At 40.9% G+C, this 72,089-nt stretch overlaps 2 protein-coding genes and 1 non-coding gene across 3 annotated transcripts in view; 1 reads left to right on the plus strand and 2 right to left on the minus strand.

Moving 5' to 3' along the window:
• Positions 1 to 2,514: 2,514 nt before the first annotated feature.
• LOC124614054 (glycine-rich cell wall structural protein 2-like) lies at positions 2,515 to 15,672 on the minus strand. Its single transcript, XM_047142889.1, has 2 exons — positions 15,644 to 15,672; positions 2,515 to 2,873 (listed from the first exon to the last, which is right to left on the minus strand). Exons 1-2 carry the CDS (start codon positions 15,656 to 15,658, stop codon positions 2,637 to 2,639), a joined length of 252 nt encoding a protein of 83 aa, XP_046998845.1. The 5' UTR covers positions 15,659 to 15,672; the 3' UTR covers positions 2,515 to 2,636.
• On the plus strand, positions 12,717 to 12,791 carry Trnas-uga. Its single transcript has one exon. It is a non-coding gene; the product is annotated as a tRNA-Ser (tRNA).
• Positions 15,673 to 65,456: 49,784 nt separating the features above from the next.
• The window catches only part of LOC124613019 (putative surface protein bspA-like), a 7,244-nt gene continuing 611 nt past the window's right edge, over positions 65,457 to 72,089 (minus strand). Inside the window, exon 2 of the mRNA XM_047141573.1 lies at positions 65,457 to 65,918. Within this exon, the coding sequence (XP_046997529.1) occupies positions 65,571 to 65,918 (348 nt within the window). The 3' untranslated portion in view covers positions 65,457 to 65,570. The remainder of the gene's footprint in view (positions 65,919 to 72,089) is intronic.

Raw genomic sequence — 72,089 nt, forward strand, 5'->3', positions numbered from 1 at the left:
AAATTTGAGCAAGTAGGCAGCTTAGACAAGATCGCTGGGGTTTGGCTGTTTCGTTGTTACCTCGCTCAGTATACCATCTGGTACCTCGGAGCTGTTGTCGTCTGCACGCCTGATGTTTCTTTCGTGGTTCGACCAACTTTACGCTGCCTGTGTCGTGATGGTCCACATATTGCAGTTAGACTTTGGGAGTGCTCCAGAAGCGATAGCTGGAGATATGGCCTCATACATTGTCCATAATTCGCTTCGGCCTGATACAAAAACGCCGATGAACAGCTTTGGTTTCCCTTTTAGGTGTTGACTGGAATTTGCGAGACAACACCCTCTCCGTATGGAGTCACCTGTGAGTGTCCTGTGTTATTCTGACGTTAAACTGTTTCGCTGTTTCGACATTTTCTACAGACCGTGTTTGGCCGATGCTTTTGTGTGGATCATTATTCTGGCGATAGGAATCTGTCTAAGCCAAATACTCGTTTAATTGTAAGAGGGTATCAGTTTCAGGAGGCGTATCTGTTTCTTAAAATTGAAGTTTTTTTGTATCTTTTTCCCCATTATCTAAATGCCTCTTAATATTTATCTTCTTTTGAAAGATCTGACCAAATGGACTTAGTTGTAGACTCCCATGTTTCCATAGTGTTCAGTTGCTTTGGCAGTTTAGTTTGTTTATTGTGTGTTTGTTTTATAATTTGTCGAGTAACTGTCTGGGAAGTCAACCGAAATGGATCTCTTACTGTATTTGCCTATTTCGTATGCTTCAGGCCTTTTAATTGCCTGACATTTCGTTGCTCATGAAAGGACTTGGTTAACCCCTTAGTCTGCTTCACAGATGAGTACATGCTAAATTTTTCACTTTCTGTGATTACCCATATTAGTGAAATAGTGTGCTACACAGCTGTGTGTGTAAAGTCAAAAAGTGAAAATCTGCTTCACAGATGCATAAAATCTCTGCTTACTATGAGTATGTGTATTAGTGAAACAGAAGTTTTCTTTTGGTTGTTTCGCAGCTGTAAATACAACGTTATAAGTTTTGAGTGAATTTATAAACATTATGGTTGATGGTGTTAAAATCTGCTTTAAGGACGTGTACATTATTTTACATGCATATCAAGGAATTGTAATTCCTTTTGCTGCTTCCCCGCCAAGTAAGTAAAGTTTCAAAAATCTTAATGCTAATTTTCCGATCTGAGGACTGATTTTACTTGTTGTAAGAGACTGCTTAACGAACATGTACATTAATTAAAATTTTTGCTTTCCCTGATTGTCCAAACAAGTTAGGTAACATTTTCTTTTTGTTTTTCTTTCAGCTGTGTGTGGAAGTTTTTAAATTTTTGGTATTTTTCATGCAAGTCTATTCTGTATCCTGCCTGCTTCACAGACATATGTATAAGTGTTATTTCCTGTGTCACTTAACTTTGGTTTCTCAGAACCTAAAAATTTGTTTTCAAACTTAGTCTCTATGGCGAGCTGGTACCACTTGTTTTGTAATTAAAAAATCACCCTCTGGGATAATAATAAAGAATTTTGCTTCTAATATTATGTTATTTTTGTTCAGCGAATTTCTATTTCTAGATCCCATTTCATTACCAGTTTAGTTTGTTTGAGGACTTTGGGCAATGTGGTATGAGTAGCTAATTTAAGTTAACCATATAAAAATCCAGAAGCAGTACACTTAAGTGTAACAAACTGTAGTCAGCGAGACCAATTAAAGTAACACACTAAAGTGATTCGTTGAATAAACAAGATTAAAAGACTGTGGCTACCAGCTGCAGGAATGTTATTAAAATGTTTCGTCTTTGCTGTCGTTACTACGTGAATTAATCAGTTTTGACATCGGCTGTAGTGATGACAGTTAGCCTTTCCAAAATTACCTGATAGTTGCTGCATGTCATCCTGAGGGATTTCATGCCAAATTCCGAGCAGCTGGAGCGTTAGATCGTCAAGATCTGAACATTCTCTGTTGTGGAGAGACCCTGCTGGCCAAACTAGGGTTTGGAAAACACGAAGACTGGCAGTAGAAACTCTCGACCCGTGCAGATGAGCGTTATCGTGCTGAAATGTAAGCCCAGGATGACTTGTCATGAATTGCAACAAAACTCAGAGTAGAACATCGTCGTCATGTCTCTGTGCTATAAGGATGCTTGAACCACAACAAACAAAAATTTTTCACCTATAGCTAGGATTTAAGCCTTAACAGTTTTGTACTGCAACTCTGCAGGGAGGATGCTTCAAGTGCAGAATGAAGTCTTGACCCACTATGGGAGAAGAAAGCACTTTTGCTGTTGTCTCTCGTGTTTCCATAGCAGTTCTGTGGTGAAGGGACCACTGCAACGTTCTTGAAAAGCCCTCAGGCTTTGGCTTGGCGGATACATGTAAGCTTTGGTCACGGACTCGACTACAACACGTCACCAGCAATGGTTTACCATTCTCACCTTGCAGAACACGGAGACTGGCAGTAGAAACTCTGTTAGGTTATTTCAGTCCTCAGTTAAATATTCTTTATAACGACAAAGTGATTAATACAGTGACAATTGTTATGTTTTATTAACGGTTAAAGTGTGCACAAATTAACAAAAACCAAGAAGTGACGTAGTTTGTGGGCAGTTTTTGGTGGTGCAGGAGCTTCGTGAATGAAACTTCGTTCACCCGCCAAAGCCGCGACCACCTCCGGGTCCGAAGCCGCCACCGCCGAATCCAGGACGGCCTCCTCCAGGGCCGAAGCCGCCACCTCCTCCAGGGCCGAAGCCGCCGCCTCCTCCAGGGCCAAATCCACCACCACCACCGGGCCTCCCGAAACCTCCGCCAGGACGGCCGAAACCTCCCTGGCCAAACTGCGCATGCGCCAAGGCGGCAACGCACAGCAGCAGCGTGAACAGTGCCTGCCGACAGAGGAATAGTGAATGCGTCATCGAATCAAGTACATTCAATCCAGTTGTGTTTCAACATGATTGAAAAAAAAAGTATTTACATACTTGCTGCGGAGGATGGCCACACAAACAAACTTGTCTTGATTACTGTTTTATAAATGATTACTGATTTCGACGTGAGAGGTCGGTTATCTTCAGAGCGGTTTCTCAGGTGTGGTAAAAACAACATAACACTAGCGTGTAATACTAACGTCCACTTACGTGCGATTTGACACTCTAAGAAAAAAGAAAACAACGTACCATGAAGGAATCATCTGAGTCGGGCGGAAATCGGCAGAGAAACAAATGATTAACTTTCAGAAAAACTGGATGATTTATTCCAGAGAAAGAGCTTCACAAATTGGGCAAATCAATAACATAGTGGTCCACATTTATTCGGCTCTGTATTGATTGAGTTTTTGCATGTCGTCCTGAGGGATATCGTGCCAGTTTCTGAGCAGTTGGAGCGTTAGATCGTCAAAATCCGAACATTCTCAGTTGTGGAGAGACCCTGCTGGCCAAACTAGGGTTTGGCAAACACGAAGACTGGCAGTAGAAACACTCGACCTGTGCCGACGAGCGTTATCTTGCTGAAATGTAAGCCCAGGATGGCTTGCCATGAAGCGCTACAAAACTCAGCGTAGAACATCGTTGTCATATCGCTGTGCTATAAGGATGCCATGCATGACAACCAAAAGTGTCCTGCCATGAAAAGAAATGACATGCTATCACTCCTGGCTGTTGGGCCATATGCCAGCCAGCAGAAAGGTTGGTATCTCAGCGCTGTCTGCAGTGTCTCCCGACACGTCGCCGGCCTGCAGTCTTATTGATTGAAGTACAGTTGTCTTCAGTGATTAATTCCCTTCCCACTGAGCCTGATGACCATCCGAGAAGTGTATGAAGACGCCTCAGACAGGGGTGGGACGCCTTTGGTAATCATCTTCTGCATCCTAAAGCACAGATGTATGTCAACAACATTCTACGTCCTGTTTTGTTGCCCTTACATTTCAGCAAGGTAATGTCCTCCCGCACAGGGCAAAAGACTGATTGTCTTTGTGCTTGGCAAGCGCCACCTTGGTCAGTGATGTCGCCGGAACTCTCCCCAACTGAGAACTTTCAGAGGATTATGGGCAGGGCCATCCAACCAGCTCGGAATTTTGAAGTCCCATTAAGTCAAGTGGACAGAATTTGGTACAACATCTCTCAGAATGGCGTCCGATAACTGTATCAATAAATGCCAAGCCGAATAGCTGGTTGAATAACGGACAGAGGTGGATGAACTCGTAATTGACTTGCTCAATTTGTAAAGCTGTTTCTCTTGAATACATCATCCAGTTTTTTCTGAAACTGTAATCATTTGTTTGTCTATATAGGTATATCACACCTACTGATTTTCGTCCCAATCTTATAATTTCTTCGTGGTGCGTCCTTTCTTTTGTCTTAGTGTGTATTATTTGCTTCTTAACAGGATTTACCACTAATGCTATTCATCGCAAAAGCAATAAAAATATAGTAAATTCTTTCCTGTGTGTACTTTGGGTACAGCACATGAATAATGGTGGAAATATTCGAAAACATCATCAGATGGTTGGTTGAAAATGAATCATCCTTGGATTTCAAAAAGATTCAGTACATAGAGTTACAGTTCAATGCCTCTCATAAAAGTTCTCAAGTAAAAAACGATAGGTTTCTCAAATAATGAACTAAAAGAAGTAGAAAATATATTTTTGTGGTGTATAGCTTTTTAGAGAAGTAAAATGTGGGCTATAAACGGTTCAGACAGTAGGAGAAAGCAAGCTTCTGTGATGCTCTACACAAGAATGCTGAATATTAGATAGGTAGGCCGAACATGTAAAGCAGAGGTACCGAATCAAACTGAGGATAAATTAAGATTATGGCACAATTTTACTAACACGAGAGGTCTTATGGGATCAAACTGCTGAGGTCATCGGTCCCTAAGCTTACACAGTACGTAATCTAACTTAAACTAACTTATGCTATGGACAACACACACACCCATGCCCAAGGGACAACTCGAACATCCGACTGGGGGAGCCGCGCGAACCGTGACAGGACGCTTCAAACCGCACAGCTACCCTGCGCGGCTATATTGGTAATACAAGGAGGTTTTGGAGGCATAGCTTTTGGAGGAAAAAAAGGCTCGACCTAAATGAACAGATTCAAATGTACAAATGGTAGCTACGTATAGATAAATAGGATTGACTAGATACACTCCTGGAAATGGAAAAAAGAACACATTGACACCGGTGTGTCAGACCCACCATACTTGCTCCGGACACTGCGAGAGGGCTGTACAAGCAATGATCACACGCACGGCACAGCGGACACACCAGGAACCGCGGTGTTGGCCGTCGAATGGCGCTAGCTGCGCAGCATTTGTGCACCGCCGCCGTCAGTGTCAGCCAGTTTGCCGTGGCATACGGAGCTCCGTCGCAGTCTTTAACACTGGTAGCATGCCGCGACAGCGTGGACGTGAACCGTATGTGCAGTTGACGGACTTTGAGCGAGGGCGTATAGTGGGCATGCGGGAGGCCGGGTGGACGTACCGCCGAATTGCTCAACACGTGGGGCGTGAGGTCTCCACAGTACATCGATGTTGTCGCCAGTGGTCGGCGGAAGGTGCACGTGCCCGTCGACCTGGGACCGGACCGCAGCGACGCACGGATGCACGCCAAGACCGTAGGATCCTACGCAGTGCCGTAGGGGACCGCACCGCCACTTCCCAGCAAATTAGGGACACTGTTGCTCCTGGGGTATCGGCGAGGACCATTCGCAACCGTCTCCATGAAGCTGGGCTACGGTCCCGCACACCGTTAGGCCGTCTTCCGCTCACGCCCCAACATCGTGCAGCCCGCCTCCAGTGGTGCCGCGACAGGCGTGAATGGAGGGACGAATGGAGACGTGTCGTCTTCAGCGATGAGAGTCGCTTCTGCCTTGGTGCCAATGATGGTCGTATGCGTGTTTGGCGCCGTGCAGGTGAGCGCCACAATCAGGACTGCATACGACCGAGGCACACAGGGCCAACACCCGGCATCATGGTGTGGGGAGCGATCTCCTACACTGGCCGTACACCACTGGTGATCGTCGAGGGGACACTGAATAGTGCACGGTACATCCAAACCGTCATCGAACCCATCGTTCTACCATTCCTAGACCGGCAAGGGAACTTGCTGTTCCAACAGGACAATGCACGTCCGCATGTATCCCGTGCCACCCAACGTGCTCTACAAGGTGTAAATCAACTACCCTGGCCAGCAAGATCTCCGGATCTGTCCCCCATTGAGCATGTTTGGGACTGGATGAAGCGTCGTCTCACGCGGTCTGCACGTCCAGCACGAACGCTGGTCCAACTGAGGCGCCAGGTGGAAATGGCATGGCAAGCCGTTCCACAGGACTACATCCAGCATCTCTACGATCGTCTCCATGGGAGAATAGCAGCCTGCATTGCTGCGAAAGGTGGATATACACTGTACTAGTGTCGACATTGTGCATGCTCTGTTGCCTGTGTCTATGTGCCTGTGGTTCTGTCAGTGTGATCACGTGATGTATCTGACCCCAGGAATGTGTCAATAAAGTTTCCCCTACCTGGGACAATGAATTCACGGTGTTCTTATTTCAATTTCCAGGAGTGTAGATCAGCGTGGAGAGCTGCATCAAATAAGTCTTTGGTCTCAAGACCATAACTACGGTAATCACTACAGCATGGAATTGCTCCCTATCGAATAACGTATCTCAAATATTGCGTTTATTCTCTCAACTTGTTCTAGGTGCAGCTGCCAATTTTCGACGATTCAGCAGAAAAAGTCTTAAGTAGTTTCACATCGCAACACAACTGTGCTCCTGAGATGCACAGTTCACCTTCCTTCGACAAAACGCCAGTGTGGGTTCACACGTTGGTTAATAACTTAGATGTGAGCCTTCTATAATTGGCCAGTTTTATGACATTACACGAACATCACGACTAAGTGCAATAGCTCGTCCACAAATGAGTAAAACCATCAGTGGTTTGGAGATAGACATGGAGAAGTTCTGTTTTGTGGTTACAGTGCCATTGCAAGAAAGTAACCAGACATTTCATTATTTAACATCGCGACCTAAACTGTTACGCTTCGTTGGCTCATCTCTTTCGTGTCGGATGTACTTCGTCCAGAATGGAGCGCTATATTCCCTTGCTATACCACTCACATAAAAGTAGTCATCATCGGAAAACTCTCATGTTGTAACATAGCCTCTTCCTCGTTTGTGCAGTGTGCAAACTGTAATCTCCGTTACATTTCTCTCACCAAAAACTTGTGAGTTGTAGTTCGTATTGAACGAAACAAATGAAAGTCGTTATAAATAATGCGTTCGCGTAAACATCCCAGTTCATCAGTGGCTTTTGCTCTTATCTTTCTGCACGACTTCAACGTTTCCCGCTTGTGCGGACACTGGCAGCAAGCCGGCTGTTCCTCTCCAGAACACACTACATTCAGATAATTGTGTCATACTGACTATATATTGTTAACAGTTAGGGACCCTCGCCTATGAACGAGGCTATGCAAGTAACTGAAACTGGCTTCAGGAATGACGGATTTTCAGTTACATACGCTTCCCAAGACGAGCATAGTTAAACACAATTTATCAACTATGCACACGTCAGTTGTGATGCAGTTTCCTTACTGACACTACATATGGCGACATAAAGTATATCAGTATTGAATTGCTGGGAGTGTTTGCTCCAACACAGGAAACTCAGCCTTGATGACGGTACCCCCTGAATAGGAAGTCTATAACGTCAAAGCAAACAGATACGTGGTATGATACCTACTTCAAACAACAGTTACTCAACATGGTGCAGACAAATATGTCGTTATTAATACGATACGTTTCCTGCAGACTAACTACAAAGAGACGATAAAAGAATGAAGAAGTTTATCAAATTATGGCAGCTACAGATGAGCTATATAAACCAATACATCGGTGTTACGTTTGTAACACGAGTGTTTGCAGTCTCCTTAACTACATATGTTAATGAGATTTCCCAGTATTGCAGTACGTCTTTCACCTGGTATTATAGTTTGCCTGGTGAAAGAATTGGGCTTCTTAGGCGAATCACAGATATTTCAAATACGTTTCTCAATTACGGCAACTATGAGTACCTATTTTCTTCTTACTATGTTTATGTCGGCACTTCCGTATGCCACACATCCAGTTTCGTTCTTTATGGTACAACAGCAATAACACCAGTCTCAACTAATACATCGTCGTCATCCGACCTCTACATATTCCAAGCACAAATAAGCGCTTTTCTACCCGTGTTTGGAATCTATACGGATAACAATGAATCTGTACATATTTGCATAAAGCGCTTGATCACGAATGCTTGCCATGCTTGAAGACGCTTATCACTTAAACATTTTCTTTGTATGAGAACAGTAGCAAAAATTTCGTCTTCTGTACAGTAGACAACCATTATTCGTCGTTCATTATTAAAAATAATCATTTAAGGTTCGTAGCAAAACAGCTGTGATTTGTATGAACTTATGTTTGGCGCGCAATTTGACATATCAGTAGCACTGTTTTAAGAATAAATGAAGTCGGATAGAACTTCGGGAATAGCTACATACTACCAGAAAACAAAATGTGTAATAGTTCACTGGAATGTGTTGTAGGTGTTGTGTTGGCAGAAGAGCCAACACCGTGTTACGAGGGGAGGCCGAAATGCACGCGTTTGAGCTCACGCAGGCTGGCGTGAGGAGGGAAGGACTACACTGACGGAAGGTCTGGAACATGACAAGGAATTAGAATTCAGAAAGCGGACGTAATTAGTTTGATACTTAACTTTAATCCATTAATGATGAACGTCGCTCTTGACGGTACATGATTCACAATATTATCTGTTCAGAATATGGCGCCTTGCTAGGTCGTAGCAAATAACGTAGCTGAAGGCTGTGCTAAACTGTCGTCTCTGCAAATGAGAGCGTATGTAGACAGTGAACCATCGCTAGTATAGTCGGCTGTACAACTGGGGCGAGTGCTAGGGAGTCTCTCTAGACCTGCCGTGTGGCGGCGCTCGGTCTGCAATCACTGATAGTGGCGACACGCGGGTCCGACGTATACTAACGGACCGCGGCCGATTTAAAGGCTACCACCTAGCAAGTGTGGTGTCTGGCGGTGACACCACAGTAGGAATTAGTGTGGGTTGTTGACATGACGAAGTGGGCATCTGAACAGGTGAGTACAGGATTATGTTTACAAAATCAAATAAGGGTAATGCAGGAGTGGATTAATAATGAATAAGAAAATAATCAGCATTGTGAATGGATTACTGTAGCGAAGTTAGGTACAAAGGCAGCACCATTCCTTATAGTACAAGTTTATATCCCTACTAGGTTCGCAGATCATGAAGAAATTGAAATAATATATGAGGTAAAATAAATTGTGTAGATTTTTGAGGGAGACGACAATTTAATACTGATGGAGGACTATCATTCAATAGCAGAAAAAAGAAGGAACATAGTAGGAATACATGGACTGGGAGAAGGGAGTGAAAGGGGAAACAGCTTAGTAGAATTATGCATGGAGAAAAGTTAAATCATCATCGTTTGCCGGGGCCTTTATCCCACTGCAACACGGGGTCGGCCTTGTTACTATGGATTTGGCGATGTTAGTGTCGCAGGGTGACTGGATGCCTTTTCTGTCGCCAACCCATACCCTGCGCCCCCCCCCCCCCCCCCCCCCCCCGGTACGGAATTACTGTGCCCCAGTACCCCAACTGTCTGCGTCTAGTGCAAGCCATGAAATACTGCCAACGTTTTTTTAAATGTCTGCGAGTCGTGGAACTGTGGCGGGACGTGGGGACTAGCCAACTATTCACCTATTCGGATGTGTAAAACCGCCTAAAAACCACATCCACGCTGGCAGGCAGACTGGCCCTCGTCGTTAACCCATTGGGTGGATTCGATCTGGGGCTGGCGCGCCTACCCGAGTCCAGGAAGCTGCGCATTAGCGCTCTCGGCTAACCTGGCGGGTACGGAGAAGAGTTAAATGACAACTGATAGTTTAAGAATCATCAAATGAGGGCAATTAGGGAGAAAACACCTGGGGACACCGGAAGCTTTTAATAGATTGTACAGGATGATTCAGTTTTGATATAACAAAATGTAAGCGATGTCGAAAGTTGCAGGAATAGTTGTTCTAATGACTCTGACAGTGCATCTCTTCTAATACAAGCTCTTTGCTTTCCACATTTTGGGAGGAGGGAGTATGGACCAAAACAAGAAATGTCCTGTAAACATGGCCTCTAAAGTGCATAACTTAAGAGCTCAGAGCACTCATCCAACTTTATTACTGCAAAACCTATCTCTTCTACAGAACAAGTGTTCACAGCTCTTAGGGCATTCATTTTCGAACTCATGTGTGATAGATAATTCTTTCTTGTTTTGACCCGTAATACCTCTTCCCAAAACATGGAAAGCAAAGAACTTCGAGCAGAATAGGTCCACTATCAGATTTATCAGCACGAGTATCGCTTGTAACTTCCTGTTCGGTCGTTTCCGAACCACGATCCCTTACCTCAAATTGATTTACTATCATCCCTGAAGGCAAAAGGGTTAGAAAGAGATTTAGAGACCACATTTTAAACTACAAAACATTGGTTGTGAAGTGAACTTTGAAACTGAATAAATTGCTGAATAGGAAATTAAAGATATGGGCTGTGTAAGTCAAACCAACAGAGTGTAGCTGAGATTTCCGAAGAGAGCATTAGAAAACAACTCACTGCAACTTTGAAAAGGCATACAGAAGACGACGAACGAGTAGCTTTGAGATATGGATAGTGAAGAGAGTAGTGAAACACCTTTATAAAGAGACAAAACTCGATAGAAATCCTATGAAAACGCACAAGACAGTTAATTTAATTTACGAAAGGAGAAAACGTAAAATCCCGTCAAGTAAAGCAGGCAAAAGGGAATACAGACGTTTCAAAATTAGGCTGGCAATGCAAAGCCGCACAGCAGAAATAGGTAGAAGAAAATGCTTGTCTTTGGGAAACACAGATGAAGCCTACAGGGAAATAAAACAAATCTTCAGAAAAAGGAGAAGCAGCTGTACCAATATCGGTATTAAAGAATTCAGATGGCAACCCTGTATCAAGCAGATAATGTAAGATTGAGAGGTGGAAAGAATAAATAGAATGGTTATACAAATGAAGCGAACATTTATTATGGAAAGGGAAGAGAAAGTAGTGAAGTTGGCGCGGGAGATATGGTACTGCAGAAGGATTTGAAACAGCACTGAGAGGCCAAAGTCCTAAAAAAAAGGCTAGTGGAGTGGACGACATCCTGAGAATTATTGAGAAAAATTTTAGTGAACAAAAAATAGGAAGTAATAATCCCACGACTGTTCGCTAAGAGCGCCACTGTTCTCCGGCTGCAATTCTTGTTGTGTGTGATACGTGTCTCCAAGATGTTTCAGATAAGGTGTTTTCCTCTGTAACTTACAATACAAAATAATAAGCTCGATGAGCTGCTTGAAATCAGTTAGATTGCAGAACGTATCCTTACACTACTGTACATAACGCACGTCGGAATGCATGGACAAACAAGGTTCTGTCTGCGACGTGGAATAATCAACCCCAGATTACTTCGAAAAGCTCATCGAGGGAGCTAGTCGCTCCTGGCACCAGCATTGTCGCATCTCGTCCGTAGGTCGTTTAGAAGGATTAGTGAGTTCTGCATTAAGGAAAATGGGCACTCGTGTTTACATCTCACTTTAATGAACATTTCAACACCGGAGCATCCTTCTGGAAACAGCAGTTATGTACAGCATGTTGCAACCACCCTTAAAACTTCGAATGTTTCTATCTCCATACATTGACAGTAATTTGGATTAAATTGATGTGTATGCGTTTCCAATACGCCAAATGCATTTTGGGAAAAAGTAATGTTCTATTTTTAAAAAATCTAAGCTCGTTGGTGTAGTGCCCTGGAAAATAATATTTTAAGCTATGAAACTTCCTGGCAGATTAAAACTGTGTGCCCGACCGACACTCGAACTCGGGACCTTTGCTTTTCGCGGGCAAGTGCTCTACCAACTGAGCTACCGAAGCACGACTCACGCCCGGTACCCACAGCTTTACTTCTGCCAGTATCTCGTCTCCTACCTTCCAAACTTTACAGAAGCTCTCCTGCGAACCTTGCAGAACTAGCACTCCTGAAAGAAAGGATATAGCGGAGACATGGCTTAGCCACAGCCTGGGGGATGTTTCCAGAATGAGATTTTCACTCTGCAGCGGAGTGTGCGCTGATATGAAACTTCCTGGCAGATCAAAACTGTGTGCCCAACCAAGACTCGAACTCGGGACCTTTGCCTTTCGCGGGCAAGTGCTCTACCAACTGAGCTACCGAAGCACGACTCACGCCCGCTACCCACAGCTTTACTTCTGCCAGAGAGCTTCTGTAAAGTTTGGAAGGTAGGAGACGAGATACTGGCAGAAGTAAAGCTGTGGGTACCGGGCGTGAGTCGTGCTTCGGTAGCTCAGTTGGTAGAGCACTTGCCCGCGAAAAGCAAAGGTCCCGAGTTCGAGGCTCGGTCGGGCACACAGTTTTAATCTGCCAGGAAGTTTCATATCAGCGCACACTCCGCTGCAGAGTGAAAATCTCATTCTGGAAACATCCCCCAGGCTGTGGCTAAGCCATGTCTCCGCTATATCCTTTCTTTCAGGAGTGCTAGTTCGCAGGAGAGCTTCTGTAAAGTTTGGAAGGTAGGAGACGAGATACTGGCAGAAGTAAAGCTGTGGGTACCGGGCGTGAGTCGTGCTTCGGTAGCTCAGTTGGTAGAGCACTTGCCCGTGAAAGGCAAAGGTCCCGAGTTCGAGTCTCGGTCGGGCACACAGTTTTAATCTGCCAGGAAGTTTCATATCAGCGCACACTCCGCTGCAGAGTGAAAATCTCATTCTATTTTAAGCTATGTTCGCAACTCTGGAGATTAACTTTGCTTACTTTTACCTATCTAAATAAATATTCCTTTTACTTATTATTTTGTAAGTTAGTGATAAAAATGCCGCATCCGAAACATTTTGTTAATGATTAATGAAAACAACATTTGCTGTATTTTTACACATTTATTGTGTTACGACCGAAGAGAACATGGAAGTAACATTGAATTTATCGTCCCGTCGACATCGAGGTCATCAGAGACAGAGCACATGCTCGGATTGTGTCAAAGAGAAGAAGGAAATCAACTGTTCCCTTGAAAAGTAACAATCTTGGCATTTTCCTGGACCGATTTAGGGAAATCACGGAAAACTTAAATCAGGATGGCCGGACGCAGCTTTGAACCTTATTCCTTCCGAATGCGAGGCCAGTGTGCTAACCATTGCACCACCTCGCTCCGTCGTTTTGTGAATGGTTTCGTTTCTTTGAACATCTTCAGGTTGGCGAGTGGCGCTGAAGTCAATATACATTATAGATCGTCTGTGATATTGAAGACAACATTCAAGAACACTGACCGTAAACATAATCAAGAATATCCGAAACGCTCTGCATTTGTGGTTTCACGCGTGTTACATTCACAAAATGAGACTGTCTCTTTGTACCTACTACATTCACAAACACACACACACACACACACACACACACACACACACACACAACTGCACTGTATAGTGCGATGTGACTACTGAGACACTCGTTCGAAAAGTGCTTCCCATTGATGGGCCAACGTGTAAAAATGTAGTCTCAAAATGTATTCACTATCTGTTCCAAATAAACATCAAGAAAAATCTAAGAAAATTCTAGGCTGTTAACTCTTGGTCTTATTCACCTATGCAACAGTATTTTCTCTTTCCGTACTGCCACAAAAGATTTCCTTCCCAAGCACTGACAAAATGTCCCTCATATTCTCTGCAAATGATGGTTTGTGCCCTTACTAATAATTGCACTGACGCGGAGGTACATTGTAGTACAGTTACATTTTGCAGTATCAGCTGATGCTTAATCCCTTAATGACATGCGTCGCGAATCCGCATCATACCGAAGCGACGCTAATGAATGGAAGGTAAATTGTTTTTGAGTGCCAATGAGTGTATCTGCAGTTTCTACGCGATGTTACCAACGCATCTGTGTTATGGTCTCCTGAGTGTTTAGGGAACTCCTTGAGCGACTTGCCGTTCGCGCCATTGTTCGCTACACGCACACATACACACACACACACACACACACACACACACACACACACAAAGTGAATCAAATTTTGATGTAACAAACTAGTTGCACGTGTAAATAAACACGAGAAAAACTTTATGTTTAAAATACGCACCAGTGGGTGCTTATGTGCCTTCGTCAGCGCGTGAAAGAGATGAAATCATGTGAAGTGAAATCAAATATCTTGGTTTATTTGTACCACCAAATACTTCAATTTATTAAAAGTTTCTAATAATTCGTTTGAATATTCGATCTCAACACTCTTTTGACTGATTACTTTCAGGTCGAAACTGACTGCAATATTTCGCTTCTTATTCTACTTAAGGTTAATTGATTATATCAATACATTTTTAATGCAACCCAAAAGTTAAAGTTGACTACAACCCTCTATTCTGCTCATTGTAAAGCTCCTTGGTTTCATTCATGGTATAGTCACCTTTATTGTGATGTGTAAATTCTAATCAACTAATGATACTCTGAAGCATTTATTTTAATAGCGATGGATCCCCAGATTTTATACTCCACGAAATTGAGATGGAAATTTCAAAGGTAGGTACCACATGCGGAGAGGGATGTGGCAGATCCAAAATTCACCTTAATAAAAACAATAGTCTGTTATAATTAAGATTCTGAATAGCATTACCAGTTAGTAAATAGGGAAAAGAAATCAAAAATGAAGAGAGATAGGCCTTCAGCCAGCAAAGAGCCAAAACTACTACGCAAGAAGCATCAGGGCCCAGCAAGATCCGTTCCGCACAAATTGGTGCAGTACGTCATTTGCCTCACATTACAGCCAAATTGTAAAGGACGCACAATATTCGTACGCAGTAAGTGTAACTGACGTTCGTCTATGTCAAAACATGAGAATAAACCGATTCCAAGAATTTCACGAATACGGCATATTTTTGTTATACATACTGATTTAACATGTATGCCACCATGTGTTATTATTTTTAATAATGTGAGTCCTATCTATGTATCATCAAAATTTTAAATACGTTTCTTTTTAACAAGTGAAGTGTTGTCAGTGTTTAATTTCTGAAATGCCTATGGTTTCAAAGATGCGAAATACATAATTACACCTGACAGGTGTAACATATCTTAGATCTGACTTTATGTACCCTATAACTATCTGTTACTAGTTACGGAAAATGATTTTTCTATTTCTTCTTGCAATCCGAAATTTGTTCAGGTATTAAGAGGATAAAGTTTTATTGTTGTTCGATATGATGTGATTTAGGACAGTAACTATTGTAAGCAGATGATCAGCAACTAAGCAGCAACAGCAGACACTCAACAGTAGCGTCAGACAGCTACAAAGCAAATATAAAAATAAGTTCATCATAATGAAACGATAATTTTAACGCTCTTGAAACGGTCAGATGGTGACATGTCATCTGCCGACGCGAAAAGCCACACTAGATTCGTCTCCACTAAAGCCTGTGGCAACGGTCAGTAAGTATCTCCAAGTGAAGTGTTGACAATCACGGCAACGAAAATTTATTCGTATATGCGTGGCGAAGACGCAGAGGCACTCACCAGTAGTTTAGCCATGGCGTGGTTCGCAGCTAGCAACACCGTGTGGCGTTTAGCGGCCGAACGTGGCTTATATACAGTATCGTAACCTTGTAGGCTGTTTAGTAAATATTAACTGTCCAAACAGTGTACCGGGTGGATTGTTTTCGCGACTTCAGCGGGGATTTCCTAGCCGTGGTGCTTTCGGGAAGCTACAGGTGTCAAAGAAGAGTCTCATTGTCTTGTGGAAAAGCAGACATTTCCATTGGCGTGTTTGATATGCGCTCTTGTGAGCTAATTCCTTGAGGCTAGCGGACCCCTAAATTTCTGATCTTCGAGATAAAACATCTTCTGCAACAAATTAAATATGTAGATATTATAATGAAATATTTAATTGGCCTTTCGAGTGTTGCGCGAAGTTTGTGACAGGGTTCACTCAGTTTAGGAAAGTGAATGGTGCTCCACATTCTAAAGCTCATCTCCAGTTTGGAGAACGCAAAAATTGTAGTATGCGGCCGCGTATGCAGGCTGATTTTCGTTCTTCTTCTGCAGTCTGTTAAGTAAGAGCGTGATTGGAATTACACACCGATGGTAAAAGATATCGCCTTAGTTCTTCCCAGCCCAGTAGGGGGAACTTTTGTCCTTCATGAATTGTCCATAAAAGCATTAGCTTACTTAGAATTTTTTGCTGAGATACACAAGAAGAGACTTGAGTACAGATTACGCTTAGCGTTTTGGGGCTGCAATGCTCTGCAGCCACCCCAAAGGTCCGAAAATGAGTCACGCCGGAGAGTCAGAATATATGGAGAACTCGAAGTCATTTGTACAAAAGAGGGTAGTACGCCATAGCTTGATTTAAAACGTGTACGTCTTTGAAGAACGTGTCTCAATCGGTAAAGTGACTTCAAAAGCGGAAAAATGATTGTTAACCTTTTTTGGAGAAAAGGCAAGCGCAAGAAAAATTCAGTTTGAAAGAGTTGTCAATGCAAATTCGAGGCAATTGAAGGTCTCTTTCGTGTAAATACGCGGAAAACTTGTTTTAGGGCATGCCTGGGATTGCGGATCACTGGACGTATTATTAATTGTAATTGCATCATTCTTTCGTTCTTATATTACGTATGGATATGATTTAGTTTGCTGTCAAATACATTTCCCTTCTGATTGACCCGACCACGATCATACTTGACAGACTGTATATTAGCATCCTTTTCTATATTTGCATAAGTGTTGTGTTTTATGTGTAATCGCTAATTCTGTCTATGAGAGTACAAGGCGGAGTTGTTTTGATAGACAGGGAGAAATTTGGTACTGAAGCAACTAGCATTTAGTGACGCGGAGGCAACCGAACTACCATCTCCATCCTAGACTCCGATCATTATCAACAGTGACGCATGGCTCCAAACGACACGGTCATGCAGAGATATTTAGATTTTAATTCTGGCGAACAGGAACGGCACATTGACACCTGCCGTATTTCGGAAAATGACGACAGTCTATTCCACCATGAGTATTTCCAAATTATTTTTCATTTTATTGTCATCTACACCTTACTTCGAGAGTATGCTGTACATATGACTGATAATTTTTGTGTATGCCGTGTATGATAAGAGTTTATTGGGGTACCGGATAGTGTTCCATACTTGGTCCTCACTTATAACATTAGCTCACTTATAACATTAGCTGTGGGCAGCCGGATATAATAATAAAACTTTCTCTTAGCACTGCTGCAGGTACGTTGACTGTGGCAATATTTAAAACACTTTACGTGGAATGATTTCTATTAAATTTGTGTTGGATACCCCAGGGATGGTTTTTGAACATTTATTATTATTTTCGTTTTCTTACCATAACGACTTTTTGTTTATTGTGTATAGATCATATTCTGCACATAACAACTGAGATTTCCATATTCACAATTATTTCCTAGTCTTTTACGCTAATCAAAGGCTTCAGATCAGCTTGTTATTTTTGTTCCTTGGAGGTCGTCTATCCCAAATACGGTGTTTACGTATGTTGCTATGAATTTTTATTTTGCTTGCGGGTGAGCTACACCATGTAGGTTCCTTGCTGTCTTTTTATATATCTTACACCGTTTCTGTAACTTTTTACATATCGTGTTTCTTGTACATCACTGCATACTCGTATTTTCAGTTGGATCACATCTGATATTTTCCCATTTTAAAAATTTACAGTTGTTTGAGACTGTGTTCTTTTTTCTATTGTTGAATTATAGTCCTCCATCAGTATTAAAATTTCGTCTCCCTTAAAAATCTAAACAATTTATTTTACCTCATGTATTATTTCAGATTCTTCATGATTTGCGGACCTAGTAGTGATATAAAAACTTGTACTATAAGTAATGGTGTTGCCTTTGTACCTATCTTGGCTACAGTAATCCATTCACATTGCTGATTATTTATTTTCTTATTCATTATTAATCCGCTCCTCCATTACCCTTATTTGATATTGTGTACATAGTCCTGCACTCGGTTGCTCAGATGCCCAGTTCGTCGTGTCAATAACACACACTAATTCCTGCAACACATTCCGGTGAGCTAATACACATGTTTCTATTCTGGTAGTATGGAGCTATTCCTGAAGTTCTATCAGATTTCATTTTTTCTTAAAACAGTGCTACTGATCTTTCATATTGCGTCCCAAATATAAGTTCATACAAATCACAACTGTTTTTGCAACGAACATTAAGTGTTTATTTTTGATCATAAATGATACTGTGTGGAAGCCGAAATTTTTGCTGCTGTTCTCTTCAATAAGAAAATGTTTCAGCGACAGTTCAGTAGTTACTTTAGAAGATTCCATCTCTCTCAAATATGGTAATAACCACACTTATGATTACTGTGAAACATTTTCCCACTGTGTGATTTTATGTTCTTTTACTTTTATCTATTTTATGATTTGCGGACCTAGTAGTGATATAAAAACTTGTACTATAAGTAATGGTGTTGCCTTTGTACCTATCTTGGCTACAGTAATCCATTCACATTGCTGATTATTTATTTTCTTATTCATTATTAATCCTTCCAATTTTTTGGTGTATACATTCGTAGGGTGCTTTATATGTGTTTTGTTCCTTTTATGATGTTGAAGTGGTGTGGTATCGTACATTTTATATCAGTTAAGTTATTATGCAGCGGCATTATAACTGTGTAAGCAGTATTTTGAAACTGGGCCTGAAGATAACGCAGGTGCAGCGTTGAAAATACGGCTGTGGTGTTCAACTTACATTATTTGCATTATCAGCCGCTTTCCCACGTCCACCATAAGGAAGGACTAATACAAGTAGTTGAGTCTACCACTACAGTACTAGAGTCTCTTAGAGACATTCTGTTTCGGAAGTAGACAATGAAAGAGCAAATTTACCACTGACTATAATGTTCAAAGAAAAAGTGTTTCCCTATTTTGGAACTAAAGTTTCCAAAACAAATGTTTCCCTCGACAGGGTAGTGTACGCATTCTAGAGCTTCCAGATAGATTAAAAATTCATCTGATCTTGGTATCTATGAGAACTTCCAACTTAGGTATCCAAGAAGTCTTCGCCTAAAGCGTTTAGGTAGGAGACAAGTAAAGCCATATTAAAGCTTAATTCCAGCTGTGAGAGGTGCTCAAATGCCTTAGCTCTAATCGATGTTGCCGGACAAAAAGCATGGTCCAAATCTGTATCTCAGTCCAGAAGTTACTTTGTCTTCGAGTTGAATTTTAGTTTATTCCTGTATAAATAACGTTTAAGGAAACGGGACACGACACTTCACTTTCCAGTAAAACACACATACTTTCATACCTCACATATACATATCATTTTAATTTTCAGCTGGAGCAGCATCCTCAACAAAGAATGATAAATGATTAAGTAAATTAATATGGTTCGAATCGCCAGGTCCCGACAAAGGTACTTTTTTTTTGGGGGGGGGGGGGGGGGTTCCCATTGTTGTAAGCCGGAACTGCTAAAGTCCTCCAGTTTATTACCAGTTGGGACCCCCATTTGTCCCACAATCAGCTTGTCTGATAATTGACTGAGTAGAACCACGACTCTTAACAGGTTGGATCTCAAACAGCCCGCTCAGTTCCAGGAGGGGAGAAGAAAAAGAGAAAGAACAAAAGAGACAGAGTAATAGAGATTCGTACATCAGCTTTGGGAACATTGTGCATGTCGTCCGACAAATCATTTGTATTTTTTATACACAGAAACAAATACACTTTCACATGAACGACTTACATTTTTTTATATGGAAGTGTAGTAACAGAATTATATTGAAAATGGTTCCTATTCCTCGTTTCTGACCAAGGTTTACTTAAGGTTTCCCTTGGTTGTAAGACATATGCAAGGACTGAAAAGCACCTCCAAAATATTCTCAACTGCAACTCACTCCGCCTCACTACCCGCTCTTCGCTTATTTGACAGAAACGTCCCTGTTTCTCCAATGGGTCTTCACTCGAACAAACCACTCTGTCTTCATGGGAATGAAACTGGGAAAAATTTAGAAAATTAACTGCCAGACGTCAAACCTAGACGCCTGTAGCTGAAACTAGGCTGTGTTTTAGAATCACTTTCCTATTTGCGCTCAACATTCAGACAAACTAAGCCAACTGAGCACCTATCATGGTTGGACAAAACATTCAGCATGTCAGTATCTTTCTCCTATCATCATCATCATCATCATCATTTAAGACTGATTATGCCTTTCAGCGTTCAGTCTGGAGCATAGCCCCCCTTATACAGTTCCTCCATGACCCTCTATTCAGTGCTAACTTTGGTGCCTCTTCTGATGTTAAACCTATTACTTCAAAATCATTCTTAACCGAATCCAGGTACCTTCTCCTCGGTCTGCCCCGACTCCTCCTACCCTCTACTGCTGAATCCATGAGTCTCTTGGGTACCTTGCTTCTCCCATGCGTGTAACATGACCCCACCATCTAAGCCTGTTCGCCCTGACTGCTACATCTATACAGTTCATTCCCAGTTTTTCTTTGATTTCCTCATTGTGGACACCCTCCTGCCATTGTTTCCATCTACTAGTACCTGCAATCATCCTAGCTACTTTCATATCCGTAACCTCAACCTTGTTGATAAGGTAACCTGAATCCACCCAGCTTTCGCTCCCATACAACAAAGTTGGTCGAAAGATTGAACCGTGCACAGATAACTTAGTCTTGGTACTGACTTCCTTCTTGCAGAAGAGAGTAGATCGTAGCTGAGCACTCACTGCATTAGCTTTGCTACACCTCGCTTCCAGTTCTTTCACTATGTTGCCATCCTGTGAGAATATGCATCCTAAGTACTTGAAACTGTCCACCTGTTCTAACTTTGTTCCTCCTATTTGGCACTCAATCCGTTTATATTTCTTTCCCACTGACATTACTTTCGTTTTGGAGATGCTAATCTTCATACCATAGTCCTTACATTTCTGATCTAGCTCTGAAATATTACTTTGCAAACTTTCAATCGAATCTGCCATCACAACTAAGTCATCCGCATATGCAAGACTGCTTATTTTGTGTTCACATATCTTAATCTCACCCAGCCAGTCTATTGTTTTCAACATATGATCCATAAATAATATGAACAACAGTGGAGACAGGTTGCAGCCTTGTCTTACCCCTGAAACTACTCTGAACCATGAACTCAATTTACCGTCAACTCTAACTGCTGCCTGACTATCCATGTAAAGACCTTTACTTGCTTGCAAAAGTTTGCCTCCTATTCCATAATCTTGTAGAACAGACAATAACTTCCTCCTAGGAACCCGGTCATATGCCTTTTCTAGATCTATAAAGTATAGATACAGTTCCCTGTTCCACTCATAACACTTCTCCATTATTTGCCGTAAGCTAAAGATCTGGTCCTGACAACCTCTAAGAGGCCTAAACCCACACTGATTTTCATCCAATTGGTCCTCAACTAATACTCGCACTTTCCTTTCAACAATACCTGAGAAGATTTTACCCACAACGCTGATAAAAGAGATACCTCTATAGTTGTTACAATCTTTTCTGTTTCCATGTTTAAAGATTGGTGTGATTACTGCTTTTGTCCAGTCTGATGGAACCTGTCCCGACTCCCAGGCCATTTCAATTATCCTGTGTAGCCATTTAAGACCTGACATTCCACTGTATTTGATGAGTTCCGACTTAATTTCATCCACCCCAGCCGCTTTATTGCACTGCAATCTATTGACCATTTTTTCCACTTCCTCAAATGTGATCCTATTTCCATCATCATTCCTATCCCATTCTACCTCGAAATCTGAAACATTACTGATCGCATTTTCACCTACATTGAGCAACTCTTCAAAATATTCCCTCCATCTGCCCAAGGCATCCACAGGATTCACCAGCAGTTTTCCTGACCTGTCCTAAATACTTGTCATTTCCTTCTTACCTCCCTTTCGAAGACTGCTAATTACACTCCAGAATGGTTTTCCAGCAGCTTGACCCATAGTCTCCAACCTGTTTCCAAAGTCTTCCCACGATTTCTTCTTGGATGCTGCAATTATCTGTTTGGCTTTGTTTCTTTCTTCAACATAACTTTCTCTGTCTACCTGGGTTCTGGTTTGTAGCCATTTTTGATACGCCTTCTTTTTCCTTTTACAGGCTGCCTTGACTGTATCATTCCACCAAGCTGTTTGCTTCATCTTACTTTTACACACTACTGTTCCAAGACATTCTTTAGCCACTTCTAGTACTGTGTCCCTGTACCTTGTCCATTCCTTTTCCAATGACTGTAATTGACTACATTCAACTAACTGGTACCTTTCTGAGATCGCTGTTATGTACTTGTGCCTGATTTCCTTATCCTGAAGTGTCTCCACTCTTATCCTCCTACAAATGGACCTGACCTCCTGCACTTTCGGCCTCACAATCCCAATTTCACTGCAGATTAAATAATGATCAGTGTCATCAAAGAATCCCCTGAATACACGTGTGTCCCTCACAGCCTTCCTGAATACCCGATCTGTTATTATATAGTCAATGACAGATCTGGTTCCCCTGCCTTCCCAAGTATACCGGTGAATGTTCTTATGTTTAAAAAAGGAGTTTGTGATTACTAAGCCCATACTGGCACAGAAATCCAAGAGTTGTTTCCCGTTCCTGTTGGCCTCCATATCCTCTTCAAATTTACCCATAACCTTTTCATACCCTTCTGTTCGATTTCCAATCCTGGCGTTAAAATCACCCATGAGCAGAACACTGTCCTTGTCCTTTACTCTAACAACTACATCACTGAGTGCCTCATAAAAACTATCCATATTATCTTGATCTGTCCCTTCACAATGCGAATATACTGACACAATCCTAATTTTCATGCTAGACACTGTCAAATCTATCCACATCAGCCGTTCGTTTACATACCTTATTGCAACTACGCTGGATTCCATTTCTTTCCTGATGTAAAGCCCTACACCCCATTGTGCTATTCCTGCTTTGACTCCTGACAGGTAGACCTTGTATTCTCCCACTTCCTCTTCTTTCTCACCCCTTACCCGAATGTCAGTAACAGCTAAAACGTCCAGCCCCATTTTACTTGCAGCCTCTGCCAGCTCTACCTTCTTCCCAGAGTAGCCCCCATTGATATTAATAGCTCCCCATCTCATTACCATTTGTTTGCCAAGTCGTATCTTTGGAGTCCCTGGTTTGTCAGTTAGAGGTGGGACTCCGTCACCTCCAAAGGTCCGAGGCATTTTGCTCTGATTGTTGCCAGCATCATATTTAAAGTACCAGGGAAGCAGTTTGCTAGCCTTACTTGCCCCGAGTCCCATTGGGTTTTACCCCTAACGGCTGAGGGACTAACCGGTGGATTTGGTAGTCTTTGCCGTATGAGCACAAAGGTGACCACGACTCAGAATATGTCCGAGATGCCAAGCCTTATTCCAAAGTAACTGGTATCCCGACTGTCGGGACCACTTACTTGGCCACTCATACGTTGCCCGTGGTTCATGAACTAGGACATGGCTACAGGAACCCACACCATGAACCACTATCTTTCTCCTATATTAGCAACAAATTTTAAGTGAAACTTGTTGGCAGACTGACACCTTGTACCGAATGGAGATATGAAACTGGGATCTTTGCCTTTCGCTGGCAGGTGTTCTACCGACTGAGCTATCCAAGCGTGATTAACGACCCCCCTTCACAGCTTTACTTCCGCCAGTAGCTCATCTCCAAACTTCTGGGTCCCTGGTTCGAATGGTTCAAATGGCTCTGAGCACTATTGGACTTAACATCTGAGGTCATCAGTCCCCAAGAACTTAGAACTACATAAACCTAACTAACCTAAGGACATCACACACATCCATGCCCGAGGCACTATTCGAATCTGTAACCTTAGCTGTCGCGCGGTTCCAGGCCAAAGCGCCTAGAACCGCTCGTCCACATGGGCCGGCCCTGGTTCGATTTCCATGAATCCGTGCCGAGTGAAGATTGATTCCGGAGATTTTAAGCTGTCATGAAGTTCATGGTTGGTGTCCTTCAGCCACTGCTTTATTGATCTCTCAAATAGACGTGCCTTGTTGGTCTCACTAGGTCACTGATGATAAACCGAGACCTTTGGAAACACTGTACTAGCTGATGCAGCGACTCTTTATAGCAACGAATTCGAAATAGAAAAGGAAAGTTAAGTATGCCATGCTGATCTGTTATCGCGTAACAGTCTCTAAAGTTTCACGGACATAAACCCACACAATCTAAGGCATATAACTTCCCATCGTTAATAATCTATGTACGACCGACATAACAGACCTCCAGTACTAGGCAGACATCTTTGTCGAACCACTCTGAGGCATTTCAAGAGCAACAGAGCGTTCTTTTTTCGTGTTGCACAGCTCTTCAATTACAGGTACAGTAGTCGGGTAAATGGGGCTACGTTTGATGAACGTCCGCAGACGTACCACGATTTCCATTTCATATATACGAGGGGCGTTCAGTAAGTATCGTGACACATTTTTGGGGAAAGCAAATTGGTTTAATTCAGGATTCCAATACATTATTTCCCACTCTTCTTGTAACAAAACCCTGTTTTCAGCATAATCTACGCTCAACGAGACAGCCTTACGCCACCTTACTAGCAGGGCCTGCTTGTCTGCATGACACCACTCTACTGATCCACGTCGGAGCAGACATCCTCCCCATCATCTATAGATTGCAGCTTCCATTGGGCCAAAAGGTGAGAGATCCGGGCTGTAGGAAGGACAAGGAAGAACAGTCCAGTGAGATTTTGTGAGCTCCTCTCGGATGTGCAGACTTGTTTGTGTGAGGCCTGAGAAGAAGCTCGTTTCATTTTTATGAGGACGAACACGCTGTAGTTGTTTCTTCAGTATCACGAGGGTAGCACAATACACTTCAGAGTTGGTCGTTGCACCACGAGGGAGGAATAGCTCCTTGAGAGTCCCAGAAGACCGTCGCCCTGAGTTTACCGGCCGCGGGTATGCTCTGAACTTATTTTTCGGTGGATATATGATGTTGCAGCACTCGATGGATTGCCGTTTTGTTTCCGGTTTGAACTGATGAACCCAAGTCTCATCGCCTGTGACGATGTTCGACAAAAAAATTTCAAGATCAGCCTCATAACGCGTAGGTAACTCTGCACAGGTGATCCTTCGTTGCCCTTAGTAGTCTTTCTTTAGGCGCCGATGAACCCAGTGGACACATACCTTTGAGTACCCCAACTGCTGAACAAGTCTGTCATCGCTACCAACAGAGACGTCCAGTTCAGCACAGAGATATTTGACTGTCATATGTCGATCACCACAAATGAAACTGTCCGCACGTTCCAACACTGCAGGAGTCACAACTGTGTGCGACCGATCGGCACTCGGGGAACTGGACAGTTTTGCGCGTCCTTGTTGAGATAAAGACAGACGCCTCGCTCAACGACTCACCGTGCTTTTGTTCACTACCAGGCCTCCGTAGGCATTCTGCAAGAGACTATGAATATATGTTGCTCTGGTTTTCCGCCAAAAGAAATTCAATAACAACTCTCTGGTTTGAATGCACCTCCGTCAGAGATGCCGTATTGAAGACTACGTATAGAGCCGTCACCTATCGGCACTTCATGCAGCAGAAATATCCCGCATTTTTTCAACCGAAATTGGCTGAGAAAAAAAAAGTGTTGTATTAGTTACTGAACGTCCCTCGTATATACAAAGATATCACGAATCTTAAGAGCGACTAGCATTTAGACGCACTAACATCATTACACCACCTTATACTAATATTGATACCAATGATCATTTAATACTACCCGTTATTACACGAATCGAGTGAGGTGGCGCAGTAGTTAGCACAATGAGCTCACATTGTGTAGAACGACGGTTCAAATCCCCGTCCGGCCATCTAGCTTCAGGATTTTCGTGATGTCTCTAAGTCGCTTTAGATAATACAAGAATAGTTCCACTGAAAAGCGCACCACCCATTTCCTTCCCCATCGTTGAAACAATTCAGGTTTGCATTCCGTCTCTATTGACCTCGTCGTCGACACGAGCTAAACTCCAATCCTCCTGCTTTTATGTTCCTGTGCTTTGCACTCTCGGTCGTAATGTTTCGTGAGAGAAACAGTACTTCCGGTACAGCGTAGAGAGGAGTCATCAGTATTAAAGCTTCTGCCATATGTTTTCTGTCCAGTACTGAACAGGAGATGAGGTGATGCGTTATTTCAGGTTTTCCGGTGCAGGGTCTTTCATGCACCTGCTGTTGACCATTGCAGAAGACCTTTGTGGCGGCGGCACTACCCCAGCTGAGTATCTGACCTCTGTCAAATGTGCAAACATCTCGGTTAATGCCGCTATTCTGCACCATTCCACCACTACACAAAACAGTCGCGAGCCATACTGAGCCAAGGCATACAACTGGGGCGAAATGATCTCCAGCTTGACAATGTCTCTAGTTTAATTTCTCCCGGTTTACAAACGAATAATATCATGTGGAACCAGTGAGTGTTGCTTTTGCCAGGAACTGAGGTGGTACTTTAACAAGGAGTCTGCTGTACTTATGACGATGATTTCGTAGCAAAAACAAAGACAAAAAAGGGAAGATAATTGCCACGTTGCATGATAAGTTAAAAAATTTTGCGTGAAGTTGTCAGATAAGAGAACAATACAACTATGAAAACCACCCACAGAAGGGTTTGCTAATGTGGTGAACAGCTCCATTCGACAAGGAACCGATGTAGGGGTACGAGGCCGAAGTAAGAGCCATTTATCTGAATAGTCGATGTTAAATACCATTCTGGGCGTTAAAGTGTGGGCTAAAATATTGGTCTGCTGGCAGTGCGTTTGACTAGTATTCAAACACGTCCTGTGTAACGGACTCGAATCCAGCCGCTGCTTAGATTTTGAATAAAAGTCATCAGCTACGGAGGCTTAAGATTTCCGGTATAAGGAATCATACTGGCTCTGTCAACGGCCTTGACGAGGAGTGAAAAGGAGCAAATAGAGGTTCAGGGCACTCTCTCGCCCTTGCGGTGGGAAACTGTCTCTAAAAGCGGAAGAATCAGCAGTATCAACGGCATGAGTATGCAGAAGGCGATGGAAACCGCTGCATTAAAAATACATAGATTGTATCCACAGGACACGTGGCTTGCAAGTGCAAACGTTTCTTGATGATCTCTCCACTGGTAAAAAATCCCGGATTAGTTCCCCATTCGGATATCAAGGAGAGGATTGGCAAGATACACAGACTGAATAACTAACTAATTAGTAACGTTCTACGCGTCGAAGTGTAGATCGTCAGAATGTGGTTATGAACTGAAATGGAAAGTAGATAACGATTTCTGGTCAGACTCGTCAGATGAATATATGACAATATCAACAACAGCAGAAAATGCTATACCTGGAGTAAGGTTTGTTATGTGTAGGAAGGTATCGCAAGAGAGAGTGAGTTACTGTGAGCAGTCCAGTGATAGGGTAGTTCTCTTCAGAACCGACAGCAAAACCAAAGCCAACAACAAGGTTTGAGGCATGCATATCAACATCACAAGTATAAGTGTTCTATGAATGGCATAGTCTTCAGCGCATGGGACTACTACGATATTTAGCAAATATATTGCTGCTTAGCAAGTCAAAAATTACACTTACGTTCACTATACATGTGCGTTTTTTGAGGTGTGGTATGATATCTGGTTCTCAGATATTTGCTTGTTGGATCGTACTTCTTACTGCTGCGACGAGCAATTATAGCACGAGCAGCTTTTGTAGTTTGTGGTATCTATATGTCATGCCATGAGATGTTTTTTTGTGCTCGTAGGCGTACTACTTTCACAGATATGTAAAGGTTGATAGGGATGTGGGTGACCATATCATGGCCATCTCCTACAACAACTTTTAATATTTGTAATTAAAGCCTCATTCTTACACTTTTTAATTTTCTAAGATGTTCCGCCTTCAGTGATATTATAAGACCCCTTTTCAAATATTCCATAGGTATTTAACATTTTGAAAGTTATACTTTATTTCATATTAAATCTCTCTCTAGATGACTTGGAATATACAACAATATCATGCTTTTTACTATGAATACATGTGACGTCGTCTTTGACTCTATGGTGTCTTTTATGAATACTACGGGAATATTTGTGTTTTATTTTACTCTATATTGTAATTTTAAATTTTTGTTCCCCTGGTGGCAGATTTCACTGTATCCTGGTTATCTAACTAGCAAATTTCGCCTTGTGTAGGACCACAAAATAGTTCGTTATTATTTCAAATGGAGTTTGAGCCAATTAAGACTAAAAAGTGGTTTCCTTTCATTCTTTTATTCATTCCAAAATGTGTAATGTTATTACTGCATTAGAAGAACATTTGTTTGGATAATAAACGATTTGGTCCTTCGCGCATGCCACAGCTAGTGGCCCTTGGCGCTTTGAACTGGCATAAGGCCGTAGCCACAGGGGGGGGGGGGGGGTTCCAGAGGATCGGACCCCCTGCTCCCTATCATCTAAAAAAGTTACACATGACCTAGTTGTGTAGTGAAACTGAAGGATTTTCGATTTTCAATCATACGACGAAAAAACGAGACGCACTATCGATAGTCAGCAAGGCCAACGATAGATGTGAAGTATTTGTACATCCATTGCTGTATAGGCTATCGCCCATCGCTAGTTTAGCCGAGACCAATTGTCGTTCTTGTTTCAGCTTAGTTGTTGTTCTGTTAATCAGTTCTATTCTTACTTGAAGCTGAATCTAATGTAAGTTCTATCGTTTGCTGTTTTCGTGCTGTGTGCAGTTGTGATAGTTTCTAATTTTGAATAAATTTGTAACAAGAAAGAAGAAAAAATCGATTTTGATTCATCCTCTAGCGTTATGGTAAATTAAAAAATGCATGCACCACTACAATTTCCTAATGACCTATTTATAGAAGGTTTCCGTTAGCAATAGGTTCGTTATTTGGAGGCCGATAGGACTTTAGGGTTGAAATATTACAATATTTCACAAGGCAACGTAACGGTAAATATTATTAGACATAAAATTAAATTAAAATCAGTGAATAAAAATACTCTTGGATTTGTCTGCGTCGCCCAAAAGTCGCTTTGATAAAAAAAATCGTCCAAACGACGATGGTTGCATTTGCCCAGTATTCTATCATTAGGAGCCCAAATGGCAAAATATCGCCCAATCTGGTTACCTGGGCGTTACTAGTTACGAAAACCAGTTTCGATGTGGAACGACGGGGAGGGGTTTGTGGAGAGCGGAAGGGTTACGGGATGAAAACGTATTCGTTATTTCTATTGTTTCTAAAAGATTTTTTCAATAAGCTGTTCGAATTTATACGAGCCGACAGCTCTTTGTGACCTTGCTTCTCCCTTATGTCCAAAATCTTTTTACGCTCTTATATTAATGTAATAATTGAAGGCAGCAATTCCATGCACTGTTCAATCTTAAAATTTGCATGCATCTCGCACTGTCAAATGACTAAAATGCAAAATTAAAGGAAAAAATGAGATATCAAAATCCAATTTTTTGTTTATTTTATTTTGAAACAATGTACAACAACCAGTTTTTTTCCAAATTTTCCAACGTGTTGGGGTAGGTCTTCGTTCGCCAGCAATCCCTGGATTCGGGAGGAGAGATGGTTTGAATCCATCCGCCAGCAACCTTGACAATGGTTTTCTTGGTTTTCCATTTTTAGTTTAGGCAACTTCCGTGTTTAGCCCTTACTATATGCGACAGCAAATTCATCTTGAATACCTTTATTTCCTGAAATATTCGAGTCACCTTAAAGATGCAGCCTTTCTGCTTCATTAAAAGAGCTGCATCGAAGGCGAGCCGAGGATCTCTTTGGAGACTCCTCGCGCAAAAGTCATATGATAAGTATATAATAATCCAAATACTCATCATTGAGGCTCATGCATTTGCATGTTGGGACATTCTTTAATGCAGAAAATGATCTTTTTTGTATCGCAAGGAGTGAGAGATGCATAGTTAAATGAGGAAATTTGGGAAAGTGTAAGCTTAAATAATTCCGTACCACTTGCGTTTTCGCCACCAATAACTGTTCTAGCTTCTCTATTTGAGATTTCTTTATTCCAAAGTCCTGTCCGTAATTCCTGATCACTTCTTCAGCTAAAATCCTAACTAAAAGAAGAAGAGTGTAAACTGAGCTTTCTAGGGCGAAGAGAGACTGGAGTATGACTGCATCTTAGTGATTTTGCCAAAATACAGTATTCCTCTCTCCGCTTGGTGAATACACTGAGATCATTTTTTTAAATGAACACACAGCCACTTGACTGCAATGTTCTTCATTTAATTTATTATTACCCATGTTTAGGTATTTTACGCCATTTTCAAATGTTTATGTCATTAACATATATTGCAGGACACCAAGCTCAAAATTCGCCATAACTTAAGAAAAATATTGGCTCCCCACGGAATGCTAGATATAAAATCACCATCTTGTAAAACGATCAGTAAATAATAGTGGGAGCATGTCATATTTAGTAAAAACAGGTTTACTTTGGTATATAAAGAAAACTCATGTCCTTTCCATAAACTCAGTCACTTCAAAATGGCATAAAAGGACGAGAACTGGATCGTAACTAAATAAACAACAATACAGTCAAATGGCGGTGTGTTTATTTAAACATTATTATTATCACTGTTGCTCAGAAACATCCAAAACGGCGATCATTGTCGGGAAAAATGGTTATCTTTCTTTATGGAAATTTTAAGAACAAATGAACAATGTGGGTCTTTCTAAGGTCCTGTGTAACAAATCGGAACCCTCATCCACCCCTCCCCCCCTTTTCGGAAAAATCCTGGCTATGTCCTTGCCCGGTAACGTCTGGTGTCTTCGAGCATCAGTTCTGTCTTTAACAATCAGTATACGAGGGTAATCCCAAAAGTAAGGTCTCCTATTTTTTTAGAAATACATAGACCTGTTTATTTCTACAGTGGTTTACATCAGCTGAATCGCTTTCCGGCCAAATGTTCTTTTAACCTAGGGAACAGGTGATAGTCACTGGGTGCCAAGTCAGGACTATGGGGTGGGTGGGTGATTATGTTCCACTGAAACTGTTGAGAGCAACGGTTTGCCGAGCAATGTGTGGGCGAGCGTTGTCATGGAGAATGTGTACGCTCTTGCTCAGTATTTCTCTTCTCCGGATCTGAATTGCCCGTTTGAGTTTTTTCAGAGTCTCACAGTACCTGTCAGCGTTAATTGTGGTCCCAGCGATTCAGCTCCGACGACGAGGTGAAAGGTTCATAACTTTCTGAACAGCATGGCGGAGAGCCGATATGACATGGGCATACAAATATTGCCACAGCGTCTACAAAAATGCATAGACAGAAATGGTGATTACGTCGAAAAATAGCTAAATGTTCAAGCTGTAAACTGATGTAAACCATTGTAGAAACAAACGGGTCTATGTACTTATAAAAAAATAGGAGACTTTATTTTTGGGATTACCCTCGTAGTTTGTTTCCTGTGTGTTGAATTGTCTGTATTACCGTTCTGGATTGTCTGCTGTGGCTATTTCCAAGCACGCGTATTTGAGTGTATGTATTTACTTACGAACACGTTATGTGTCCTTTCATGTAACGTTTCGTATAGCAGTAATGCCTGTACTTATGCCTCATTTGTATAATTATTGTAACATCTACTTTAACCTCCTTTTTATAGGATGGTTTTTAATTGGAACTAATATCCGAAGCTAGTCACCACCACTAAAAGGAGGATGCTTCTTAACGCGATTTTCAACGGAATTATTTATTTCAGAAGACCAAGAGATGGAGAGAGTGTATGAGGACTCTGAACGGATAATGGAATATGGAAAGGAAGATGATCATAGGGGAATGGAACATTGTAGACAGGGAAGGAGGTGGTACACAGCAGAAATAGTTACGGGAAAACATGGGTTCGCTAGAAGGGACAAAGGCTAATGAATTCTGCAATAAATTTCAGCTATTAATAGCGCATAAACTCTTTAACAAATCACAAGAGAGCGAGATAAACTTGGAAAAGTTCCGGTGATACGGTGAGGTTACAGGTGGATAATATCACGGTCAGAAAGAGATTCCTGAAAAAAATATTGTATTGCAGGGCGGACGCAGAATCAATCGCAATTTAGTAACGATGAACAGTACGGAGGTTTAAGAGAATCATTCGGAAGAATCATTGTGGAAGGAAATGGGATACTAAATTCTTGAGGTATGATGATATGCGATTGACGTTCTGTAAGGAGGGTACATATGGCGACTTGGACAGGATTTGTGATTGGTGTAAAGAATGGCAGCTAACTCTAAATATAGATAAATGTAAATTAATGCAGATGCAGGGATGCTCTCTTTAAGTGGAACAAGCTGCCTGATCCAGCTTGAGACTGCGGGGCTCCATACCAGACTGTTCACCACATTGTCAGTGAATGCAGGATTCGAGCCTATCACGGCGCCAAAGAGGACTTCCTGCTAGCAACTCCAGATGCAGTGCGCTGGATTGAAGGACTGGATATTCAGTTGTAAAGACATACTTAAGTTTCTTGTGTGTCAATATGTACATATGTATATGTAATATCATGATATGTCTGTATTAGCCATACGCTAAATAAATAATGCAGATGAATAGGAAAAAGAATCCTGTAATGTTTGAATACTCCATTAGTAGTGTAGCGCTTGACACAGTCACGTCGATTAAATATTTGGGGGTAACATTGCGGAGTGATATGAAGTGTGACAAGCATGTAATGGTAGTTGTGGGGAAGGCGGATAGTCGTCTTCGGTTCATTGGTAGAATTTTGGGAAGATGTGGTTCATCTGTAAAGGAGACCGCTTATAAAACACTAATACGACCTATTCTTGAGTACTGCTCGAGCGTTTTGGATCCCTATGAGGTCGGATTGAGGGAGGACATAGAAGCAGTTCAGAGGCGGGCTGCTAGATTTGTTACTGGTAGGTTTGATCATCACGCGAGTGTTACGGAAATGCTTCAGGAACTCGGGCGGGAGTCTCTAGAGGAAACGAGGCGTTCTTTTCGTGAATCGCTACTGAGGAAATTTAGAGAACCAGCATTTGAGGCTGACTGCAGTACAATTTTACTGCCGCCAACTTGCATTTCGCGGAAAGAACACAAAGTTAAGATAAGAGAGATTAGGGCTCGTATATGCAGTCATTTTTCCCTCGTTCTGTTTGGGAGTGGAACAGGGAGAGAAGATGCTAGTTGTGGTGCGAGGTACCCTCCACCACGCACGGTATGGTGGATTGCGGAGTATGTATGTAGATGTAGCTGTAGATGTAGATCCCAATATTCAGATCAGTTGATGAGAAGTGGCCATCTCTGAAAAGCACAAACACTAATGATAAACAGATAAACATAGGCGCAGGGAAGGTAACTGCGAATAAATCTTGGTTAACAGAAGAAATACTACAACTAATCGGCAAAAGTAAGTACAAAAATGCTCAGCAAAAGATATGAATACGGAAAAATAATGATTTATGAATAAAAAATTCGAAATGAATGGAAGTCAAAGAGGAATGGCTGCAGGAAAAATACATAGAAATGGAATAAGAAATGGTCTCTGGAAAGAGTGATTCTGCATACAGAAAAGTCAGAACAACGTTTGGTGAAATCAAAAGAAAAGGCGTCAACTTTATTTCAATGGGAACTCCATCGTTAAATGCAGAAGGAAGAGGAGATATAAGGAATGAGTGTACTGAAGGCCCTTGAGAGGAGTAGAGACTGTCTGATGTGGTAGAAGAAAAGATGGCATCTTCAGGCCAGCGGATAGAGTATTAGAGTTTAATAGAGCTATGGAAGAACTGCATCCTAATAAGGCAGAAGGGATAGATAACATCCTTCAGAAATTCATAAAACTACTAGGAAAGTGGCAACTAAACAAACGTGTGTAGAGTCTTTGAGACTGGAAACGTATCATCAGACTTCCACGATAGTGTCATCCGTACAATCCAGAAAACAGCAAGGGCAGATAAGAGTGCTAAATATCGTACAGTCACTTTGACATCTCACATATGCAAGTTGGTAATACGTGTAATATATAGAAGAATGGAAAAGAAAATTGAGGACCTCTTAGACGATAATTAGTTTGGCTGTCAGAGAGGTAGAGGCATCAGGAAGGCATTCTGATGTTGCACTTGATAAAGGAAGCAATGCATAAGAATCGTTAAGGCACGTTCATAAGATCTGCCAACATAAAAAAAATCAAGAGTCTAAAATGTTAGAAATTCTGTGAATAATAGGAGTAAGCCAAGGGAAATGAGAATAGTTCATCACATGTACGAGAAACAAGATCGAACAATAAGAATGGAAGAAAAGAACCAAGTATACCGATTTCAAATTTTGTGGGTCAGTGATGCTGTGTTTCAGCACTACATTCATGTATATACAAGTACTGAAGAAGCAAGGAAGGAAACTTCTGAAAAGTTCAGAAGTGAGGTTAAAATTCTGAGTGGAAGGATTCGCTGATACAAATGATACTGTCAGTGAAAGTGAGGAAGAATTACAGGATCTGTTGAATGGAATGAGCAGTCTAATGAGTACAGAATATAGATTGATAGTAAACCGAAGAAAGACGAAAATAATGAGGAATAGCAGAAGTGAGCGTTTTGGTAAACTTAATGCGAAAATTGTAATCCACAAAGGTGTCGAAGTTAGAAAATTCGGCTGCCTTGGAAGCAAAATAACCCAGACATACGAATCAAGAACAAAGCACTGCAAGTACTGGCAAAGAGGGGATTTCTGGCCTGAAGAGGTACTCTAGTATCAAAAATAGGCATCAGTTTGAGGAGAAAATTTGCAAGAATGTTCGTATAGAGCACAGCAATGTAGAGAAGCAAATCATGGGAAAATCAGAAAAGAAGAGAATCGAAGCATTTGAAATGTGGTGGTAAGATGCTGAAAATTTGGTAAGATAAGGAATGAAGAGGTTCGCCGCAAAAGAGGAGAAGAAAGGAACATATGAAAAATAATGACAAGAAAACGGGACAAGATGAAAGGTCATTTGTTAAGATATCAAGGAATAGTTTCCATGGCACTAGAGAGATCGGTAGCGCGGAAAAATTGCAGGAGAAAACAGAGTTGAGCATACATCGAACAAATAATTGAGGACGTACGGTGCAAGTACTACTCTTGGCGCAAGAGAGAAATTCGTAGTGGGTCGCATTTAACTAGTCAAAAAATTGATGACTCGAAAAGAAAAGGCGCATGGCTGAAATTAACTGTTCTGCGATCTACTTTAGACGTGTACACCGCGTAGCATAAATGATGAAGTATCCAGAAGGCGAGGAGGAAACGAAATGAAATTTCACGAGTAGAGAGTGTGAGTTACGTAATTTCAGTGATGACAAGATAGGGTCAATATAAAAAAAAAAATTGGCAATATTATTTCACATATTAGTATGCCGTTGAACCTCCTCTCACCTGGATGCAATTACTGAATCTGTTGGTAAAGGTGTCATAAAGCCGTTGCGTCCTGTCCTGAGCCAACAACTGTCATAACTGATCCTCGATATCATGGATACTGGAACTAGTAGCTGATGTCAGAACTGGTCCCACACATTTTCTATCGGGGGCTATTTAGGGATGTTTTTGGCCACGGGAGTACATCAACACATGTGCCGTGTGTGAAAGTGCATTGTAGTGTTTAAAAATGGAACAACAATACTGCCGGTTGAGAAGTAAAACGTGCGGACGCAGAATGTCAGTAACGTAGCGTTGCGTCGCCAAGGTTTCCTCAATCAATACCAGCCGTGGCCTCAGGTCATCTTCGATAGTTCCCCGTAACATGACACCAGGAGTAACGTGGCTGTAGCTCTCCAAAACGCAGCGCGAATGGGACCTCTCCCAGTGCAGCCGCCATGCTTGACGGCGATGGTCATCTGGTAAGGCCGGCCGCTGTGGCCGAGCTGTTCTAGGGGCTCCAGTCCGGAACAGCGCTGCTGCTATGTCGCAGGTTCGAATCCTGCCTCGGGCATGGATGTATGTGCTGTCCTTACGTTAGTTAGGTTTAAGTAGTTCTATGTCTAGGGGACTGATGACCTCAGATGTTAAGTCCCATAGTGCTTAGAGCCATTTGAACCATCTGGTAAGTGCAGAATCGAGACTCTTAGATGAACACATTCGATGTCACTCACCAACAATCAATGCTTGCTGGTCACGGTCCAAGTCCAAACTCAGCCGATAATGTTGTGTTAACGGCAGCCTGTGCATTGGCTGCTGCTATTCCCGACCAATGGTGCGAGGTAACACAGAATGTTGCGAGGAGTTCATTACTTGTTCTCGAATGGCAGTTGAAAATATGAAAGGCTTACGATGTGCTTGGTGCACAATACGGCGATCCTCCCTTGTAGTGTCAACGTGGTCGACTGGAACCTTAACGAAGCGTTTTCCTGCTCTCATGTTGCCATGCAGTCATACATCGCGTCACTGTCACATCCGAACGCCTCAAAAAACTGGATGTTGCACTATTTGACCAGCCGGCCAAACGAAGATCCGCAGTAAGTTCCCTTCTCAAACTCTAACAGGTGCTCATAAAGCAGTCACAAGTGCATGCGGTTCACACCCATTATAAATCCTACCAGGGCTCGCAACCACGGAGCGGTTCTAGGCGCTACAGTCTGGAACCGCGCGACCGCTACGGTCGCAGGTTCGAATCCTGCCTCGGGCATGGACGTGTGTGATGTCCTTAGGTTAGTTAGGTTTAAGTAGTTCTAAGTTCTAGGGGACTGATGACCTCAGAAGTTAAGTCCCATAGTGCTCAGAGCCATTTGAACCATTTTGTTGTGTTTTCTGATGAAAGCTGGTTCTGCCTCTGTGCCAGTGAGGGTCGTGTGTTGGTTTCAAGGAGGCCAGTTGAGGGCCAGCAATCAGCCAGTCTTGTGCCCACTGGACCCACACCTGGAGTTATGGCGAGGAGTGCGATTTCGTATGACAGCAGCAGCACTCTCGCGGGTATCCCTCGCACCCCCACTGCAACTCTGTACGCCAGTCTGGTGATCCGACCTATTGTGCTGCCATTCTTTAACAGCATCCCATATGGTGTTTTCCAACAGGATAACGCTCGCCCATATACCGCTGTCTTATCCCAACATGTTCTCCAGAGTGTCGACATGTTGCCTTGGCCTGGTCGATTGCCAGATATGTCTTCAATCGAACACTGTCCAATGGGGCATCATCAGACGACAACACAAGAGCCGGCCGCGATGGCCGAGCGGTTCTAGGCGCTTCAGTCCGGAACCACACGGCTGCTACGGTTGCAGGTTCGAATTCTGCCTCGGGCACGGATGTGTGTGATGTCTTTGGGTTAGTTAAGTTTAAGTAGTTCTAAGTTTAGGGGACTGATGACCTAAGCTGCTAAGTCCCATAGTACTTAGAGCCATTTTTGACAACACAAGCGTCATCCTCAACCAGCATTAACAGTCCCTGTGTTGACCGACGAAGTGGAACAGACATGAAACTCCGTACCACAAGCTGACATCCGGGACCTGTGCAACACAATGTATCCACATTTATATGCTTGCAGTCAACATTCCGGCGGTTACACCAATTTTGGCAGTATCAACATTTCACATCTCCGATGGCTTGTATCGCGCGTACATTAACCTGTAATCTTGCAATTGTTAATCTCTTAAATATGTTACCTAGACAAATATTTTCTCTAAGTTTAATTACTCTACGTTAATTATTCTTTTGGTGTTGCGACTTTATTCCCCATCAGTGTATATTTCGTTTAGTAATGGCCACTAGTTCTACGTGTATACATCTTCTTTATAAGTTATTGTCCGAAAGAACAATGGATTTTGCAGTTATGTCGTCACGGGTACTGTCATCTTCTAAAATAATTAATGTAACTGTAATCATCCTCGTCGTAATATTACCTTCAATACGCTGTATATTGTTATACTGTAACGTGCTTCGTTTTCTCTAAAATACTAACGGCTTATACTTACGTAATCATGTAGTACTCCACATATGGTGGGCAATTACGGCATCTATTGAAACTCCGTTAGTCTGCCATTTGATGTGGAATTTGGTAAGTACCTGGTGCTCCCAGTATCTCCGGCTATCTTCTCATGGTACTGAAACTTTGGCAAATCCTATTCCTAAGACTTTCTTTTCTGAGTATTTAAAACATTTTACACCATTTTACGTTGTCGGGCGCTTCTTATGGTGTATTGATTTTGCTAAAGTCTTGCTTCCATTATTAAAGAAAACTCCATACCTGCCTTCCTGGTGTTTTCACCTTTCATAAAACTAAACATTGTCATCTGATGGATCTGTCTTCTTTTCCACTGAGTACTACAGCTGTTATACATGGCCTACACAATTAGCTGCATCATCTTACGGATGTTCCTGTAAAGTACCCTAGAATTTATAAAACATCTGACAATTGTAATTAATGTGTTGCATGGCATAATTAATTGTACGTATGCAAATTGACTCGTAAGCAAATGGAGATATTTCCAGATAATATGACTTATTAATCTGGAGAATGACATAGTACATAACGCGAAAAAGTACATTGTTCTCACTTTTCCCTTGTTGGAGTGAACGAAACAATGTCTGATTAGAAAGGCAGCAGCTCTGTCAAAATAGATCTTTCGGATTCCTTCAACCAATTTCTGCAGCATTTGTACCGCTTGTCTCCAAGATCCTAGGAGCCTAACACGCCGCGATTCATTCTTGAACAGTCCCCAAGGCAATGGATTTTTCAAACGCTTAGAAGAGCGGAAAGGAATAAGTGCGATGAATGTGAGAAGAGTAAAACAGAGTGATATATCTGTGTATAATTTTCATTCTGGCTCACACGATACGAGAGCCTTTCCCTGTATGTGAAACAGTGAAATTTATCATATGTGAGTCTGACTGAATCCTTCCACCCACCTTTCCATTTCTCAACAATTTTTGTTCAACAAATTTTCGCCATTATACAACGAGTCAGAGTTGTTTCCCTATGTTGAAGATTCGTCGGTTCTTGGTGATAGGAGGATGTATAAACACTGATCAGCCAAAACTTTATGACCACTGCCAACCGCGAAGTTGGACGCCGTCATTTTGCCGATGCGGGCACGTGATGCTCTAACAAAAGCATGTAATCAGAACAAACACGGACGAGGGATCACCTCAGCGAAGATATGGGCTTTCACTGGGGAAATCCATTGAGATAAGCGATAAGGGCGGATTATTATTACGCAGACCCTGTGACCGAGTATCTCAGAATCGGCGAAGCTGGTCGAATGTTCACGTGCTACTGTCTCGAGCATCTACGCAAAGAGGTAGGACAGTGAAACTACCACTAGGCGCTAAATGGTGGGGCATCCACGACTCTTCACGGAACATGGGGATGGGAAGACTGTGTGCTCTGAAAAGTAGGATAGACGGTGATCTGTAGCAATGCTGGTGTACGCATAAGTGTCTCGGATCAGACGGTTCATCGTACATTACTGAACACTGAAATCTGCAGCAGACCACGCCTATGTGTTAAAATGATGACCCAACGACATCGTCAGTTACGATTGCAGTGGGCAAGGGATTCGGGATTCGACCGTCGATCAATGAAAATGTGTCCGCTCTTCGGGTGAATCACATTTTTGCTACAATAGACGAGATGAACGGCTGCTCGGAAAGTGTAGTGCGCCACGGACGCAAGCTGGTGGAAGCAGTATTAGGCGGTGGGAGACATTCCCCTACTCTTGTGTGGGCCCTGTGACAGTAATCGAAGATACGCTGACAGCTGCGAACCACCTGCATGTCTTCATGCTTGATATCTTCTTCTACGGCGGTGTCATCTTTCTGCTGTTAAACTGTCCGTGTCTCGCAGTCAGGACCGTGCTACAGTGGTATGATAACCATTATAATGAACTCAAGTTGATGTCTCGATGTCCAAATTCCCCCGATTTAAATACTATGGAATCTATCTATGTTGCAATGGAGCGACATCACCGCGTACGCAAATCGGCGGCCCGTTATTTACGCGAGTTACATGCCCTGTGCGTAGTCATCTAATGCCACGTACCTTCACAAACCTACCAACAAATTGTCGGATTCCTGATACACAGTCTCAGTGATGAATTTTGTTCTAAAGACGGACAAAAAATATCTATTTTAGGCACATGATGCTACTGTAAGCAAGAGTGAAACATTTCGGTTTGGAGTAATCATTTTACACCCTATGTTTTTCTGAGACAATTTCTGCCGATTTGTAGAGATGTTTGACGTTTCCTGAGTCTTGTAACTACGTCTAGTGTCTCGTCATGCTCCAGTAGAAATCGTGAAACCTCGTAATCGATGACGATTGCTAGTTACATCTTTCTGACCAAGCTGTATGGTATATTCATGTGACTGATTCAAGCGACTTACTAATTTTTCTACTTTATAGTCAAGTTTCAGCATTTAATAAAATGTGTGTATCTCTATCGTATGTGTAAATTATACATGTCTTATCACGGGTTTAGTTCGACAGCCTCGTGACTCAAGTACTGCATTATTTGTCAGCTCTAGATAAAGATCACCATGTGGTACTTCTCAAGTTCACTTTCTAATGTCAATTCGAGACGCGATTTGTATCTCAGCCAACGCGATAAAATCGATTTTTTGGAGATATCTTGTGAGACATTATATCTTACTTCAGTATACCATCAGATGCCTCTACGCGCAATCGAATACCACAGATACTACAATATACACCAAACATCAAAAAAGAAGCAACAGATTACGAATAGCTAGCACAGCTGCGCACAGAGAACAAATGTCAGTTCTAGAAGTCAGACAAAACCCTGGGAACATATAATTTGTCACAAGACAATGTAATATCTTACCATTTATTCATCTTTGAAATGATTGTTTGGAATAGGAAAAAGTAACGTGCGTAATCAGTCTTATCCCTCATAGTACACAGTTTCCCACTGTGGACGAATCTCTTGGTGCTGATCGTAAACGATTACGTATTAAACAAAATGTAAGAGGGCATACATAGCTGATTTACGGCATCAGTTATTGTTGGCAAGAACACAATTGTTTAGGAAATTGTGCAATCACAAGACTGTTTAGTAAAATTTTCGATGCATTCCAAGGAACACTCCTCTGAATCACATGCAACCATTGTTAAGAATCTGTTAACCAAAACGTGAGACGATCAATTATCATTAAAACTAGTACACAACCTTTTTCCCAAACTCATTTGCCCTAATCAATGTCCACTGTATGACAGTTTATTGTATAATATACTCGAATAGCCTATCGTTGATAAGCAGGAGCTGTATTATAATCAAGCACGTCTCATTTCGAGGACTATATTTGAAGTTTTTGCACATTTTTAAGCAAATAATTCAAGTTATATTATTATTACTAAACAGAAATAACTAAATTTTCTGCGTCCGTGTCTGTCAGTACCAGGTTTGTGGGTGAGAGGTGGTTCTGAAGTATAAAGAATATACTACCTTTAATAAATAGTAAGGCAAGGCTCCACACTGGTTTGTATTATGCCAGAATAAAGCTCATGGAAACGAAAAAAAATTATGAATAGTTCTAGTAGGCAGTACGCTATGAATTTCTTCTTGGCTCGATATCTTTGGAGAGGTTTTCGAGAAACGGTGAACAGAGGTTCTTCAGAAGTTTCACACCTGGGCGAGGGCTAAAATCAGCTCTGAGAAGCCGACTGTTTTCCTAGGTGACGAGCAGGAGCCTGTTTTGGACTTCCCGTCTGTTTACGTCGCGGCTCGAGTGCTAATGAAGTGGCGCGTTAACACCACTCCTCCTCACAGCAGCGAGCGTAGCGAGCGCCGGCGTTGTGCAAATTGTGCTAGCGTAAAAACTTCCTGTTACAAGTCACATCTTTTCTTTATCTTCCATTTCCCCAACCCCCAACCTAGGCTTGAATTTTTTAACTTTACTCCTAATCTTTCACAATTCAAGCCATCTCTCCTTCAAAGTTTTTTTATCAATTACTTACCTGAAATTCTTTTCTAACGTCTTCATTTGTTATTCCTATTTGGCCATTTACATCATCTGGTAGCTCTTAATTTTGTTTTTCGTTTATGCGCTTAAGACAATAGAAACTATTGCTATATCAATAAAGCGGCAAAAGACTGCATTACTTGCATAAAGTCTTATTTCGATATCTTGAAAGCCTTATGAAATACGAGGGATGACCAAGTTAAGCGGAACTGCTAGTATGTGAATACAAAGGTTCGCATTAGGTTGAAGACCACCTGTGATTGGTCGGGTCTTGACGGTTTCCAGTTTTTACTTCTATGGAGCACTGTTTCACGTAAGTCTGAGACACAGTGCGAACTACAGTTCCGTGAATTTGGTGTGCTCTAAGTCCTGATTGTTAAAGTGTGATAGATTTGTTATTAGTTGACTTCGCCACTTTCGCGTCATTACGTGGTTGCCTCAGCAAGTACTATTTTATTTTTATTTTTATACTACAGATTTATAACTGAAGTTATTATTGAACATTACGTACTTTCGTTAAGGCCGCAATATGGCAAGAGTTCTGACTGCCACATCATTCATATTTACTTAAGACTATTGTTCGTTACAGAAGAGGCGGGTACTTGCTGGTTGCCTTAGTGTTGTGTGGTGCTGTAAGGTCACGTGTCTACTGGTGCCATTGTTGGTGATACTGTTTACTCAGACAACATATCATCGTGGACGTGTACCGTAGGGGTAGATTTACTTGACACCACGACGATGGTGTGTGGCATCGATATGTACGAGTATTTATACATTGCGAGTTACATAAGAAGTATCACTCCTTGTGTTTTGTGAATGATTCGAGATATCAATTTGAATTTTTACACAGATTATATAACAGTGTGATGCACGTAATGTTGTTGTATGTTCAATATTCTTAACTATTGCTTCAACTGAGACATTAAAGGAAGTTTGTTCTTTTAAATGAAACGATGCACTTCTTAACTTCATTCGAAAGCTCGCGAAATACGAGTGCAGTGTTATAATGCTTTCTAATGTTGACCTTGAAACTGTTCTCAGAAGTATGCGAGTAATGTTCCAAAACTGAACGGCAAGATGGGTGGAACCGGCTATTGCGATTTGAACATTGCCAGGTTGGGGCCTCGTGCGAGGCTCCGTCGGTGTATCCAGAGAGACGAGCACCGTGGCTACGTAAAAAGTACCTCCTCTTGGCCCTGCGACTTAAGAGCCATTCACGGCTGCTGCAAATCGAACTATAAGCTAACTTCTGGCATTTCAGAAAATGTTTGTACGTGCATACTCACATTTAAGCGTACAGCTATCGCAAAAAAAGTATCAAAAAACTCGATATGTCAAAACCTGCATCAGAACTACACCCAAATAGCCAATTCCTGCTGCGTTACTTTTCAATTTTAACATATTTCTTGGATTTGTTGCGAAAAATTTCAGCGCTAACATTAACAAGAGCTGCATCATTGTGCTTATCTTTCCAAGACTTTTTGAATGCTTTTAAAAATTTCTATTGCTCCATTTTAAAAAAAATATCTTGCTTCATGACCTCTGTTGATACAAACATTAAGAGCATTCAATATACAACAAAACTACGTGCCCACCTCCTATTATCATTTGGATGAAACCGAGTTTCGATCCTACTGTAATGTCGTTGAAGCTAGTCCAGGAGAAGAGAAAACAGTTAAAGTCGTTAAACCTCTCATAGTAACAATGACTCAAAATCTCAGAGATAGAAAAGTTTGATTGATATATAACACTTAAGGTTATTGAGAAATGAAACGAAATATGAAACAAAGAAATACACAAAAAATAGTAAAACAATTATAATGCAGGAAAATTTGGTGCAGCATTCAAAAATATTAACAATTGCTTCTTCTGCTTAAAAGGAAAAATGTACTAATTCAAAAAACGGTAGTCAGCTGGTGAAGCAAAATAGGTAATGAAGTGAGAAATGTGAAGAGAGTTCGAAGTAAAATATTTGTCCCATAGAGTGACGGCGGTCATATGAAAGAAATATTTGACGTAACAATACAGTCAGACTTTCAAAGGGCATTGAATAATTCCGTGTCAGACAAGTAATTAACTTCGATAGAAACCTATACACATAAACATTGACTTGTCAGAAGGCATTATTTTTCGTATATTTTGTATATAATAAAATGATTCACCTTCTCGTCAAAAACATACATCAACTGTTCCTTTATCATCTCATCTGTGGTTCACAAAGAGAAGATTTTTCCGTTGACAATCACTGCACTGTTCATACAGTCCTGTTCGCTGTAAACCCCGACTCGTGTGGTAGGAAGTATTCATGCGACTGGCCGTTTCTTCAGTTCAGTGAAGTTATTAGGAAAGCTGTCAGATTACAAGCTGCGGGTATAGCATAAACGCTAGCGCTGTTTTAAGCAGACAATGTCAAGAAGTTGTAGAACATACTTGAAAAGTTATCGTGCGTCTCGTCGGATGGTGTCGTGGAACCGTACAAGCAACAAACCACTATTACGTCGGAAAAGCGTTAAACGGGGTACTTGTGGAAGTTATCTACGAGGAGATATCATTGATACAGTGAAACACTAATAAACGATAATAAGGTATTGTAGCGTGTGTTATACAGGATCCTCTGCAGATTTTGAACTAATTCATTAAAGAAGGCGCAATTAGGAACAGTTTCATCCTTTTCACATCTATAATTGCATGAAGTACTAAGTCAACATTGAAAATCGTTTGATAGAGTTTCATATCAGTTTTTAACAGACAACAAAGGCTTCTTAAAAACAGATATTACTGAATGTTTGACTCGCATTTATAAATCATTGGGTAGTCACATCAGGAAGAAATATTTCTGGTTCGTACAGAAACATTGCGAGCTCCAATAATTCCAATACCAGTCAAAGTGTGGTGGAATGTTTAGTGTTAATCATCAGAGCTTCGTAATTTCACAAAACCTTGTTGAATATTCTTTGGCCAGGCTTATTTATGTCAAGTTCTGCACAAAAATAATACACATATCGACAACACTAAAAGAAATACCTTCAGTCACTTGAAGAAACTAATGGTTAGACCAAGGTTATTCTCTGGAATTTGTACTGCGCTACGAATTCTAAAAATCTGTTTAAGCTGTTGGGAATTCTAACATCATCATCTGAATGCATCTATCAGTCCATTACGTTCACTAAAAAAACGTTAGTAATTGTCACTCTAAAAACTCTATTCTTGGCCACTGACCGAGAGCAAGGCTTACTTTAACAGTACTGAAAAACTGAACAAGAGATAAAAACAAAGTATTTTTACTACAGAATCAAATTGTAGATCACATTGCCAAGCAGGGAAATGAAAGAGATAAATATAACCATCATGTTAAAAGGTCTGTTAAAGCGTAACTCTTTAATAATATGCATTATACTCAAACAGATTACTGAAGTTATACTACTTAGTAGTTGTTAAAAAAATTGAGTTGGTAAAAGTTAAGAAATATTTACAAAACATTTATATAATTTTACGATGTAGTTTCAGAGTGTAATGCCTGTCGCAAGATCTTTGGTGGAAAATGCTGACTTCCTTTCGTATTTCTGAGCTTGGCGTCTCCTACGTTAAGCAGATATGCTCATTCAGTTTTTCAGACAGGCCAATGTGAACACACAAGAAATGTAATGAAAAGGATTGCTGTAACTAAAGCGACTCCGGCCACTTTTGATCTTGAACTATACCTACCATGGCATCAAGAGCCTCGCTCACTTTCCATGACTTCCTCATGTCCCTCTCCTTTCCTAACCCACGACCCCTTTCTATCAGAGAGGTTTGAAGCCGACACACACATATTTAGATCCCCAGTGACAGCCAACAATTTTAGCGATCAATGACATTTTTGCAACTTTTCCGTAAGATACGTCCACTTGTTCAATCAGAGGGAATTTAAAATGGCTCTGAGCACTATGGGACTTACTTCTGAGGTCATCAGTCCCCTAGAACTTAGAACTACTTAAACCTAACTAACCTAAGGACATCACACACATACATGCCCGAGGCAGGATTCGAACCTGCGACCGCAGCGGTCGTGCGGTTCCAGACTGTAGCGCCTAGAACCGCTCGGCCGGCAGGGAATTTAAGAAAATACACACATATTTATAACTCCCAATCACAACACAGTTTTTTGGCGGTCAATCATATTGCTTCAACTTCATTTTAAGCCCAGTGGCCAATCAGAGAGCTTCTTAGCCAACATACACATATTTTGCTTCCCCAATCACAACACCTTGTTCTCTGTATCCGAAATAGGCCAATTAGAGAGTTTCTAAGCCAACACATGGATACACACACACACACACACACACACACACACACAGAAACACACACACACATAGTCTCAATCACACACACACACACACACACACACACACGCACACACACAGCCACAAATATTTCGATCTCCCAATTACAGTCAAGCACGGTATCCAAGTCAGAGAGATTCCTATGTCAAGGATGTCAATATTCTCATCGGCAGTTGTCTGCAGCATCTCTGCAAGATATCTGCGCCAGGTGGAAGTGAACAGAACTGCGGGATGGTTTGTCAGCAGAACATACTCACCTCTGTCAAGTCTGCACGAGTCTCACTTCATGGATACACACATACACAAACATACACACAGACACGTACACACACACACACACACGTGCGCGCACTTACACACATATTTCATCAGTAAATTTCATCTTTAAATGAAACACCTAATCAGTATATAGACCCCAAAGCTGCCATCTTCGCCATGTTCAAAGCTATGCGAAACATCTGAATTGTGATACTTGACACTATGCTCTGATGTATGTAGACAACCTCAAATGCCTAAAAATGCGCCAGTCTGCAAGGTATCTGAACCTTAAATATGTAAGCAAAAGAGTCATTCAGTATGTATCTCCAGAGCCCACTTCTTAGCCACATTAAAAGCATCTGAATGAAAGTACGTCAGCAATCTGAATTGTGTAAATTCATCCCATGAACAGAAGTATCCAACTAAACTGAATTATTCATACAAAATACATAAATGTATTGACATACTATTATAACTTGCAGTATTTCCATGTCTAAACTGTATGCATCATTCACCAAAAATACGTAGCTTCGTCAGCAAAACATACACACCGTTATTTCCACATATAAAGAGTCTCTCAAAAGTATATAAAGATATTGACAACACTAGAGTAATTTACAGCATTTACAAATCTAAAATATCTCTATTACTTATCAAAAATACATGAACTCTTGCGTAATGTTGTTTCCATGTCTAGAATGTGCTCCACAAATGCGTTAAGGGGTGTAACTTCCATTATTTCGCCTCTAAAATGTCAGTATTTTTTATCAGAAACGCATAAGCTTCGTCAGCAACACACACACACACACACACACACACACACACACACAATGTTATTAATATCAGTCAAAAATTCGTATTGATATTCACAATTGTGGTATAACTTACAGTATATCCACGTCTGAAATATATGGGACAGTAATGATCTAATTATTCTCGACCTTAATGGCTATATTTGTGAACCGTTACTGTGTGGGATAATTATTTATTTCTAATTTCTGCTACCAGGCTTAACGCCTGAAAATGAACAGAACATGTTCGAAAAGCGATGTATTATGTTTAATTAAACATAAAAAAGTGACAGGTAGAAATAAATAAGTACTTATCTAACTTATAGGTTATCCTGCTATCTTCGATTTTTCTACCACAAAGGCACAATGAAGCCAAATTAAATATTTCCACACCTAAATCGTTTCTATTTCTGTTTTATAGCTGTATAAAATGCATGTTAGCAAAAATAATATGTCACCTGTCGGAAGAATGCAATTATTGAGTAACTTACATATTAAGATACACTCGACGCCTAGAACATGACTGTGGACTCTCAAATTAAGTACCAAAATGTTACTTTCGCATCTAAACAGTCTGTATTACTGCTCGACAATAGTAAAAAACTTGAGTGGCGCAAATAACGTCCTAAGCAAGCAAGGTAGTAATAGTTGATACATACTCTGGGGCCTTAAATGAGGCTGTGTTACTGGTAGTACAAAAACGTTTTATCATCACTTGACCAACCACCATTTTAAGGGAAAGAATTTAAAACAACAAGAAAAATATAATTAACGTTAATGAGTGGCTAATGCATAATTTTTAATGCTTTTGATATTGTATCTACATCTCGTTATGTTATACTGGTGTACAAAAGCGAACTTTCGAAAAAACTTTGGGCCATTCGCTGATCAGAACTGTGGCGCCAAGGCTTTGTAAAAAGTATCTCTATAATCAGCTATTAAAAAATATCAGTGTGTACAACACATTTATCTACTCATGTCACAATTTCCGATGCTTTACGACACCAAACCAAACTAAAAATAGGATGTTTTGCCGACGTCTTCAAAATGCATATTTTCGTAGTGCACAAATATAACTTCAAAATGCATCAAATACATATGTTAGCTTTATAAACACTGCGCCATCAAAAACAATGATGCAAAAGGTTCCTCACAGATCTCTGACAGTGAACGAAAATTCGATATTTGGCTCAAAATAAAACTGTTTGATTATTTATCGACATATGTTAAGCTTTATTCTGTAACTCTACAAAACAAAAGTGGCACTACAGTTGCAGGATAATTGTTCTGCAACAGTGAAAATTACATGTGGCTCACAGATTGACACCACTGATGTAACTAACATGTCTTCTGAAGAAGAAGATTTTATAAACGTTGAAACAATGGTAAAGATGTTTGAATAGACCTTCCAGTTTGTATCTGATTGGATGTTTACTATTTCTACGAGAAGATTTCATTCTATGTTTGTTGCTCCAGCCATGTAAAAATTTATAAAATTATCCACTTATCATGTAGTTGGGGGGAAGGGGGTAATAATCCTCGCTATGATTGGGGTGATGGCAGTCACCATGACAGCTGACCCAAATAACCCCAATACAAACATGAAACAAAGTTTTAACATATTGCCCATTTTAAATTTGGTTACAGATAAGGATCAAATAAAATTGTAAAAAATTGTCCAATTTCATTTTCTATTACCGATAAGCATAAGAGATGTAACAAATTGTCCTAATTTATATTCAGTTACAGACAAGCATCAAAGAAAATAATAGCAAAATAGGCCATGCGTCACCAGTTACAAGCATCAAACAATATTGTAACAAGTTCCCCATACGTCGTCTGAGACTTCGTTGATTGAGAATATGTACACATCTTAGCACAGTCTTCTTTTACAAAATCATGATGTCACTACCGTGTCCTTTTTTTTCTTTTTGAGTCATCAGTCTTCTGACTGCTTTGCTGCAGCTCACATGATTTCCTCTCCTGTGCCAACGTTTCATATCAGAGTAGCACACATAGATCCTCGGCTATTTTCTGAATGTATTCCAGTCTCTGTCTTCCTCTACAGTTTTTGCCTCTACAGCTCCCTCTAGTAGCATGGAAGTTGTTCCCAGATGTCTTAATAGATGTCCTATCATCCTGTCCCTTCTTCTTGTCTGAGTTTTCCCTTTGTTTCTTTCCTCGCCAATTCTCTAAAGAAACTCCTCATTCCTTATGTTACCAGTCCACCTAATTTTTATCATTCTTCTTTAGCACTACAGGCAGTAAACTGTGATAAGTCTTGCTCTATGGAACAAACAGAGAGGAATACTTCTCACAGTTCTCTACCTGATGCTATGGATAGCGATACAAGGAATGCTAGATAGATTAGATTAGATTAATACTAGTTCCATGGATCATGAATACGATATTTCGTAATGATGTGGAACGAGTCAAATTTTCCAATGCATCACATAATTAAGTTAATTTAACAACATACTTAAGTTAATATAACAACTTTTTTATTTTTTTGTGCTTTTTTTATTTTTTTTATTTTTTTATTTTTAAAATTTTTTAAAAATATTTCTTTTGTTTTTTTTCTTAATTTATATCTAAAAATTCCTCTTTGGAGTAGAAGGAATTGTCATTCAGAAATTCTTTTAATTTCTTCTTAAATACTTTTTGGTTATCTGTCAGGCTTTTGATACTATTTGATAAGTGACCAAAGACTTTAGTGCCAGTATAATTCACCCCTTTCTGTGCCAAAGTTAGATTTAATCATGAATAGTGAAGATCATCCTTTCTCCTAGTATTGTAGTTATGCACACTGCTATTACTTTTGAATTGGGTTTGGTTGTTAATAACATATTTCATAAGAGAGTATATATACTGAGAAGCTACTGTGAATATCCCTAGATCCTTAAATAAACGTCTGCAGGATGATCTTGGGTGCACTCCAGCTATTATTCTGATTACGCGCTTTTGTGCAATAAATGCTTTATCCCTTACTGATGAATTACCCCAAAATATGATGCCATATGAAAGCAATGAGTGAAAATAGGCGTAGTAAGCTAATTTACTAAGATGTTTATCACCAAAATTTGCAATGACCCCTATTGCATAAGTAGCTGAACTCAAACGTTTCAGCAGATCATCAATGTGTTTCTTCCAATTTAAGCTCTCATCAATGGACACACCTAAAAATTTGGAATATTCTACCTTAGCTATATGCTTCTGATTAAGTTCTATATTTATTAATGGCGTCATACCATTCACTGTACAGAACTGTATGTACTGTGTCTTATCAAAATTCAGTGAGAGTCCACTTAGTAATTTTCTGAAAGACAGTATTGACAATTTCATCAGTTAATTCTTGTTTGTCAGGTGTGATTACTATACTTGTATCATCAGCAAAGAGAACTAACTTTGCCTCTTCATGAATATAGAATGGCTAGTCATTAATATATATTAAGAACAACAAAGGACGCAAGACTGACCCCATTCTTGATAGTTCCCCAGTTTGAGGAATGTGCTGATCTTTGCATATTATGAGAACTACTTATTTCAACTTTCTGCACTCTTCCAGTTAGGTACGAATTAAACCATTTGTGCACAGTCCCACTCATGCCACAGTACTTGAGCTTGTCTAGCAGAATTTCATGATTTACACAATCAAAAGCCTTTGAGAGATCACAAAAAATCCTAATGGGTGGTGTTCGGTTATTCAGATCATTCAAAATTTGATTGGTGAAATCATATATGGCATTTTCTGTTGAAAAACATTTCTGGAGACTAAACTGACATTTTGTTAGTACTTCATTTTTACAGATATGTGAAGCTACTCTTGAATACATTACTTTCTCAAAAATTTTGGATAAAGCTGTTAGAAGGGAGATTGGACAGTAATTGTTGACATCAGATCTATCCCCCTTTTTATGCAAAGGTATAACAATAGCATATTTCAGTCTATCAGGGAAAAAGCCCTGTCCCAGAGAGCTATTACACAGGTGGCTGAGAATCTTACTTATCTGTTGAGAACAAGCTTTTAGTATTTTGCTGGAAATGCCATCAATTCCCTGTGAGTTTTTGCTTTTAAACAAATTTATTATTTTCCTAACTTCCGAGGGAGAAGTGGGTGACATTTCAAATGTATCAAATTGCATAGGTATGGCCTCTTCCATTAACAGCCTAGCATCTTCTAATGGACACCTTGATCCTACTATATCCACAACATTTAGAAAATGATTATTAAAAATATTTTCAACTTCTGACATTTTGTTCGTAAAGTTTTCATTCAATTTGATGGTAATACTGTCTTCCTGTGCTCTTGGTTGACCTGTTTCTCTTTTAATAATATTCCAAATTGTTTTAATTTTATTATCAGAGTTGCTGATTTCAGACATGATACACATACTTCTGGATTTTTCAATAACTTTTCTTAATATAACACAATAGTTTTTATAATGTTCGATAGTTTCTGGGTCACCACTCTTTCTTGCTGTCAGATACATTTCCCTTTTCCGGTTACAAGATACTTTTATACCCTTAGTAAGCCATGGTTTGTTACAAGGTTTCTTACGAGTATATTTAACTATTTTCTTGGGGAAGCAGTTTCCAAATGCATTTACATAAATGTCATGAAATAAATTATATTTTAAATTGGCATCAGGTTCATGGTACACCTCATCCCAGTCTAACTGCTGTAGGCTTTCCCTGAAATTTGCAATTGTTAAATCGTTGACTGAACGTACTACTTCGGAGGACTGTTTAGTATTGCTGAATGGAGCTATGTCATATACTGTAACTAGCTGTGCACCATGATCAGAAAGACCATTCTCAACAGGCTGAGCATTCATCTGGTTAAACTTATCTTGGTCTACAAAGAAGTTATCTATCAGTGAGCTGCTATCCATTACCACCCGAGTAGGAAAATCAATAGTGGGTGTCATATTGAAAGAACCGAGTAATACTTCAAGGTCATTTTTCCTATTACCCTCTTTCAGAGAATCTACATTGAAGTCCCCACAAATAATAATTTGCTTCCCCCTGTCTGACAGATAGCACAACAAGGAGTCCAAATTTTTCAGAAATAGATGAAAATTTCCTGATGGGGACTTATATACAGTTACAATTATGAATGTGCCTTTATTTAATTTAAGCTCACAGGCACATGCTTCTATATGTTTCTCTACACAAAACTTTTTTGTTTCTATATTTTTTGCACAATGATAACTTTTGAGATATATTGCAACTCCTCCTTTCTCCATATTTTCTCTCATTACATGTGCAAAGAGCTTATATCCACTTACATTTACCTTATCCATATCAGTAACAATGTGATGCTCAGACAGGCATAGTATATCTATTTCATTCTCAGCTTCTAAATCTTCTAAGCAAACCAGAAGCTCATCTATTTTATTCTTTAAACTCCCAATATTTTGATGAAATATACTTACATTATTTTTAATTATACTTTTATGAGAACCTTTCCTTATTCTAACATTTGCAGTACTCTCCTGTCTGAGTTTCTCATTGTGCTTAGGCCTAGTTCCTATACCAGTGGTCACATGGTGTTCAGAGAGGCAGATTATGTCAACTGGGTTGGGTGACTTTAATTCATCAATGCAATTACCTAGGACTGAGATACAACTTGGTGGAGATAAAATTTCTGGTGATTGGTGAAAATTTATAATTGACAGCTGTGATTGGTGATCTAGTGTGCTAGAATTGTGCTGTTTAATTTCTTTCCTAAACTGAAGATTTGTTTCAATCCTGACCTCTCGTAGAACTTGACATCTTTCTGTCTTACCTATCCTAAAAAAGGTGCTGCTCCAACACCTGTAACCACTGGTATTTTACCATTCATGGCAGTGCCTCCCCCCCTTAAATTTCCTGCTATTATCCCAGCCAGTTTCCCCTTCCCTTTCCTGTTGAGATGTAGGCCGTGCCTGGTGAAGTCCCACCTACTGAGAGAATCAACAGGAATCACACCAATATGAGCCCCCGCACCCGACCCAAGCAGCCGTTGCAACTCCAAATTAACTCTCCCAACAGAAGACTTCAAATGAGGCCGGCCATGGCGTCTCAGGACAGATACCAATTCAACATTGGTGTGACTCGATGACCAGGTCACACTCTATACTGTACCCAGGATCTCTGTCGATGCTGTTCCCTGGCCCTCCCACAATAACCACGGTGTCTTCCCTGGTAAATCCTTTACAGAGTGAACCTAAAACCTCTGTCACCTGATCCAGACTAGCACTTGGTTTGAAAAAATTTGTGACCTAGTATTCTGGTCCTAATTCCTCCTGCTGAAGTTGGCCTACACCTCTGGCATGAGAACTGCCTAACAACAAAACTTTCTTCCTTTTCGATGACTTTCCTACATCCTTTTTCAATTTCCTATTGAAAGTTTGTTGTGTCCTGTCTACACCTATCTCTGCTTGAGGCTCATCAGTTTCTAACTGAAGCAACAGGTCAAACTTATTTTTGTCATTCACAACAAAACTGTCAGACTTAGTTCTAGGCCTGTTCCTTCTGCTACCTGTTGCCACTTCCCACCTCTCTTTGCCCTTCTCCCTCCTTAACCTGTCCAGATCTTCCCTAGCCTGATCTAGCTCAGCCTGAAGGGCAGCAATTTTCCCCTCCTGTTCCACTATCTTTCTATCTCTGCTGCAAATCCTACATAACCACTGATGAGCCTGATCCACTTTCCCGACACCCACGCCACTGCAGTCCCCCCAGTGAAAAAAACTACTGCATCCATCACACCAAACCCCGGACCTAACAATTCTACGGCAAGTCAGGCACTTCTCACTCTTGGCAAAAATAATACTTTAGCTAGAATAAATCAATTAAATTACAGAAAATCAAAAAAGACGTTACAAGAATTAAGCCTATTCACAAATGTATATAAGCAAGTTTCTGATTTAAAATTCCGTTGTTTTTCTGAGATCTGTATTAAAGCAATGAAGGTATACGCTATTTATTATATATTTCACTCGATGGAATGAAAAAAAGGACAATTAAACGAGATACTTTAACTTTGATTCTCCAAAAACGTTACGAGAATTAGGCCTATAAACAAATGCATATACGCAAGTTTCTGATATAAAGTTACGCTGTTTTTCTGAAATCTGTATTAAAACAATGAAGTTATACGCTATTTACGGTAGTTTACTTATTTGTTACCGAGAAACTAGTTAAATTACCGTGAAACAAGAAACAAACACATTTACAAAATTTAAGCCTAAGCGCGACTTCGCGAAGTTACGATATTTTCGTGTTTTCTGAAAAAATACGCAAAGAAAAGTCAAACCTTTAACGGCAAGACTAAACGATACACTAATGCACGTATTTAATTTGTTGTCGGCGTTAAACTAAATTATATCCCTGTCTAAATCACTTAACTTTCTGGAAATGGTTTCTGGCGTCAGTTACTCGGCGGCCACCTTGGAACTGGTGTTGATAGAAAACGCAAGCAAAATCTATGGACGCAGAGGACGCTTCCTCTGTACGCGCCATCATGACGTAAACCAGCCAATAGGATACCTTCCTGTAGGTAAAAGGTGAGGTCCTCTCCCGCTCTCGACAGTCAGTTTTAGTCCCTGACGACGGTGATGGAAACCTTGTAATATTATCCGAATTTGAAGTAGCAAGTAAACCGAGAATTTTTTATGCAAGGACTCCGCAGCGCAAATCTTCGTTTCCCTCTTACTGTCATCGCAAACGTGACCCATGGTTAGTTCCTTCTGTAATAGAGATACCGTTAGTCCATTTCTATGCTCTTTCTGGGTACTGATCTGTATTCTGAACTTGTGTATTTTCAACTTGTTCTACAGTACGTTTGTTGCTCTCCCAGCGGCTACATTCTATGAGTGATAATTTATGGAGATTTGGGACAGGGCACGTCTCATTTAAGTGTTCATTTTCTTATATGTAGTTATCCAGACTACCCCGACTTCCATTGTCTCTAACTTCCCCGCTACCCCTTTGTCAATCATTTCGTTATAAGGCAACGAAACACCTACCGTCAGGAACGAAATCCGACGCCTGGGATAGAAGATACACAGGTGAGTGATCTGCTAGAGAACGATGTTAGTCGGTGCTCGTTGCTATTCTTTTACGGTTGTATCTACCAAAACGTAAAAGCTACAAAATTTCGAATTATTCTCGTCGACAAGCGCACTTTAACCTGTAAGCTAGATTGGTAGTACCACGTGTGTTTTATAATTTTATGTAACCAATATTTAGGTACTTTGATAAATAACACACAGTTTTGGTTTCTATAAAGCGTAGTAGAATGATCAAACTTTGATAGTCGCCAAGTCCAACTTAACTTGTAAGATATATCAGTAGGGTCAACATGCAAGGAATGCGTATTTTTTACAGTTATGGAACAGTTATACAACAGTGGTGCCGCATTTATTTTATACTGTTGTAGAGGATATCCTTATATATTTTGATAAATAATACAGAAAAATTCATTATGGTGCAGAAAGCATGAATTTTGAACAAAACCCAGTCAACAGAGGAACCCCCAGTTACCCATAGAATTTTATTACCACAATGTATAACAAACCAAGTGCACAATAATGAAAGGAAAACACAAGGTAGCACCATATATATACTAGTTAAAAATGTGTAAAAATTTAAACTCTAAGAATAGTTAGTTGTCAAAACCAGAATTAAAAGAATTAGATATGAGAGCGTAGGTTTATAAGATAGTCTACATTCCTTTCAAAACAAAATCAATACATAAAAACCGTCACATATGGTTTCAATTTAGGCTGTCTGTTACATAAAACCAACTTCAAATCGCGGCCTCCAGAGGTGTGAAGAAACACTTTAGTTTGAACGGGGCGTGGTGGAGGAGCACAAAATACATAAGTCAGAATAACAGCCACAAAACATTAACCAGTAATTACAAAGATTCTTGAAAGAACCCATAGCAATGGACATTCAGCAGGCCACGTATGTTAATACAGAATGTCTCACTATTAATTAGTAACTAATAGCAAGCGCTTTTACCAAACTCAATCACCTTTTAACTCGTTAAAAGCAAAATTCACCAAACGTTCGTGACCCATTGCACCTTAGCATGGAGCAAGTTTCTAGCGCGACAAAGAAACAATATATTTGAATGCCAAGTAGACCAGACCGTTACAGAGTAGTAAATACTTCAACCAGCCTCAAGTTTTGGAAGTGATTTTATCGTACCATTACTAGTTTCTGGGCTGAGCCCATCATCAGATGCCAGCGTTTACTTTGCAAGTTTCACATTTGTGTCCTAAAATTTAGTAAAGTTCTTATGTTATGAAATTTTTACTTCTGTGGGGAGTCACAGCCTCTAAGTGTTCAATAAAGCTTTATATTTCCCGTTGTAGCCTGTATTGTGCTCTGTTAAGATCATGCTATTAGCTAATTTCGGCGGTGAGACATTATGTCACGAAAAATAAACCAATGTGGAAGAGCGTCACAAGTCTGCAAAGATCGTCAGGCATAAGTAAAGCATTCCATAGCTCCCATTAAGGTAACAAGATTCGTTACTTGCATTTTTAAGTCATGTATTACATTTCGTGCTCGTCACATTCTTTTTTTTTTTGTCACATTCATAAAACCGGAAGTCGTAATCCATCGCAACATACTCTAAGGGCTGCAGCCTGACAACTAAAACAGCTGTTACGGTGTTATCAAAGATGATTTACTACCAAACAATGTAAACCCATCGATAGCTATGTGCAATTACATTACATCTGCTGCTGGCGTGCCATACTTAGTTGAAGTAATGTGTACTCGGTAATCGATGACCAATGGTCACTTAAGTGCTTATATATTCTTTACAGTACATTTAAGTCATTTATGAAAGTATAAAACTCATGAAATATTGACGGGAAATGAATCTTTTTATCACTGGCGTGCCAGACATAATGAAAATATTGTAACATAGGTCATTAGTGACTTAAGGTAGCATACAGATATATGGAGACCAGCTTATTGACGTATTGTATAGATGAAAGATTAATAAAAATACTAATTTCAAAAATATTTGTGTTTATATTATTCGTGACAGATCAGTGTGACCAGATGACAGTTTATGACAAGCAAATCTGTGACTGTAAGTCTGCCTTTTATTGTATTGGTGGTGTTTAGGAAGTGATAACAGTAACCAATAACGATAAGGTCTATGATTGCACTTAAAATTTATTGCAGCAATATTCCGCACAGAAAAATGAGTAAACATCCTTCTCCAAACCGTGTATATATATCTTAAATTAAGCAAAGTACATAGCACAAACTACATTATGCAAAGAAAATCGTATGGAACCACAGAAACGTCTGGAAAATACAGCAAAAATACTTTTATTCGATGCATGTCTTGGAATTGCTTTTACCTATATTTGCCAGACATTGTTGCTTGGCTCCATACATTTTTCTCTGCATGATGCGCTTTGTGCTATGTGTCTTGCTTAATAATGTAAGATACTTATACATGGTTTTGAGACGATGTTTTCTCATTTTCCTGTGTGGAATGTTGTTGGAATGAAATTTAAATGTATTCAGAAACCTATATCTTTATTGGTACCTATTATCGCTCCCTACTCACCTTAGTCTAATAAAAAGCAGACTTATAGTCACAGATTTGCTTGTTATAAATTGTCATCTGGTCCGAATCATTCGTCTGTACACTATATCAGTAAGCTGCCCTCTGTACATCTGTATGTAACCTTAGTCCACTCATTACCTACGTTACAATATTTTAGTTAAGTCTGTCGCGCGAGTAATAAATAGATCCCTTCCTTTTCAATGTTTCATGATGATTATACTTTCATATAGGATTTTAATGTAGTGTAAAGAATATATATGCCCTTAAGTGACCTTTTGTCACCGATTACCAAGTATACAATACTTCAACTAAGTATGGCACGCTAGCAGCAAATGTAATGTGACTGCGCACAGCTACCAACAGGTTTACAATGTTCGGAAGTTAGTGCATATTTGACAACACCGTAACAGTTGTTTTAGTTGTCAGGCTGCATCACTTAGAGTACATTACGACAGAGTACGTCTCCTGGTTTTATGTATGTGACACAAAAAAAGTGATGAACACGATATGTAATACACAACATAGCAATTGTAAGTAACGTTTTTGCGTTGTAAATTTGGCTCCGTTAATGAGGTTATGGAATGTTTTTCTTATACATGATGATCTATGCAGACATGTGACACTCTACCACATTGGTTTATTTTTCGTCCTTGACAATAGCTCAAGGCCGAAATAAGCTAACAGCACGATTTTTTTAATAAAGCACAATATAGCCTACAACGGACAAAGTGTTTTTTTTATGTTATATTTTAGAACGCAGATATAAAACTTTGAAAGAAGACAACGCTACCATCTGAAGATGGGCTCAGGCCCGAAGCTAATGATGGTACAGTTTAATCATTTCAAAAACACTTGCAGTATTTCCTACAGCGTAATTTACAAAAATAGTTGCGATGTTCTCTAACCAAAATGAGTGAAATACGATCAAATGCCTCAGTTTCATACGACGAGTCCCACTAGTTCCCCGATCGAGACATATAGCACATTGTTTGTGCACGGCGCAGGTTCTCCACCAGATCTTTGCTTGTTGGCCACTCGACAGCGGTAACGCTCAAGCGTGCCACGGAGCGCCCTCTCTGCAGTTGTGCGATGTCATAATTTTTCCATCGCCTCGCACGGGCTGCGTCGGAGTCGTTGGGAGGGTATTCAAAGAGGCTTACAGATGTGATAGAATTGAACCGTCACAGTTTACAAAGCTAAAATATCGAATTTGGTGCTTTTTAAAGTAATACTTATCATATTACCATCTTATGCAGTTTATGTGCTACAACATATCATACATCTTGTCAAAACGTAGCATATTAGTATCGTCTTTTTGTGTTAAAGTGTAGGAAAATGTGACGTCTGTGGAAGTAAATGTTATAGATGTTAGTATTGTTGAACTGTTGATTCTGAATCTATAAGCTCTTCTGGATTGCTCTGGCATCAAAGTTCAGATGAGTAAATGTGTGAAAGCTGTTTTTTGCTCACCAGTGGGATGTAGCTACAGGTAGTTGCAAGACCTATGGCAGCGGAAAACGCTATACTAGGCAATCAGTAATGTTAAACATATTTGTGTTCATTTTAGTTATACTCAAGGAGCACCGTTTTCTCTGCTCACTCTACGCTGCTCTTAGCACGCACAACTCTGACTTTGACCAGCTGACCAAGAATCACAACAGGCCAGTAAAGCACACTCCTAGTGCACCTTTCTCTAATAGCAGTGAAACCCTTTGTCTACGTATCTTCCTGGAGTCACCGTCCTCTCTCACCACCGGGAAAGAAGCGACCACCCTCATGGTCTGTTGTGTCCATACCACTCGGTACACCCATTGTCGACCATTAGTGATTCCAGTATCCCAACTCCATGACTCAGCGTTTCACAGATGTCTTCTTTGGCTGTTTGCTCCAACTGTGACTCACCACTACAAATTTGGCCAGCTAAGACCATGCGAACGACACAGGCCCCTGTCTCATTCCAGGTCTGGTGCCCCCCAACCCCCCCCCCCCCAGCCTCGATCGCCGCACCAGTTTCGGCCACCTGTGATGCGTCACGGGTTTCCCTGCAGCTTCACCACTGCCACGGTGCTGTCATCGAGACATGTTGCTTCTTCAAGACGGAGCAGATGTTTGCCTCGCCGGCTCAGCTCGGGGCGGCACTAGTTGCGTCACAAAACTGCCGAACGCACCCTCTATCCAAACACTAGCAAGTGAGCATTGCTGCCGTGGTTGGCTGGCCGGGTCGGGAAGAACGACGCGCCACGAGTTTGGAATTCACAGCACATTATGATGACACAAAATTGAATTATTTTATAACATACAGAAGCAATATTATGGAGGTGGACCAAGATGAGATGTGAGTTGTGGTACTGCGAGAAGAGTTTAACAGAACCCTGAAAGACATAAGTGGTAATAACGTACCTGGAGTACACCCACTCCCTCAGAGTGTTTGAGTTCCGTGGTAGAACACGCCATCATAAATCTATTCCCTCTCGAATGCAATATCTATACTACAGGCGAAACAACATCAGGTATCAAGAAGGATATAATAGTTCCATTTCCAAAAAAGACAGATATTAATATTACAGAACAATCAGTTTCGTAAGTCATGGTTGCAAAATAATGACACAAATTAGAAGAATACAAAAACTGATAGTACCTCACTTCAGGGAACATCGGTTTCCATTCCCACGAAATGCAGCACATGCGAGGCAGTACTAGCCCTACGACATCTCTTACAAAATATACTGAGGAAAGGCTAACCTATATCTCTAACGATTTTGAACTAAGAGAAAAGGTTTCACAATGTTGACTTCAAAAATTCTCGAGGTAGCGGTGATAGAACACAATTGGTTGAAAATACAATTCGTAGAGAATAAAACTTTTACGGAATATAATTTGTACACAATATCGTTGGAAAAGAAACCAGACTGTAGTTATTAGAGTCAAAGAACTCGAAAGCGAAGCAGTAGTTGAGGACTGACTGCAGAGTTATAGCCTATTTTCGATGTTACTTAAACTGTACAATAATTAAGCAGTAAAAGAAACCAAGGAAAATGTGGAAACGGAATTAAAGTTCAGGTAGACTTCAGGTTTGCCGATTACATTGTAATTTCGTTAGGGATAGCAAAGGAGTTTGAAGATCAGTTGAACAAAATTGATAGTGTAACAGAGATAACATACAGGGAGCCGAAGAATTTCCTACTGCTTACATAGAAACCAGATTTTAATGTTTAATTACGGACATGAAAACGGAATGTTAGTCGAGATACAATTGAGATAAGGTTATATTATGGATATAGCAAGAATAACATACAAAGAGGGAAACATTTTCTACTGCTTGCACAGAAACCCGACTGCAGTTGAAGAACACCAAAAGGGGGAAGTGGTTTAAATATAAGTGAGGTAGGATTAAAGCCTTTCCCGCATGTTATTCAGTCTGTATATTGAGCAAGCAGTAAATGAAACCAAGGTGGAATCTGGAGAGAGAATTAAAGTCGAAAGAGAAGAAATAAAAACTTTGAGGTCTGTGGATGACGTAATTCTGTCACGGATGGCAAAGGATTAGGAAGAGCAGTTGAACAGTATGAATAATGTCTTCGAAAGAAGTTACAGGATGAATACCAACAAATGTAAATCAAGGGTAATGGAATATACTCCAATTAAATCAGTAGGTGCTGTGGGAACTAGATCAGGAAAGCTGACATTAAAATCAATACATGCATTTTGCCATGTTGGCAGTAAAACAAGTGATGATGGTCGAACTAGAGACAATGTAAAATGCAGAGAGTACTGAATATAAAGTCTTTTTCTGAATCTATTTATCTGGCGTATCACTGTACGGAAGCGAAACGTGTCTGATAAACATTTCAGCCGAGAAAAGAATAGAAGCTTAGGAAATATGGCGATACACAAGAACGCTGAAGGTTAGATGGGTGGGTGGGATGGCCAATAAGGTGGTACAAAATAAAACTGGGGAGTTAAGAACTTTATGACATCACTAGACTAAAAGTACGGATCGATTGGTAGAGAACGTCCTGAGTCATCAATAAACGGTCAGTTTGGTAATGGACCAAATCGTAGGATGGAGGGGGGGGGTGGGGGGAGGGCGGCAAATCTATAAGGGAGATAAAGTGGACTACACCCGTCAGTATAGACTTATCGTTTTGCGTCCATGTGTCCTCACGTGAAAACCTGACTTGTTGCCCAGGGAAAAGTAAGAATTAATAGTTTGATCTTGCCACATGTATTTGAAGGTACTAAACAAACTAAAAATGCAGGGTGAATCACCTAAAATTTGCACCGAAAATATTACGGAAACGGAAAGTGCTATTGATGTGCCGTTTTCACAGAATCGGTTGGTAGTCGGGGGCTCGTATTGTTAGGCAATCAACGTATTGTAATAATACTTACAAAGTGTAATTTTGTGCAAACGTATACTTATTTAAAAAGAAAAATACCTATTGACATTAACAAACTACAATTGGGGTAAGTTAGAGTGTCAGTGATGTTCCTTGCAGAATTCTAGTGCGAATCGTTTGCGAGATATTGTAGTTTGGAAAGTTCCCACACCGACACTTGTACAATGCAAGTGGTAGCACACGCTACAGAACATCGTAAGTATATATTTTAGTTATGTGAATTCTGACCAGTAACGGGACAGCTGACGATCACAGGTTGTCTTCAAAATGACTACTGGCAGCGGCAATACACGCTTCCAGTCTGGCATGGAACGACTGTTGCACACGTGCTTAGCATTTCAGAGATGTCCGTGAGGGTGCAGTACTATGTCGTTGCTTATCATAGGGTGTAGTTGGGGTATGTCCTAGCAGACAGCGTCTTGCAGCTTTCACCACAGAAAAAATTCTACAGGCATCAAATCTGGGAAACGGGCCGGCGAAGGTACATCTCCTCTGCGTCCAGTCCAACGATATGGAAACAATTCATGAAGACATGCACAATGGGCGTCATGTTGGTACCACAGGTTCCTCCTAGTCTGCAGAGTAACGTCTTCTAGCATACGTAGAAAACGGTCTGTTTGGAGGCTGCGACACTTGTGCGCGTTCAGTGTTCTGTCTATGAAAACCGGGCCTATGACCTGATGGTTCACTATCCCACACAACACGTTTACAGTCCACGGACGTTCCACCTGATCAAGCCAACTGGGATTGTCAACAAGCAAATAGCTCATGTTTTGGTGGTTTACCTGGCCATGATTGGTAAATGTAACTTCATCACTAAACAAGACGCATGATACATTTGGGGTATCCTGTTGTAATTCCCATATGCAGAGGTTAACACGATTCTCGTAATCGTTTCCACGCAGCTCTTGATGGGGAGAGGTGTGATAAGGATGGAACCTACGTCGATGGACAATGTGTAGAGCTCTTGCCTGGCTCATGCCACTTCCTCGTGCGATTGCATGGCAGCTAACGTGCGGATCACATGCAACGGCTTTGAGAACACTAATTTCCCCCTCTTCTGTCGTCACATGATTCCTTCTGTTAAGTTGTCTCGTTATTATTCTACCACTTTCACGTAACTGGTTGAAGAGGCTGGTAACTAATTGCCGAGACGGTTGTCGTGTATTGTAATATCTTGCTGCATACACTCTCTATATACCATGGGCATGTCGGCTTTTTCTGCATTGGGGAATCCCACCGTCCACTCAAGACTTATTGCTTGGCCTGTAACTCACTAACTAACTGGCAGGTCTCAGTGCACTCAAGGAACACACAAGCACACTGTATGCAAACACAACAACTCGTACTTAACAATGACGCAAGTTAATGGCGTAAACAAGTTTCGATACGGAAACTATTCAAAATACGATCTCTCGTAAATGATTCGCGCTAGAATCCTGCAACGCGCATCACTGAAGTTCAAATTTACCCTACTTTCAGCGTGTTAGTGTCAATAGGTATTGTTTCAAGTAAAAATGTACGTTTGTAGAGGAATACAATTTCTAAGTATTATTACAGTCTATTGATTGGCTAACAATACGAGCCCCTGAAAATCATTCCGTTGTGTGAAAACCTCACGTCAGCAGCACTTCCCATTTCCGCAATATTTGCGGCACAAGTTTTAGGTGATTCATCCTTAATGCTACTACTAATAGCTATAATTATTAGTCTGCAAATGAAGTAAATGAGATGTTGTTCGGTACACTGGCCTTAGTCACCATCGCAAATATCTGCACTTATACCGTAACACACTCTCGCAAGAGTCGTCAGGTGCATCTTCAGTGGTATTTCGCACACAATTCCAAATTTGTTCTTCCGTGTGTAGCTGGCGTCAGCTCAAACAAATACTGCTCATCAAGTCTTTAATTGACGCCAGGTGCCAACGGAAAGCATCAGTTTGTTTCCCATTACAAACAAAATCATTTTTAAGCAGAATTTTACTCGCCCATTCGATCGAGCGGTCCCAACTTATTTTAGCGCGATATTCGTTTTATCGATAGGTATTAATAGGTAAAATAAAGTGTGAAGAAAGCGCTTGCCCTTGCTGACTGCTACCGCCATGCAGTAGCGCTGCTCAGTCACTGCTAGAGTACTGATTATTCTTGGTGATTTACTTTCTCTGTCAGTAGGTCAACAAAACAGCAAATAACTGCCGTATCACCAGATAATCTGCGCCTGACGTCTCTTAGGTGTGTGTGTGTGTGTGTGTGTGTGTGTGTGTGTGTGTGTGTGTGTGTGTGCGAGCTGAGATTCGTGTGTTGTGTGTGTGTGTGTATTATTATTTTAGGTTAGGTAGAATTCAAACGAGCAGTTAGTGCAGTTGGTCGACGGGCTGGTTAGCAGCGGCTGAGGCAGATGTTAATGTATGCGAAAAAGTAGCCTATTGTAAAGTCTGGTAGCCGAAAGTTGATTTTACTCTTTGTATTATTTTCCGCTGCTTAAGCAGCTACTATGATTCTGTGCGTAACTGTTCTTCTGTGGACCACGAAGCCGAGTATTGTGATTTTTAAATTGTTCTTGCTATTTCTCCCTTTTTATGTCACTAGGAGCAATATTTAATAATGGTTATACTTATCGGTTTTTTTCTTTTTTGTTAATTTTCAGATCTTGTAATTTGTCGAAGAAATAACAGTGTTTAATAAATTTTGCTTTTCCCTAAAGTAAACGCAATCCTGCACAACTTATAAACAAATCGCACTCCACCCACATAGTATGCTACAAGAAACACGTAACGAAGATCGTTATATAAAATACAGGTTTGCTTTGTGAAAACGAGGATCCAGTTACGTCCATGACGTTGTTATCATAGGTGGTGCACAAGCGTGGACTTTGCAAGAAACGCGAAGAAAACGGAACGTGTAGTTATCTTGGTATTTGCCATAACTCACCTGTCAAAGCTAGGATGGCGTTGAGAGCGAGAGAGCTATTTCTCTTCCTGAATGCGACTACATTGTCTTAAACGCAGTGCCATCTTATTCCAAATTAATGGATAGTGAGTACATGAGACAAGGGAAATTCACAAAGTCTCTGTAAGTGATCCACAGTACACAATATTAAAGCTTTATTTTACAAGAATGGTGTTAATACAGTAATCGGGGCACAGAGTTCATATACGTAACATATTCATTTGTTCGCCGAAGTTCATCAGAGTCCAATAGGTCGTCTGGTGCCGCTGTTGTATCCGGGAGTTGAGCGACTGTCACTAGGCCGGTTGTTACCGGGGCCCACGGGCTTGACGGGATTAAAGCCAGGTCCGTCGAAGCGAGAATCTCCCGGTCTGTTTCCGGGCCTGTTGAAATCGTTTCCGGGGTTGTTACCCGGTCGGTTGGATCCGCTGTTGAAACCAGGGGATGTAGGGTTGTTGCCGGGTCTATTGAAGCCAGAATCTTGAGGATTGCTGCCTGGTCTGTTGAATCCCGAGTCTGGAGGTCGCTCAGAGCCCCTCTGCGCAAGTGCCACGCAGGCGGAGAACAGAAGCACTGCAACAATTACCTGAAACAACAGTGCACTCCGCGTTACGTCCATAAACTGTATTTGCATGCGACCATAGTTTTGTTTACTGTATCGACTGCTGGTAACAATCACCATACAGTAAAATATCAGGTGTTGTTGTCAACAGGGTATAAAGAGTTGTTTTAGTCTATTAAATGGTCTATCGTACAACTAAAGTTCCAATTAATTTTTCACTGTTGTTTAAGGTTTACGCCTTCATGTCGTGACACTGTATAGTCATGTTTACGTTCGGTTGTGGTAATGCAACAGATTCATGACATCAATGTTGCTTTGCTACTACCTCGACGATTACGCGTTGCTTGACAAATTTCAATTAAATCGTTTTACGAGCAAATAAAATTGGGTAAGTACAAAGTAATTTAGTAAGATAAAAGTCTTTGGTACATGTAGCAAGTTAGAGAAGAAAATTTTTGCAAGAATAATTTATTTCTCTAATTACAGTGGCTGTAAGGCAGTCCACTTATCTGCGACAACTTTAAAATATTTTCTCATCATTGATAATTATCAGTAACGCCGTGACATTATGGATTACTGTGCGATCCTAAAACGTAAGTCAAGTGCAATGTACAGAGAAATAAATATAATTTTAAATTCATAACGTACACTTGTATTAACGATGCTTCCAAGAGATCGAAGGGATTGAAATCGAAGGAAAGAGATTGGCATACTTAGCCTATGCAGACGACATCTGTTTACCCTCTAGGTCTGAAGAGGAGTTGGAGCAAATGAACAAAGCACTAAAGGAGGCTTCCAGCAAATCTGGGCTAAACATAAACGAAGCCAAGACAGAGTACCTCGTTATGACGCGTGGTCAAAGTCAGACTGCTGGTCATCTACAATCACTGCCGGTTGGAGACCAGTCGTACAAGAGAGTGCATGAATTCAAATACCTAGGGGAACTTTTCGCTGAGAACTCGTCATGTGAAGCAGAGACCAATGCCAGAATACAAGCAGGAAACCGATATTACCACAGCCTAGCACAACTGCTTCGGTCCCGATTTCTCTCCAGACAGTTCAAGATTCGACTGTAGAAAACCCGGACCCAGCCTGTGGCTCTATATGACTGTGAGACATGGAATATCCGCAAACAGGACTTCCACAAGCTCCTCTTTATTTAGAGAAAAGTGCTTCGTAAGATATTCATTCCGGTTCTGGATGCAGACACGGGGGAATGGAGGATCAGATACAGCCAAGAGCTTGAGCAACTATACCAGCAGCCCAACATAACAGGAACTGTCAAAGCCAAACGGATGCAATGGGCCGGCCATGTGGTCCGGATGGAAGATCACAGATGACCTCGGAAGCTCTTGGATTTCACACTTCAGGAAAGAGACCCCCAGGGAGACCCAAGAAGCGTTGGAGGGATGGTCTCCAAGAAGATTTAAACCTAGCATCAATAGATGTGGAGGGATGGCGAATAGCAGCAATGCACAGAATACAGTAGAGGAGGAAACTTTTAGAAGCGTGCGGTCCACTGGGCCTGATCACGTAGTAGTTGTAGTAGTAGTTGTAGTAATACCGGTTTTACGATAACGACAACATTTACACTTATAAGCACATTGAGAGTAGACGCTATACAAATATAACGTGTGCCGAGACTAGTTTGGCAAAATATTCCGTCGCTAAAACTGTGTGCTGTAAGTTCTTATCACTGTGTTTAGTTTTTGATCAAGTGATAATTCACTCAATTCCTGTTGCTTCCATATCTGAACTCTTCTCTAAGACTGAAACTGGAGAAAAGTTCTCAAATAAAGAAAAAAATTGCGAATGCAGGCGACTTCAAATCATTCAAACTGTCATTAATATCAGCACCCAGTTGTTGTTTAGAAAGAACGATTCAGAACCATGACATCACTGAAAGTTAGTGCCAGGAGAGGAACATCAGTGAAGGGAGAACGGACACGTGGCGTCCCGAAAATAACTCATATCCCTCTATCGGAAATGTTTCAGACGAATGTTTACTCTCGCTTCAGGCGTTGTAAGAGTCCTGGCCGTTTCCACGTTTAGCGAAGAATGGCCGACGAGTAATGTGATTCTTATCATTAGAACTATCACTGAGAATACAGAACACGACTGTGTTCAATAAATGTTGTGTAAAGGTCTGAAATTGGTGTAATACAACGTCTTCCACTTTATTACGATGAAAAAGTGTTGTAGCAATGATTCGGTTTCAGTAGCTAACAAAATACACAGATGGTCCAAAACATTATGACCCCCAACTTAAAAGGTGTTGGCCCTATCTCTAACGCAATCCAACAATTATTCTGCGTCCTATGGATTCGATCACTGCTTGATAAGTTTACAGATGTTTGTGGCTCAAGATGTCTACGCACAGGCCACACCCTTCCCGCATTTATGTGCGGTTGGTTTGTGGGCGCGGAGCTAGCGGCCTAAAGCGTCCCAGCTGGGTTTTATCGGATTCAGATAATCAGAATTGGCGAAGACATCAACTTGAGTTCACTGGCATGCTTCTGAAACCACTGCTGCGCGATTCTGGCTGTGTGACACGGACAGTTGTCCTGCTGGTAGATGCCATCGTTTTTGAGGAAGACGCCAAGTACAGGGTGTTTATAAATGAATATCGGGGTTTTAACGCTTTGTAATATTTATTACATTAAACTTACAGTTATGAATGATATGTCAAATGAAAGAGCAACTCAAACAGTAGTGTTTGGCACCAATATGCATGCGCAGCGCGCAATGTTTCCGCCGCAATCCGCTAGACAGCGGTAGTAGGGAAGTTGGCGACTAGTGAACGGAAAGCGATTTATATTTTGCAGTTTGCAAAGAGCGAATCTGTAGTTACTGTGCAACGTGGGTTCCGGCTGAAGTTCGGTTGTGATCCTCCAAGTGATAATAACATTAGTAGATGGTATCATCAATTTGAAGATACCGGCTGCCTCTGTAAAGGGAAGAGCACAGGACGATTAAGAATTAGTGAAGAGACTATTCAGCGAGTGAGAGAGTCGTTCACTCGTAGCCCAAAGAAATCAATCCGGAAGGCTAGTCATGAATTACACGTTCCCGTGTCGACTGTTTGGAAAGTTTTAAGAAAACGTGTAGAACTACGTCCTTACCGTTTACAGTTATTACAGGCTCTAAAGCCGGCGGACCATGGGTTACGTACCAACTTCGCAAACGAAATGTTGTTTCATGACGATGAAGATTTTCTGGATCATGTTGTCTTCAGTGATGACCTTTCACCTTAGTGTACATGTTAACACTCACAATGTGCGCATCTGGGGATCAGAAAATCCTCACGAGGTGGTGTACAAATGCAACGAGATTCCCCTGAAGTGACTGTTTTTTGTGCCGTATCCTGGCGGAAAGTTTATGGGCCTTTCTTTTTTGGTGAACCTACTGTAACTGGCACTTCTTACCTTGATACACTAGAGCAATGGCTCTCCCCTCAGTTGGAAGAAGATGAGCCAGAGAACTTCATTTTCCAGCAAGATGGTGCGCCACCTCACCGGCATAGCGAAGTACGCGATTGGTTGAACTTCACTGTACCCAAGCACTGGATAGTCCGCAAGGGGCCCAGTGACAGGACTGGCTTTGCATGGCCCCCACGTTCACCTGACCTAACACCATGCGATTTTTTCCTTTGGGCTTCATCAAGGATCGAATTAAGAAACCGAATTGAACCAGCTGTTGCTACAACCACTGAAGACACTCTTATCATCATTTGGGACATTTGGGAAGAACTTGGCTATAGACTTGCTGTATGCCATGTCACAAATGGTGCTCACACTGAACATTTATAATGGTCTTTGTAAAGCTATTTCAGTCGCTCTTTCATTTGACATATCATTTATAACTGTAAGTTTAATATAGTAAATATTATAAAGCTGGCCGCGGTGGCCGTGCGGTTCTAGGCACTTCAGTCCGGAACTGCGTGACTGCTACGGTCGCAGGTTCGAATCCTGCCTCGGGCATGAACGTGTGTGATGTCCTTAGGTTAGTTAGGTTTAAGTAGTTCTACGTTCTAGGGGACTGATGACCTCCGATGTTGAGTCCCATAGTGCTCAGAGCCATTTGAACCATTTTTTGAAATATTATAAAGCGTTAAAACCCCGATTTTCATTTATAAACACCCTGTATAAGGACTGAGGGGAGGCCCCTAATAGTGTTCACTTAGTCCAAAGCTGTCATGGTACCTTCGATTACTACTGGAGTCCCATGGAAGCCCAGGTGAATGTCCCCATAGCATAACACTGCTCCTAACGGCCTGCGTCCCTGGCGCGCTGCATGTTTCGAGCTGGCGTTTGCCTGGATCAAGCTCTGTCTGGCCACGACCATCGACCTGATTTAACAATAAACGGGATTCATCTGACCAGGCGACACTATTCCATTCATCCGCAGTCCAATCTCGATGACCATGTGCCCACTGTAATCATAATTGACGATGTTGTCGGTCAGCATGCGAACACGTGGGGTTCCTCTGCTGCGGAACGCGACTTTCAAATCTGTGTGTTGAACAGTGTGCTCCAAAACACTTGTGCCTGCGCCAGCACTGTACTGTCTCCTCAGATCTGCCACAGATCGCCGCCTCTCCTGCTTTATAGAGCGGGCAAGCCTCTGATCCCCATGTTCTGTAATGAGGTATGGACGCCCAACTTCTTGTCTCCTACATTTCGGAATTCTTCAATGACTTTCCATAGATGCTCTCGACAGTGGACCGCGAACAGCCGAACAGCTTTTGTCCGCGGCGTTCTTCTCGTAAGTAATGTTGTAGAATTATCAGGAACATGTTAAACAGATTTATATAAGTACTGGATTACATTAAATCCATCTTGTACTGAATGTAGGCGGCAACTTCGTGTTGGTCAAGGAAATATGTCACGAACCGTGGCGCTTCTTCAAAACAAAGTCACGAGCAATAGCTATCAAAGTTGTAGGTTCTACAATCCTTAAAATGAAAATATATATTCAAACAAAGTATGTAGTGCATTAGAGACATAATTTCATAAACTGAAATTTTAGAAGCTGTAGATTTTATTCAATTATTACATTCGTTTGAACTTTGAAAATAAATGTCTAATATACTTCAGAAATTTTACCCCGTCCTTCCTACTCCTTCAACCTGTGATTAGTTTGTGTCAAAAGAGCCAATTTGGAGACTTTTCCACCTGGTACTCAAAGCCTACGTTTAGTTAGTTTTAGTAGACCTCATTCAGATAAACTACTTTCTTACATAGTTTGCTGCCATAACGTCATCACTGCGCTGATTATAAATTTCTGAGGAGTAAGGAACAATAACAGATTGTATATTTGTGCCAAAAATTCGTACTTGAAGTCCCCTTATTATCCTATTCCTAAAAAATTCTTTTCGGTAGGTGCGTTGTCCTGAAGAAAGAGGCTTTTTTATTGCCATCTATACCTGTTTTCACGCATTTTTCATGGAGATACTGAAGGAGACTTCTGTAGTATTCGGGATTTATTATTTTACCGTTTATACAACAACGAGTAGAGTCCAGTTTTGTGTCAACCAAGTAAATCCTGCCCACTTTTCAGACAGATACAATCGACTTCTCCTTATATGAAGAAGGACCACTGAATATCATTGATTTGACATCTGTTTTATTTCTGATGAGTGGTGAACTCCCTGTCTCACCTAGAGAATCCAATGGGATGGGACCACATAACGCAGCACACATTGTCCTGAGATTTGCTTTCGACCACTTTTCAATCAATGCGTCATTTACGTTGCAAAACGTTTATTAGAGTACGTGAAACATACGGTACATTTTTTCTTTTGATGTGCCTGTGGCGACAAGTATTTCCTATACTTCTAAATGCCGACCTTCCAGTGCACTGCAGTGCACTTGCTCCACGTCGATGTTTTGGAATGTCCTTGACATGGATTAACTTAAAAAAAGGCCACATCTGAATTCATCCGCCCATTTCCAAACGGGTGTAAAAAGTTTCGTAGGTGATAAACGGTAGAAAATAAATAATTTATGAGAACAGTGTCTCTTATATGTACTTAAAAGTGACACACTCAATGCGATCACGTTAAAAGGCTACTTAAACAAAACTAGTAGACACACAGAGCTGTTTTTGATTCACTTCTCAATTTTGTATTGATCAACATAAAAAAATGTACTAGCATCAACAAAATCTCTGATGAACGCCGCGAACTTTTCATCT

Source organism: Schistocerca americana, chromosome 4, assembly GCF_021461395.2.
Source record: "Schistocerca americana isolate TAMUIC-IGC-003095 chromosome 4, iqSchAmer2.1, whole genome shotgun sequence".
NCBI lineage: Eukaryota > Metazoa > Arthropoda > Insecta > Orthoptera > Acrididae > Schistocerca > Schistocerca americana.